A 53,738-nucleotide genomic window follows, 5' to 3' on the forward strand; every position below is an offset into this window, starting at 1 on the left:
AAGAAAAAAATACACCTGGTGTAACCCACTGCATGATCGTTACACTGATGTGGGAACCCGTTGCAGAATTAGGGATAAATCTGCCGAACTTTGGATATTTTTTTATCTCTAATTCATAACATCCCCTTTGTTTGCTAACGACTAGGTCGGTATGCTGGGACGTGTTTAATTCCAGCAAACATTTGTAGTTTGTACCACTTATTTTACGCAGGATAAATTCCGTATGTTATAATACTTACATAATAGACATACTAATAAATGTTATATTATTTTCATATCTACCTCCTCGTCTTATGTTAAGTGATAGTAAACCCCTTCGAACCTAGGTTGCTCAATCAAGACACGATATTGCCAACCGTTCTATAATGGGCTTTGTGTTAGAGTACGCATAACAAGTATACCTATACTATTTGTTCTGTATTTATCTATGCTACCCCTTGTGGTGTGATGCTCAATTTCTATAAAGGTCCAAATGTATTTTTTACGTGAAATTTACTGTGTTCTCATTTTGTTTTGACCTTTGACTAAAATCGTAAGTTCTATCAGAAGTTAAAGGTAAGGCTTTGCATTTTATTCATAAATAGTTGTGCCAATCTAAAAGTTCACATGTATTAATGTCCCCCAAACAAACAAAGTTTGGGGACATATTGTTTTTGCTTCGTTTCTTATAAAAAAAAAAAATCCCCACTTTCTTCCGCCAACGTGGTTTCCGACATTTTTTTCGACAACCGTAGGGCGGAATTCAACGAAACTTTACATGAGTGTTCATGTATGACAGGCTGTGTGCATGTTTTTTTTCGTTTTTCGATCGGTCATCCGACTGGTTAGCCGGACGGCGGCCTCTGATTGGTCGAAATTTAGACATCGTCCGATGTTTATGAAATTTGGTATATAGGTGAAGTATGTCATTACCAAAGCAACTACTGGTTTGTTTTGTGATTAAACGAAATGGCCGCCATTTCCTGACCTCTGTTTGGTCGAATATAAATATTGTCGGATTTCGATAAAATTTGGTATGTAGGTGAATCATNTCATGGGACAACGATCACTCGGCCCCCGTTTCCTGTCCTATGATTGGTCGAAATTTAAATATTGTCGGATTTCGATAAAATTTGGTATGTAGGTGAATCATGGGACAATGATCACTTCCGTAAGTTAGGTTTCACATTTCAACAAAATGGCCCCCATTTCCGTCCTCTGATTGTTCGAAATTTAAATATTGTCCAATTATGATCAAATTTAGTATGTAGGTGTGTTATAGGACAATGATCACTTCCGTAGCTTAGATTTCACATTTCAACAAAATGATCGCCGTTGTTTACCTTTGATTGGTCAAAATTTAAATACTGTCCGATTTGGATGAAATGTGCTGCATAGGTGTAGTNGAATTATGATCAAATTTAGTATGTAGGTGTGTTATAGGACAATGATCACTTCCGTAGCTTAGATTTCACATTTGAACAAAATGATCGCCGTTGTTTACCTTTGATTGGTCAACATTTTAAATACTGTCCGATTTGGATGAAATGTGCTGCATAGGTGTAGTATGGCACTAAAATTACAACTGCGGTGTTTGTTTTGTGATGAAACAAACAAACACCGCAGCTGTATATGTTTTGTGATTAAACAAAATGGCCGCCATTCCTGACCTCTGATTGGTCCAAATTTAAATATTGGCTGATTTCGATCAAATTTGGTATGTACAGGGGTGTCAGCGTTTCAGTTGACAGATTTTGCGTTTTCNTTGTATATGTTTTGTGATTAAACAAAATGGCCGCCATTCCTGACCTCTGATTGGTCCAAATTTAAATATTGGCTGATTTCGATCAAATTTGGTATGTAGTTGAATCATGGGACAACGATCACTCAGCCCCCGTTTCCTGTCCTATGATTGGTCGAAATTTAAATTTTGTCCAATTTTGATCATATTTAGTATGTAGGTGTATCATAGGACGATGATAACTTCCGTAGCTTAGATTTTACATTTCAACAAAAAGGCCGCCTTTTTTTCCCCCTCTGATTGGTCAAAATTTAAATACTGTCCGATTTGGATGAAATTTTGTGGATAGGTGTACATGTAGTATGGCACTACAAACACAACTGTGGTATTTGTTTTGTGATCAAACAAAATGGCTGCCAATTCCTTGGCTCTGATTGGTCGAACTTTAGATATTGTTCAATTTAAAAAAACCAATGGTATATAGGGATATAAGGGGACTGCGAATAAAATCGCAGATGTAACCATACAACCACACGGATGCTTCTGATTGGTCAATATTTAGATATTGTTCGATTTTTATGACAATTGGTTTATAGGCATAAATTGTGCGATGTCACTCAAATTTAGTAAGTATATTGTAAGTGTATTTTGGGATTGCGAACCTTTTCTGATGCATCCTTGCGACTATGGGGGCAGTTTGGGGGATATATGTAATAGTCACCCATTACAATTAGTACTTGTTACCGAGTAGAAACAGAACAGATTGATACATGGGATCATATTTACTCTAGTCAGATTGTTTTCTTGATATAAACCAGAGCCATGTGTAATACAACATTTTTACGTCGCTAGGGTTAAACCTAGTGTTTGACTGGACTCTCCAATTAACTTGGTTAAGCCGATATGGTCCCTCTGCTTGGTTATATAAAGGTTTTGTATGTAATTGACTTCTGAGACTAGCTGATGTAGCTCTAGCGATAAACAGTTAATGCTTGTTCAGCGAGATAATTGATTTCTTAAAACAATGAATACACAATACATAATTATTGGTCAACATTAATTTGTGTGTGAAAACTTTCTATCATCTTCAAACAACCTATACGACTTGCTGTTGGTTCGAGCGGTTTGCTTTGGTTTTATTTTGTTTAACGTCCTACAGCTAAGGTCATTTTAGGACATGCCTCATGCGTGTTGTGCACGCATGCATTGTACACATTGAGACACGGCCTTAAAGACGTTGAACCATATAAAACTCAACCAAACCATTGAAGTCCTGGATTGTTCATTCTCGTTACCTTGGGTACCACAAATGAATCCTAACGACGAAATTGCGATATGGAGCTGCACAATGTATGTTTTTCGTTTGTTGCCTCTAAAAACACAAGCCATTCGGATTAATATGTCTCGCCTGTGGCCCACTTTGAACATCAATGCACATGTCAAGTTTGGTTGGTCTAGCACTTATAGTTTCAGAGAAACTAACTTAAACGCAAAAACTTAATAGAAATAATGCCACAAATAATTCAAACAAACAAACAAAATATTAGAACACGAAAGAGAGAGAGAGATGTTAAGTATGAGGTATAGTAACGTTGAACCAGCTTCGGTTATATACTTTGGAGAATGAACACACAGACAAATAATTCAAATTTGATAATTTATTCATAACAAAACAAACAATTAACACTAATAATTTCATTAGGTACTAACTTTATCAAAGCCTTTTTTTGTATACAATCACAGATACACACTGCCGTTACATATCATATCATGAACAGCATGATGCAATAAATATTCGGACTAAATGGCGGCATGTTTTCATTACGACACATGTTTGTGTATAAATGATGTGCTATATAAAGATGTCGGTGTTTTAAGAAGTTAATATTGGCTGCGTATGTCACATGACAGTTGAAATGTCTCGTGATTTTGTTGTTGTCTGCTTTATTTACAAATTTTGAAAACTAAAATTTGGACGGGTCGAAAACGTAGCGTGTTGAGCTCCGAGGTAAAAGAAAAAGCTCAGAAATTACTAGAAGAGGATGACTAGACTAGGACATACTATACGATATGTGTCAGAACTACTTGGTATACCAAAATCAACAATCGAGAGTCTGAAAAAACGAATTGAACAGCGAGGTTATTGAGAAAACATTATACGAAGTGGTCGGAAGTGAGCGGTGATAGCTCGGGACTACAGAAGGTTAGAGCGACTGGTTCAATGTAACAGAATGGATAGTTTGGGTAAAATTACAAACAAATTTAATGAAAACAGATTAAGACGATAGCTAAACGTACCTTACAGTTCCATCTACACAAACATGGCTACACCAGACGAGTGGCAAAAAAGAAACTAGTAGTAAGGGAGATAAATCGCAAAAAACGTTTGTCATGGTTCCCTGAGCAAAGAAGACCGACTATAAATAATTTCTGGAAAAATTGATACCCTCGGAAATAATTTCTGGAAAAATTGATACTCTCGGAAGAGTAAAAAAATAATGATAAGACACAATATCTGTGGGTATGTTTGGCGCAAAAATGGCGAAGGATGGATGGCTGATTTAGTGGCGCCACGTCGTTGTAAATTATGTTACAAAGTAATGTTCTAGAGATGCATAGCACGGCACGGAGTTGGTGCCAGGATATTGTTTATGACAATCTGGCCAGATTTTGTTCGTCATTTTCTTTCTGGACTTAATATATTTCAGGAGGAAATTTAGACCGTGCACGTTCTAACAGTGAATGTATTCATAGAAACGGTATTAAGACAATGAGCTGGCCATCCCAGACCCCGGAATTTAATATATAAACAAAAATATGTGGTAACTAGTCAAGAGAAAGCTACAATAACGTGTTGAAATGATCGCTAGAAGAGAAGATTTGTTTCTTGAAATCAGGAACATCTGGGTAGAGATCACTCATGTTAAATTCCTGTACTGATCTATTCCGCGAACATCATTGAGTTCCATTCGACTGAAATGACATCTTACTTAGTAATTTGTATTTATTTGATTTGATTTCTGACCTACTTGCCGTAACGAAAGCAAACACGCCGCCATCTTTTCGGAATAGATATTGCATACTATTTTAGATTGTAGTTTTGTAGAAAAGCTACATTCGTCAGGTACATGTATGTATAGTGTTGGGTAGAAACAACACATTCGAATCGAAGTAATATTTCTGTAAGGTTCCGTTTTAGTTTGAGCCAATATCTTCTATCTGGGAGTGCGTTTAATCCGCATTGTGTCATTTCTTTGAAAGGATATGGCTGCTTTTTATATTTGGCAAATTACTATTGAAATGGACTAGTCTTGCTATACATTTAATTCCTATACTAAGTATTACTCAAGTATTACACATGTACGTAAGTGTTTAAGATTATCTTTTTTGGCTACAATTTAGATTCATATTATATTGAAAAACATAACAGAAAGCATGTTGAAATTATGTCCAGTTTAGATAGCTGGACTGTGGTGTATAAATAGTGGATTATATATTGTTTTGTAAGTTAACGATGCTGGTTGGTCTTACTTTAATAATACTATTATAAATAAGGCACGGACTCATTTTAATGTGAGCCACTATCATAGTCTCTTTCTGAATAATTAACATTTATGCGTAAGTTCCGATTTAACAATCAATGCTGCGAATAAACGTGTGCCTCGATTTCAACTTCCGTCATTACCGGTTCCCGGGCACTACACCTCTTCCAAACGTCTGGTCGAGCTTTCTGATCAAGTAAATTGCTTTCGTTTTGATTGACCGCGGAACTGGGGTGCGCTGGTTCATGTAAAACTTGATTTTCTTGTAGTGGCCCTCATGCATGACAAATTCGTACGTTTCCCGCTCAAGCTTCTGAATAGTGGAGTCAAGTTCTGTCTCCATCTGCTTCCAATATAAAGCTGCAAAATCCAGCAATAAACAATGAGTTACGTTAAGTCAGGTAAAAAACAACAACTTATTACCAAAATGATAAGAAAAGGGCAAATATGTTAAGTTTGTCATGAACAACTGATATATTTACAGGGAAAGCGGTACAGTGCACAATATGTACAGTTACACAAGTAAGCATACAAAAAATACAAAGGTGTATTTAAAACTGTAGTTCAAACTTAAAATCGATGGAATTATTATTATCTTTAAGTGCTTATTAGAAACAAGGACAACATTTATACGGGGACACTTGACAAAGCTCAATAATATTTAGATCATGTGTTTCAGGAGGATCAGCATATTATCGTTTTACTCCGCCTTGCTTTTGAAACAGTTAATGATCCCCAACCCTTCGCCAGACATATAGTTGATACGCATAAAGAAATAAATATAGTTATGGTATGACAATTTACCGATGGGTTTGGCCCCACCCCTGGGAACTTCATCCCTGAACCATTACTTTTAAAAGGATGAGATCCCCACCCAGTAACCATATATTCCATTGCTTTTCTCAAAAGACGAACACAATCATGATATAAGTATTGACCCTTGGGTCTAGTCCCGCCCCTACCGACTTAATTTCTCGGTAATAACTTTGCAGCGGTTTATATACCCACCCCATTATCATATATACATTTGATAGGCAAAATTAATTTGCTGTTCCTATTGCACTACATTGGATATTTTTCGTTTCCTACCTTTCCTGTTTAGGACGGTGTTTCCCTAGGCACCCGTTCCCATATGACCGTGGCTGTTGCGAGGACGTTAAAACCCAAACAAACACACACATTCACTCCTAGGGACTTACTTCTAGGGTCATATCAATGAAACGGTTGAGATCCATTCCTCATAACAGCATATACCATAACTGGGCATCAAGAGACCAGCATAATCATGGTATTATTAGTATTGACTCTTTGGTATGGCCCAACCCCTGACCCAAGGGCCTTGCTATCTGGGTCATAACTCTGAAATGGGCTAAACATTCAGGTGAATGTGGGGCTCTTGTTCCACATGTGTTCTGGAAACGTTTGCCATGGAACTTAAACAATGATATTGTAACCCGGAAGTCAAACATTATTAACAGTGAAGGCCATTTAAGGTGCCTCCATGTGTGTAATGAATGCCTTTTGTGTAGATACGGAGGCGTTCTTTCGGTTCCGTTTGAGGTATGGAAGAACAATGTATATAAAATCGAACATGTTCTGATAGAAGAAAACTTGTTCAGAAAAGGAGGTTCAATATTGATCAAATATTGGATCTATTAAATTTTAACATAAGCATAGAAAATATTGTTATATTTTTTATATATTTTCTATCTGATGATATTCTGATCCTACTATAAATATGTCAAACAAAATATTTTTTAAAGTTATTGTGAAAGCTGTGGATTCATTCAACAAGATGGCCTGTAACGCTCACCTGGATAATAAAGCAACCATGGGAAATTATTCTTAGTACAAAACCCCTCCAAAGGTACAGAAAAAGAAGAATTGTAATCAGTTGGTGCGATGTTTTTTGTTTTGTTTTATATTTTGCATGTTACAGAGCTGCTGATTTATACTCACCTAGCACGACCTTATTGTAGCGCGGGTCCTGTTCTCCTGACGGAGATGGTCTAAGCCAACCCATGGCGTCTTTCTCATGGCGGGACAGATACGTCGCTGGTGATGTGACGCTATATTTCTTAGCGATGTGGTCGAGTGTGATTTGGACAACACGATCTTGTATTTTTTTCGTTCTGTCTCGAATTACCGGATCTTTACAACTGTATGCCGTCTTCAGAGATCTGTCGCACCGCCCGTTCACTATATCAAACACACCGTTTTCTGAAGCGAAGCTCTCCTCTATGCTATCGAGATCTTGTTGGATAGACTCCTTTTTCAGTCGATTTACAAGGGGAGAAAACTTCTCAACATCTTTCATGTGAACCCTCTGGATAGCCATTTTTACATCTTCATCTTCTAAATCTTTAAATTTGAGATGGGGTGGATATTTTGAGTCGATTTTTTTCAAAATACGACCTATTTTTTCCTCAACCCTTGTCCTTCTCTGCACTTTCATCGTCTCATCGACAGTGATAAGAATTTCTTCTTCCACGCGCTTGTTGAAAGTTTCTACTAACCCGCGTTCTTCTATGTGTCTGAAATAATAAGAACAGCAATTTTTTGTACAAAGGGAATTTATATCAGAAATGTACGAGAAAAAAATATATACGCGATCACTCCTTGTATCCACTTAGAATTGATTGAGTTTCATCGTATCGATTAATTTGGTAACGGTAATGTTTATGTTGGCCATGAACTTAATTTGAGGGTTCAATGTGCGTTATAGACAACAAAAGTCATTTAAGGACCTGTCACAATATATGCAATATACGTGCATGTTTGTATTTCTTTCTAAAATAATGTTATTAATTTGTTTTTTGACCGAAGTACAAGTTACCTTTTCATTGTGTTGTACACTTCCGGTACAATGGCTGTGACGTCACCGGCGGCATACTCAACCATGTCATCAGATAATGGACGTCTTGCCCAGAGATCGCCAATCTCTTTTACCCACATATCCTATTAACAAGAAACATGTACAATAAAAAATACACTCTTTTTTACATTTTTACCAGTGAAATATCAGAAATTAGCAACAAATACGAAATGCTTTATCATAACATTAGATGTTTTAAGGTCTAGATATCGATTATACAGACTGTTCAGAGCGCTTTTTTGCTCTCTGTCTAAACAACTTTCTCCTTCCTAATGTCTCCCTTGACAATTCCTCACTTTGGCCTATAGTTGAGCGTTGCCCCTGTGAGGAAAGCTTTGTGTTCCGTTCCCTGGCCGAGACATTACAAAGTCTGTAACAATGGTAGTTTCTACTACTGTTAAACGCTAAGCAATTTATGAGTGGGACAACTGGTTCGCCTGTTGTCAGTATAATGTGACCGGATGGGGTGTCCTGCAGTGTGTCTTCGGTAGTATGTTTCAGTGACATCGCACTATAAAGTCGGCATCAGTTCCGCGCTATCACAAGGTGACAAACACGAACATATCGCAGCCTTCCAACACACACACGCATACACAACACGCATGCATCTTGCACGCAGGGCAGGCCGTCCTTAAATGACCATAGCTGTTGATAAGACGTTAAACAAGTTCAAGCCTGATATTTGGTATAACCGATTTTTTTTGGCAGCTGTGCTCAAAGGAAAGTTTCAGAAATACCTATTAATTGTTACACGCGAAAGCCACGATCTAACTCAAATAAATCCTAACGGTGAAAAGCCCATCAAATTGTAAGCCTACAATTTTTAGTTTAAAAAAAAAGCCTTTCTTGCGGATCCATAGTCCAATTTAGATCTGACAAGTGCTTTATAGAGTCATTGCAGTACCTTCCTATCAGCTTCACAGTCGGTATGGGAAGCGACCTTTAAAATGTTAAATGCTTTCATGCATTTTGCTTTAAGATATCTTATGTGAGGAAGGAACAACAACTTTCTATCGAATAGGACGCCTAGGAATTTGGTTTGTTCGACTACAGTAGTGGGTTTGCCATCAAGGGTGAGATTGAGGTAGTCATAGATTTTATGTAATTGACAAAATGCATACACAACGATTTTGATTTTGAGAATTTAAAACCGTTTCAGCCCAGATTTGAAGTTTATTTAAATATTGTTGCAGTTGTCTTTCAATAACATTCATATGGTTTGACCGGTAGCATATATGAAAGTCATCCATGTAAAGAGAGCCCTCTATAGACGGATACAACGTTTTGACAATATTACTTATTTTGAGAACAAAAAGTGTTACAGAAAGAACGCTGCCCTGCGGCACGCCCATTTCCTGCTCAGGGAGGTCATAAATTGTCTTTCCGTTCCGATTATGAAATACCCTGTCTGATTTAAACACAAAATTGGGTAAATAACCTGTAATATCTGTTTCGTGCAGATCTTTTATGATTCCGTATTTCCATCTTTAAGAGAAGAGATTAAACCTCGAAAATATGTCATTAACTGTCATTTAAGTTATGTCTTTGGGATTTGTATGCATTGATTTATCAATCACCACATCTAACACGTAGTTAGTGGCTCAAATATCACCATACGCGGTTCCTTACCTTAATTGCATCCTTTTGATCTGCGACTTTGGCAACCGACGAATACTTCTTGCAAAGATCTTCGAGTTTCAGCATAGAAGCAAGTTCTCTTCCCTCGCCCTCCTGTATAACCAGGTGTGCTACCTGCGGTTTAAAGGTACAATTTAGATAAATGCATGAAAGTTAGCAAGAGGTCGAGGTAAACTTTTGAAGTAAACACACATATATATACATAGGATCTTGAATGAGTTAGCATATACTTTTTTCTTTTATGGACGTTCATATGAAATGGACAACAATGTATTGAGTTTTGCATCATATGATCACGATTTTGTACGAATAATACGAAACACTCAATCTTGAAAGCAATAGTTCTACTATCATCCCTATACTTCTACCTTTCATCATGAAATATAGTTGTACAATCAACTAGGGTTCATATCATCATAGATGTAAGAATATGGATATGAATCACTTAGCAACAAAATAACTCTGTAAAAACAAATAAAGACGGTGTGACATCAAACGGCATTTTCTTAAATCACACTGTTATGTTTACCAAAATACAAAGCGCTGGTTGGAATGCACATATTAGTTCAGGAAAAAATATTCATAATCTACGATGATAACAATTTCTTTCTTTTCACTTGACAGAAAAGCTGTTTTTTGCTAAATTGTAATTGTGTCTAATCGTAGTAGAACATGTGTGTTACCTGTGTGTCAAACACGTTCCGAAGTCGGATGTTAAATTGGTAGTAGAGTGCAGCACTGTCACCAGAACAGGAATGGATCACCTATAAATAAGAAAACATTGATAAATGTATTCGAAACAGTGGTTACTTTAACGTTAAACAATGTGTTTTATAAGTATTGGCTACCATTAAACACGATAGGTCACACCTATACTAAAAGGTAATCGTACCTTGTCGTGATGTCATATTACATATTTCCAGTTGTCATATCACAACTGGACTGGAACACCAAGAATGCTACATGAACCACGTTAAAACAACCATAAATATAAAACAGAATAGTTTTGTTGTTTTGCATCTAAGTATACAGATTGAAAAGAAATATTTTTAAACACGATAAACGGCATGTGATTTTAAGTCTGACACACATGTTTACAAAATGTACCTATGATATTGCTAAAAACATATGAGACGAATGGATATCGAAGAAATTAATAACCGTACAAACAATCAATTAGATATACCTTTTACTATTTACATGTACAAAGTGAAAACCGTGTCGATTGTTCAACGGGAGATAGCTCGCAAAGTGTATTACACGTTTCTATATGTGTATGTCGACACCTACTCAAATATCGAGTGGAATATCATACAAATATGTATATAAAGTATTATTGTTGTGCCATCTACATAGTATGTAATCGTTTAAAGTAAAAAGTATAAGATATTGTGACATATGTCATTTTCATCTATAACGACCGGAGTAAAAATAAGAGGCGTGTTCCCGGTGCCATTTTTAGATACGAGTACCAAATTATACGATCACAGTCCGGTTCGGTTCGAATCTAAACCAAGCTATAATATTTTTTTTATAAATGTTCGAGTCAAAAAATTAAATGAATCGCAAAACAATCTTACGCGTCTCCATCCTGTCGTACTAGCTTTTTACCTCAAATCCGTTTGTATTATATTAACTGATCCACTGGCAAATGGAATAAAGCAACTATTCCGGTGACGCCACCTAGGGAGTCACATAAAAATACGAGTTTTCCTACCTAATCTCAGTTTGATCTTAAACGACTCTCCTGAAAAATGGGTGTAAATGGTATAAATAACATAAAAAACACATATTATACCTTCTTGATTTTTGTTGAAGTCAGTATGTCCTGTAGCTTCCCTTGGATGAAGAGATCTTTGTTGGTATGGATGTCAAACAAGTAGACGACGTGATCGAGCGTTCCAACCTGCAGCAGTGTCAGGGGACCATCCTTACCCAACTGCACTCCCTCAGCGTCAACTGCGATGACGTCACATTTCTCGAGCTCCCTGACGACGTCACGACACCTGCTTACGTCAGTTATGACCTCTACCTTTTTACTTTCAGACATCTTTCGTACGATTCAGAATTTGAATCTAGGTTAAAGTAAAAATAAAACAAATACATATATATCTTCCACAGAAGGAGATAAAATGTAATGGAAATCCGAAGAGATTTTGTATTGTCAATGCCACTGTTCTGAATTTGAGGAGGCGGAATTACATGGAATTAACATGAAGTTACATGAAAAGTATCGTCAATGAAGAAAATGCCTAGTCTAAAAACGATTGTCCTACTCCATTTATACTCTTTCAATGATTTCTATGTTAAATATTCTTTAGTTAAAATTCTGTCCTCGTTTCGTCGCTAGCCCGGATTTTAAACTTTATTTCAAAATTGTGAACTGTTGTTTTTTTGTAAGATTAACGTGGCAAAATAACTAGATTTAATGCACAGACAACCGCCGGGACGAGGTTGTCCTTGCTAGTGTCCGGATGGGTCTTTCATATATTACTAATTCATATTAGTATTTGAATAGCATGTCGCGAACCATTTACAGTAAAACACACGTTATTAATTTTTATTGGTTTTCAGCCAACAAGAACATTTTACACTAATATAATAGATCTCGAATCTCTTATCAAAACAGTATAATCTCTAACCTATTAACCTTACAACTATAGCCACACATACGTTTAGCATGATCTTCATCTAGTTATACTTCTTTCAAGTGTTATACGTTTTGTTTATATAAAAGTTACCAGATAATCGGTGAATTGCATCCTAGATACAGAGAAAGGCGCCGTGATTAATAGAATATCTCACCCCCTAGGGGGGGGGGGGGGGGGGGGGGGGGGTTTTTTTTTTTTNCCAAAACGAGGTTTGATATTCCCCTATCTTACCTACAAAGGGTTGAATGATTCGGTTTTTTTCTTATCCAGTTTTTCCAATGTGTATCATATACACAATGAATTGATAACGTTACATGCTAAATTCAGGGTTGACGTGACGTCATTGTATTGTTAAAGTGACGTCATAGCATTGTTATGAATAGGGGAATCTCCCTGTCTCAACCCTACGGTGAGACAAGGAAATCTCACACCGGATAAAGTGCGAATACACCTGATTAGTCATTTATACATTACCCGTTGTGTTCTATTAAAACGTGAAGGCCAGCCTCAATACATAGCGTGACAGGAACCATTACAGCAAATCACTTGTTATTAGATTGTGTCGACCTTCAGTCAACTCGAGAACATTTCTATAATAACGTTACATGTCGTAATAAAACAATCGAAAAAATGTTTGACTTTAGAGTTTAGGCTATCTGAAAGTTGTTGGCCTTTTTGATAAAATATGAGTCATCACTTTTAATATTTAAATTGATGTTGTCTTTTACCTTTAGTTTGTTTTGTTTTTATTTTGCATTTGAATTTTGTCGACCATTTGTTGGCCCTTGCGACTTACTTATCCTGTCTTGATGGGCCGTTACTCATGTAATTATAATAAAAGTAGTTATATTGCTCTAGATTATCTTGTTGCAGATTACATTATCTAGTTCTAGGTATAAGGCGATATGACTTTTAGTGTTTGTTTTCTAATCTATATACCTGAATCATAAAGCAGTATCGATTTCCAGTTGATAACTTGTTTCCGTGAATTTGATGTTTCTATTTCGTTCACTGATTTCAAATAAGAAAAAATATTTTTTGTTTATATATCACTCTTGTTTCAGATAACATTAACTAGGTATGAGGCGTTATCACTTTTAGTGTTTGTTTTTCTAATTTATATACATGAATCTTAAAGCAGTATCGATTTCCAGTTGATGACTTGTTTCCGTGAATTTGATGTTTCTACTTCGTTCACTGGTTTCAAATAAGAAAATTATTTTTTGTTTATATATCACTCTTGTTTCAGATTACATTATCTAGGTATGAGGCGATATCACTTTTAGTGTTTGTTTTTCTAATCTATATACATGAATCATAAAGCAGTATCGATTTCCAGTTGATGACTTGTTTCCGTGAATTTGATGTTTCTATTTCGTTCTCTGGTTTCAAATAAGAAAATTATTTTTTGTTTATATATCACTCTTGTTTCAGATTACATTATCTAGTTATAGATAAGAGGCGAAGTTTATATATCTGCGTCATATATCATGGTCTATTTCAAGTTTTATAATACATGTTTCATGTTAGTCTTATTTATTTATACCAGGCAAGATTATATATTCCAGTGTACAGACTTGTTTTAGGTGATTCATTTTTTTCTATATGTTAACTCCTGTTTTTATGTACGGATATGTAGGAATATATGTATTTTTTAAATTTTCAGGTAAATTTTTAAATTTCGTTTATATGCGTATTTTGGGTAAATTTTTAAATTCTAATACATATCCTAGTTTCAGGTGAGAATACATTTTTCTGGAATACCATTTTTTGATTATTTAACATATTTCGTTAAAAACGCAGAAGCATAGCGGCTGCAGTCGATTGATTCTTAAACGCTTTATCACTAAGGTCCCTATTTCAGTGAATAAAGTCAGACTGAAACAAATGGGTGAAAATGTTATATTTGAGCTTGTGTGTTATAGACAACAGTTTAAAATTGGTTACTCATGTAGTTAAAACATTTGTATTGATTGATAGATAGATTGATAGGGTCCTTTTGACAACTAAGGTCAGTGATTGTATGTTTTGTATGCGTGTATTTGTAAAAGTCTATTGTAATTGGGTCTTTTCAATAGGTTATCTATAGTACAATGTCGTGTATCAGCTATTTTATCAACACCTGTATATGTTATCCCGTTTTTGTTACAGAAATACGGTATGCCTCGATTTATCAGATATACTATGTATAACAATAATTTGCTGTATAAGAACACACCCGTAACAACACAAATGAACAGATGTGAACGTATAATAGAAACTGTGTGTGAATAGGTATAGTACACCATATGTAGGTCATGGATATAAATAGACTCGGTTGTTTTTTTGCATGACTTCACCGCGTGGTAGCGGAGTGTGTACTGCGAGCTGTATACACCCTGTGTAAATCATGGTTGTTTATGCTATATATTCGATTCGGTAACGTCTCGATCAGTCCTCCTGGAAGTTCGTTAATTACTATAACAGTTTTAAGTATTAATTGATATTTAATCACACACGAATATTGCAATAATTGATGTATCAGAGACCTTTATTACCGATTATGTGTTACGACTATTTTAAATGACAAATGTACAATGTAAATGAAATTATTTTATCTTACAGTACTCACGTGAAGCAGGTGGAATAGACTTTAACCAAGGAGGAAGGTTCATTCAATGTGTACCCAGTGAAGTTAAATCCTTCCTTTATCAACATGCTATATATGATATATTGACAGCGTACTGATTGCACAACAAACACACATCAGCTACTTTATATAGAAACGAAAGTAGACTTGAAGCTTCCAGGTAATTATACAGATAAAAGGAGTATGCTGAACAGGTGGATTTTGGGAAATGAATCGCAATGCAATTCTGTAGCACGATTTCTGAAACTGTTATTTCATTGGAAGTAATTGAGCGACATACTTGATAGGAAATCGCTTAGATAATATATACATCTGGTGGTGGAGTTTACCGTTTACTTTAAAACGTTTGCTTGTTTGTCAAGATAATTCAGTCCTTGCAAGAGCCAATGTCATACGACGACGGTGTCGGGAGATGATGTAGTTACTCCTGGATACTTTGAAGGACCATAGTACTTATTTAACTGATACGTCATAATCTTGTCAAGGTATTGTGACACGCTACTCAGTCATATTACACTGGCAGCGGGCTAATATTACCGCGAACCACATGGAGCTGAATCTTAATGGAAGGGTTTTTAAAAAATACCAATTTTAAGTGACTTCATATTGAATGTGGCAAAAGTATAAGAATTTTGCGTCGGCACATGGTGACACCCCATCCCCATCGACTTTGGGTGGTCCGGTGGTCAATGTTAACTATTTCTGTTTGTTGACAATCTTCAAATTCATACTCTAATAACAACAAAAGTGTAAATGTTAAAAAGATGTACATTTCACAGAAACAAAAAGTATTTTACAGCTGCATCACTAACGATACAGATTCGAATACAGAGTAAATAAAGTAGATATAAGCCTCGCTCAAAATGTTTTAATGAATTTTGAATTTTATTTTATTGCAGTTAAATGCTGTCCTTCCTGGGCATATATTGTAACGTAAAAGCCTCTTATTGTATGTATTGTATTGTATTTTGTATTTGGTTCCATATCTAAGCCTAAAACAAGATAAGGTTTGCCTTGACCTGAACTACCTAGATAAAACCTTCTAGGAAAATATTTCAATTAAATTTAAATTCTCTTTAATTGCGTTTAAATGGTTCCATACAATGATCTAAGAATATTTGAAAGAACTTATGTACTGACCCAACCAAATTTTACCTGGTCATCAGACCGTGAAAACCTGCTTTATTAAATTTTAAAATCCATAGCTTCCTTTATTCTTCTCAATCATATCTTCAACGTTTTAATGCAGAGAGTAAAAGGAATGGCAATGTCGTGAACAAACTACATCAATGCGCTAAATTCATTTTTATCCAACATACAAACAAATGTCAAGCTAAAACTTAGTTATAAAATTAAGCAATTTAAATCATGGCAATCGTTTATATGGCCACTGTATTAATTAAATAAAGCAATTTTAAGAATCACATTCTAAATCAATATAAACATTCAGAGTGATTTTTACTCTAGTCATGATTATTTTGTACCTATCATTTAATATTGTAAAAGTTTTAAATTTTCACGTTGTGACTTTTAAAAAATGAGAGTGCAAACTTGCGTATTTGCAATAGTTCTGGAAATTTTAAAGTTTATTTACTCCCCACAGCACAAAAAAATCCTCGTTTTAGTATTAACGCGAAGAACCCTTTAATGATACTTAAAACCAACAGTCTTGTTAACCAAAAAAAGGTTACAAAGGGGATTATCGTAGAGATATAGAAATACATATAATGAGAGAAGAAAACTTTACAAATAGTTAAAAAAAATAGTCTGTTAATCGCAAAGAATGTTTCAAAGGGAGATATTTGAAGAAATATATAGGTACACATTTAACGAGTTAAAAACTCTGTGCAAACACTTTCAAATGAACCATCCATGACACTCGAGAACGTATGGCATTAGGGCATCTTCTGAAGATATGTAGTCTTCATCTCTCTTCAAACCACACTTTAATGCCATTTTTTGGCCGGGAAATTAGCGTAGGTATAGGGTAGACTTCGTGATCCTCGTCCAGCACAACTTTGAACCTGCATCATGAAAAACACCACAGATTATGATTAGAGCATAATGCGTTTGATTGATTTGATTTAACGTCTTCGCAGCAGATAAGGTAACATAAAGATGAGTGTTAAGGATGACACCACCGTAACATAAAGGATTAGGTAAAAAAAACAAAGATAAGACAGCATGTACAAGGTTTTGTAATACGGGATGCAGATCAGTGTTAATATCTTAAATGTCCCCATGCACAAGACACACAAGAATAGCCTTGAGTAGATTATTACGTGATACGTTGAGTTACGCTGAATTATTGATCAAAATGTATTTCCCATTTTTTAAATTATGCTTTACAGTATCACAATTATATAACAAGCAAAAAATCGCATAAACGCAATAAGTCATTTTACCCTTCGTCTAAAGTGACTTCAAAAAGTAATATTTTTACAATATAAAAAGAATTATTACCATTATTATAGGACACTCAAATGTGTGTAAAACTTTAAATATAAGCCAAAACAGAACGTTATGAATAAAAACAGACCAACTTACCTCTTAAGTAATCTAGACAAAAATACTCTTTGTTCGTTCATAGAGAAGTTTTGTCCAATACAATTTCTGAAAGAAAAAGTATGCTTTATGTCTGCATCGCATGATACATTACACTACTTACTGATATATTATGCTAAATTGCTTACATATGCTAAATATTTTACAGCAAGAGCATTACTTTGATATCGACTCATTATAAAGGTAGAAGCAATTCAAATATATATGCATATTTGCAATACGGCCACAAGGTAGTGTGGAGATTTGATCGAATTATATATATGTCCAAACTTGTTTTTGCTCACTTGAACACTGTCCTAATTTGGTCGTGTATCTTGTTCATTGTTTCATTAGTTTCCTTGTAAATATTTGCTTTTTTTCACATTTTGCCCTAAAGCAATTGCCGATTAGTTTAAAAAAGTTTTATAGTCACTTGGATATGCCTTTTTTTCTCCTTACAAAATCATACGACAGGAAGCAGAAATATCTGTCGACAAATTATCAATTCAATACAACACTAGTGAACATATTTTTTCCCGATTCTTGACATTCTTTAACCTGATTTGATGATTCCTGTGAACACATAATATACCTCGGTCCGGCTGAGAATGGCAGAAAGGCGTACGGATGTCTGTTTTCTGTATTTTCAGGAAGGAATCTGTCAGGTCGAAATTCCTAGAAATAGTGAAACATGTGACATTTTTGATGGAAACCTTATTTAACGATTACTTTTTGAATTTATTAGTTGAATTGCCCTACACTTTATTTTACGGGTGAGTACACACACTATCAGTCCGCAAATAGAAAGAATAAAGTTATCATGTAACGTTATCCCATTATTTATGGCATCTTTTCTTTGTGTTGTGGATTTGGTTCATCTTGCCATATCGATTCAATAAATTTTACGGTCTAATTTTGACCTCGTGTTGTAATGCTGGGGTATTTTTATTTATTGCACATTCTAATTATGAAAGTCAGACCTGTATGTGAAGTGTACCAATAATTTTTTTATTAAAAGCTAAGTATTGTGAATGTTAAGGTAAACTGCGGGCAAAATAATTCAGAGATAAAGATTGTGTTACTATTCATACTGACGATGAAAATAATGTTAACACCATTGAAACGAGAAAAAAATATGGCATTTTTGTTTTTAATTATTATACCTTCCACAGCACAAAATAAATTTTTGAACATTTAAGCATGACAATCTCCACATCCCACCCCAGGAAAAGTGTTAACATAAAAATCGGTGGATACGTAATTTTAAAATTTACTGCTTTTTGCCTAAATTATGTGAAAATGTCGTCTTTACATTTCCAAATGTTTCTCATTCATGATTTTTATTTTGATACAAAACAAGAATGAAAAAAGGACACGAACGAAAGTATTAATGGTCTAAGAAGACATCACACACAAAAAAGCATTTAATACTTTTGCGGGACTGTGGTTTTCCTCCGGTTATATGTAGTTTAGCGTCTTATTTACAGCCAATCTAAGAACTCGTATTTAAGGTTTGTACTGAATGTTCTTTTACTTTTAGTATCTGTGATATAATTGTACTTACGGTTGGGTTTGGGAAGATATCCGGTCGATAGTGAATGGCCATCATATTGACTGAGATTAGTGATCCGACAGGAATAGTCACTCCTTCTATGTCTAGTGGCTTCGTAAGAAGTCGGGAAGTTGTCAGTCCCGGCGGATACATCCTTAAATTCTCCTTAAGGAACATTGTCATCTTTTGAAGTTTCCCAAGATCTTCCCTGCGTTAAAACAATAACTGTACATGAGAATGTTTATCACTAATGCTGAATGCACACACCTAGTACAACCGCAGCAATATAAAATAGCATATGCGTAGGTTATACCTGTAATAGTTGCAATTAAAGCGCAGACTAGAATCTTTAAAATTCAACTTCAGGTTAAGAGGGAATAATTATAGTCTTTATAGTCATTAGTCGTTAACGAAGACTTTTACTTCTGATTGTTTGTTTGTTTGTTGGTGCTTCATGGCCCCTCGAAGAATATAATTTGGAGCATAAAACGTCAAATCGAAACTCAAAAGACTTAACATACATCAAAACCAACTTTGAAATGTTCAACAGTGAATGTAACATCAACAACGAAACAATAATGTTGATGTTCACACTTAAAAAATAATGAATGTATGCATGGCTCTATCTAATTCGAATTTTCCTTTCCTACTCTTGGTGGAATAATGGCAACCTTTACTTATTGAAAGTTGAATATTCTTCAATATATTTGTATACTCCGTCAATTGTTGTTGTTTCTTTGTTTTAAAGGAATCAATACATGCGGTTTAAAATCTGAATATGGTTACTTCATTTCGTTTTGGCGTATTTTGCCGCCATACATATCGTTTATTTCAACGAATTTCAACATGAACCATTGGATGTTATTTTATGTATCCCCGAGCGATGTAATGTAAGTGTAACACGTCCAATGGCAGCTAGTGTGCAATTTTCAATAACCAAAGGAACATTGGGAAAAAGGTGGCGACTTTGTATACTCGTTTTCACAAATAGGGAGTCTAGAATACCATGTCTTATTTTATTTGTAATTTTTCAATAGCCTCCATTTACATCTTTCTATTCCTTTAATTTGTACCCTGGTTTGATCAATTTCAAGCTCGAATTTTGGCTTTGTTGACATTTCGTCAAATTTTCGGTGCCTGTAATTTTTTCAACACGGGTAATGTGTACATGACATACGTAGAAATGGGGAAAAATCACTGGAATAAATAGCAAATTGATTTATTGTAGACTGGGTGTATATTTATACCTAGGGTCACCCAGTACATGGGCTTTGCCACATGTATGTGAGCATGTTATGTCACACCTGAGTGAAAGAACGTATACCTGAGGTTGTGCATGCAGGTCGTTCTATATGAACGACGCATGCGCAACCACTTTGCCTCACACAGCACAAACCCTTACCCAGTCACTCCGAGCTGAACAGCAGATCATGCTAGATGAAGCAATAATCTGCCAAGGACTTACCACCCGGACGAGGCCCTGGTAAGACAGACTAACTATAAACTCTAGTATAATATATATAATATATATCCATTTATTAAGTTCATAATGAACAATTGATTACCATCTTTGTACATTATTACAGATTATCAATAGAAGTGACTATTGTGTAAATATATATTTTACAGGCTCTCTCTTCCGAGAGACATGAATGACTAATAAAACATTCTCGAACAACGGAGGACTTGTGTGTCTAAATTGAACACGCCGAAGGTCTTACATAATGTATGTGTACAAACTTAAAAGTACTTTAATTTAATTTATTTTAATTTATTTATTTTTGNTGAACTTAGTTCAAACCTAATTCTAGGTAAGAGGAACTTTTCATATCAGCAAATTAAGTTTTATTCAGATATATTTGAATGTGTATGACCATAATGGTATGATAATAAGCGTTATGCTGAGCGATAATTGTTTTTTATAACGTATGTATTACTAAATTGTGTATTGAATACTATGTGATATATATTCGTTGTAGAAACGGTACAGTAGTGTTGGTCTGTTTTCCCAGGGACTTGGCTGGGTGAAAATAGAGACAGCTCTGTTAATCATCACCATTTTTTCATCTGTATCCATTTGCATGCATCATTCACCAACCCTCATTCCCTTCACCAATATCAAGATAAGGTAAGTATTGCACTATGTTGTGAGCGAGGTTGTGTGTTTTCCCCTAATATATCATACATGTAGGAAAAGCTTTTGTATTGAGGAACTTGAACCTGGTACTGAAATTTATTATACATTTGTACAATTGAGGATAACTTGGTATGAGTAGAAATAAACTTTCTAAATTTGTAGAGAAACCTATAATAGCCCCGGAAGGTGATAAGTTAACCAGAAAACCAATTTTATTGTCTTCTAGTAAGGGATTTTCACTAAGAGCCCATCATGATTTAATCCAGCAGTTTGGCTATAGTGTAGAATTTTGTTGTAGAGCTGGAGGGACATTCGATTTTGGTTTAAATTATTTACATAGAAATTTGGATAAACTAATTAGTAGGTATAGATCAATCGTGTTGTATGTTTGGCTTGGTACATGCGATATAACTACCAAGAAGGGAAAATTCATTTATTTAACGCATTCTACTGATGACGAATGTTCAGCCTTTGTATGTAAAAAGCTTAACCTATTTGTTGAACATTGTAGTCATTACAGTCAAGTTAAGCTTGTATTCCTCGAAATCCCACCATATTCAATTAAATATTGGAATTTAGGCAAGGGATACTCACATTCGCAGGAAATTGCGCTTGATGAGCAATATAACATCCTATTTAGACGTGTTGAGATCCTGAACAGCCAAATTAGGGATATCAACACCAGGGTTAACCCAGTAGGGTGTGTTTACTCCTTAAATTTTAAGTCAGACCTACTTGTTTACAAAAGAGCGGGTAAAAACCCAACTATCATTTTTGGTTTGCTCAGGATGGTGTGCATCCAGTAGATATATTGGCTCGCTCTTGGATGAAGAGATTTGTATCAAAGATATTTTTTGATTGTAAATAGTCATATATTGCCAACTTTATCAGTTATTTACCTTTAGCCAGTATGTCGGATACTGAGGATACTGAGGTTAAGAGTAAGTTGGTTGATACCGACCAGCGGGAAGGCGGGGGTGCCCAAGGTGATAAGAATGATATAGAAATTAATCCTGATAGTAAGGATAACCTACAAGAAATAGATCTAAACCTAAAGCTAAGGTTAAATCCAAGTCAAAACCAAAAAAGAAGGCTGAGTGGCTGTGGGAAGATGCACAGCAGACCGCTTTCGATACTGTGAAAGAGTTACTGGTAAAGCCTCCTGTTCTGGCTTATGCTGATTTCTCTAAACCATTCATTGTTCATACTGACGCCAGTGGCCTAGGATTAGGTGCTGTGCTGTATCAGAAGCATGATGGTGAAGAGAGGGTAATCGCATATGCAAGCCGCGGCTTAAGACCCAATGAGCGGAACTATCCGGCTCATAAGTTAGAATTTTTAGCTCTTAAATGGGCTGTCACCGACAAATTTCACGATTACCTCTATGGTAATACGTTCCAAGTTGTCACTGACAATAATCCTCTAACTTATGTACTGGGTAAGGCCAAGCTAGATGCAACAAGTCATCGTTGGGTAGCTGCGTTGGCCTGTTACAATTTTACCTTACATTACCGGGCTGAGAAAAAAAACGCTGATGCGGACGGTCTCTCACGCATGTCTCAATCAGGTCCGAATGTTATTAAGGCTATATGCCATTCTGCTGTCACTGTAGCCCCATTCATTGATTGTATTGTGGGTGATGCTGTGCCTCATGTGGCCAGTGAGCGTGCAGTGTTATCTGATACACTAGGTGCGATTGACTGGCAGAAAGAACAAACGGATGACAGAGACATAGCAAGAGTTTCAGAGCTCTTGAGAACCGGTTTCCATCCCAGGGGGAAAACACTCAGAAATGAAACCCCATATGTCCAGAAACTCTTAAGAACTTGGAACAGATTGAGTTTACAGGATGGAGTTCTTTATAGAACCGCTTCTCTAGATGGTCGAGCTGTGAAACAGTTGGTGGTGCCAGAGCAATATCATTCCCTTGCCCTAAAGGGTGTGCATGATGATACAGGTCATCAGGGAAAGGAAAGAACACTCTGGTTAGCACGGCAACGTTTCTACTGGCCAGGCCTGGAGAAGGATGTAAACAAAAGGATTAAGGGTTGTGAGCGCTGTGTTCTACGTAAGACACCAATAAGACCTGTTGCCGAGTTAGTTCCCATCCAGACATCCAGACCCATGGAGTTAGTCTGCATAGACTTTCTGGGAGTGGACAAGTCAAAAGGGGGTTATGAGGATGTGTTGGTCATCACTGATCACTTTACGAGGTATGCACAGGCTGTGCCCTGTCGTAATCAGAAGGCACAGACTACAGCTAAGGCACTGTATGAGCATTATATTGTTCATTACAGCTTCCCTGAGCGGTTGCATAGTGATCAGGGTCGTAACTTTGAATCCAAAGTTATAACAGAGCTCTGCAAGCTAGCAGGAGTAAAGAAGACCCGAACCACTCCTTATCATCCTATGGGAAACGGTTCAGCTGAACGTTTCAATAGGACCCTCCTTGGCATGTTAGCAACTCTGGAGGATGAGGAAAAGGCTGACTGGAAGTCTTACTTAGCACCACTAGTCCAGGCATATAACGCCACCAAGAGTGGTGCCACCGGTTATTCACCCCACTATCTCATGTTCGGTTGGCACCCTCGGTTATCGGTTGATGCCTTCTTTGGTACTGATCCTGGTCAAGAAGGAGCAGAGGACAGCTCCTCCTACGTCAGCAAGTTGCGAAGTAGGATGGAGTTTGCTTATAAAGCAGCCCAGTCTGAGGCGTCCAAGCAAGCTGCCCAAAACAAAAACCGGTATGATCGGTCTGTACGTGAGTCGAGGCTTGAGGTCGGCGATAGAGTCCTAACAAGGAAGGTAGGCCTCAAAGGGAGACAGAAACTGGCCGATAGATGGGATCGGGAACCCTATTTGGTTTCAAGAATACCAAATAGTGATATTCCAGTGTACGAGATAAAGCGTGAATCTGGTAAGGCACCTCTAAGGACCCTACACAGAAACATGCTGCTCCCGTTTAACACAATCCCTGTGAAAGATCCCTCTAAGCTGCAAAACCGCAAGGGAAGCAGTATAAGGTCGGCTCCTCCTCCTCATAAAGCACCACGATCAGCATCTTCATCTTCTGGCACTGAAACAGAGTCGGAAGATGAGATGGTTATACCTCCAAGGCAACGAAGGCATCGCCAGCAGCAAAAGGAAAACCCACCAGTTACACAACGTGGGTTAGCACCGTCTGGTTCAGAGTCATTACCTATAACTTTTGATGAATCTGGTTTTGAGACAATACCAGTTATCAGTGATTACGAGTTCAATAGATCGCCCAGTATCGTGGACCTGTCTGTATCCGGTCCGGTTCAGGATTCTGAGCTGTGCTATAGTGATCACACTGGTATTGAACCCAGTATTCATGAGGTAAGCACCATTGACCCTATTACGCCACAGGTCAGACGCTCTAATCGGGAACGTAACCCTCCTGATCGATACGGGAGCTGGGTATTTCCTTTACAAGCTGTATGTGGCAGTGATATTCATAACGAAATATTCGTGTAACAGGTTGGTTTCTGTTTCCAACTAAAAATACTTGTCTTGTTTTTAATATTATAAACCTGTTTTATGTTAAATATGTACTTCCTGTGTCTAAACAGGAGACCGGTAGGGGTATCCCCAACCTCTCCATTGTTAGATTACCAGGAATTATGATTCGTATGTATTTTACTCATTGCCTATATTTTAAAATCCAGCAGTGTTCCCTTGTGGGTAATGACAGTTTTACAACTGCCAAAGAGTTATATCCCTTGGATTACCTGTTGATCATTACTACCACTTGTGTTTTATCATATTGTTATAGATACTAGTCTGATCCCGAGTACCGTATCAGTACTGTGAAAGTGTACTCTAATCTATAAGTTGGGATGCATATCATGTACTTGTAAAAGTGCTTTTGCAAATATTAATTATAATATTTCCCCAACTGGCTATTAACACCAAAACATGCAATAGAGGGGGTTTGGAACATAGGACGTCCACAATTATATTCATTCCTCTTGAGGTATACATAACCTATCATTTGTAAAAATGTTATTATATAAGTTATGTTCCCAGTTGTTCCTTAGTACATTTATCCCAAGCCCCCTCTCTCTGCTCTAATATATGTAAAATTGCAGCTAGATCGTCTTTGGGTATCTGAGGTGAACACATAATGTTGCATAGTTTATCCAAAACTTCAGTGTATTTTATGCTGGGATAGTGGTGTTATTTCAACTAGAATATTACAAATACATTTTATTTATTTAATTGTTTTGAGGTATACCTAGTATTGGAAATGCCTGGAGTCATTTCACTTGGCGGGGGAGTATGTAGACTGGGTGTATATTTATACCTAGGGTCACCCAGTACATGGGCTTTGCCACATGTATGTGAGCATGTTATGTCACACCTGAGTGAAAGAACGTATACCTGAGGTTGTGCATGCAGGTCGTTCTATATGAACGACGCATGCGCAACCACTTTGCCTCACACAGCACAAACCCTTACCCAGTCACTCCGAGCTGAACAGCAGATCATGCTAGATGAAGCAATAATCTGCCAAGGACTTACCACCCGGACGAGGCCCTGGTAAGACAGACTAACTATAAACTCTAGTATAATATATATAATATATATCCATTTATTAAGTTCATAATGAACAATTGATTACCATCTTTGTACATTATTACAGATTATCAATAGAAGTGACTATTGTGTAAATATATATTTTACAGGCTCTCTCTTCCGAGAGACATGAATGACTAATAAAACATTCTCGAACAACGGAGGACTTGTGTGTCTAAATCGAACGCGCCGAAGGTCTTATATTATTATTAAACAGTTTTGATAGTCTGTTAGCCATTGTTTGAATTCAGGTTGGACGGTTCTCTGTTTGGTTTGGTTTCATTTGTTTAACGTTCTAATAACAGTTAAGGTCATTATTTAAGGATGTGCCTCTATGCGTGTTGTGTAAGCATGCATGCGTGTATGTGAACGGGTCTCTGTTTAAGCATGCATGCGTGTATGTGAACGGGTCTCGGTCAACAGTCTTTTGAATGACTGTTTTTTTTTCTAGGCCACGTCGTATTGATATATAGTTTTTTTTTATTTTGGATTCAGGAGTTGCTATTGCCACAAGCCTGAAAGACTGGTATTCAAATACAGCTCGAGACGGGGCATGGTCAGCTGAACGTTTGTCAGTCCACATTGTATGGTGACAGAAATATTGGTATTGTTCTTTAGGGGTTGCTCTTACCACTCAATGTTCTTGCGGACTCCAGTGACTTCACACACCTCATGAAAAAGTTTGTCCTGCTCCTCTGGATACTTCCCAAGGTTGTATATAGCCCACGACAAAGCTGCCTTTGTAGTATCATGTCCTGACAAAAACATGGAACACAATGAAATAATGAATGTGTTATGCCAATATACAGAAACTGTGATTTCTTACACGTGATTATCATGAACGGTCTACACCTAAGCTTTCTTGAATCATTATAGTAGCATGATCGGTTAACCGATCAGTTAAAATGAACGCTTTCAGTTCCCTCAACCAAGAGTTTACTATTGTAGTTTCATGATTTGTTTGTATGGTCTTGTGACATAGCACGTTGCGAAAAGTTGAATGTTTATCAAAAAGATTTGATATATTACCTCCAAACATAAAGGTATCAACCTCGTCACGAATTTCCATGTCTGTCAGTCCAGCACCTTGTTCGTCCTTGGCTGTCATTAAGATATCCAGGAAATCCAGCTTCCGTTTCCTCTGGAGTATCGACGGGTCATCTGCCTATTTGTGTGGGAAAACATGTAGATACTGTTAGATGTACATTTTTTTTTTTAATTTTCTTCGGATGTTGTTAATACTTGTTGCCATAATGCCGTCGTTGTGCAAGACTTTTGCTATGTCAACGACTTTTAAACCTACAATTTTATTCACTTATAATAGCTTTTGTACTAAATGTAAATGTAATAAATTTTATTACTATCAACTACAATTTAAATCATATATGTAACCGTTTTAAGAGAAATGAACTATCACATTAAAAGAACTACTCCGGTTATGGTTTGTTCATATACTTCATGTTATAACGCATCATCACATTTGGAGAGTACGTACTAAAGCCTTCCTTCTCTTTTCAATGATTTCGTCAGCAAATCCATGTATGTAATTGACGTGTTTCAAGTAGTTCCTCCCATTGGCAGACCTCTTAAAAAGTTCCCAGGACAAAAAGTGCCATGGTATTCTGTAATAATTGTATGTCAAAGTTATCAGTTCATAGAGGGCTTCATAGTTAACTGATTGTTAGTTTGTTTTCCAACAGCAAGGGTCATATGAAAACAGGTACTTAGGGAGACACGGCCTGAAACAGAAAAACATCTCAAGTTATTTTGGTCTCCTCATTATCCTCACAGTAGAAGACAAAAAGAAAACACACTTTTGGCCTTAGTATTGAGCGCTCGCCCGAGTGGATTAGGCAAAAGGTTCTGTGCCAAGGCCGGAACATTCCAAAGTCCTAAAAAATGGTAGCTGTTATACCCTGCGTAGCGTTCATCATTTTGGATTTAATTTATTTGGTATACCCGTTGTCAGTATAATGTGACTTATCAGCATGAACATACATTGTTTCCGGCACACATTCACACATGCACGCATACAATGTGCACAACACACATGGAGGCACGTCCTTAAGTGACATTAGCTGATAAAAGGACGTTAAATCAAATAAATTAAAACCAAACTAACACGTTAATGTAACCCTGCAATGGAACATTCATTGTTGTTACCATTGACACCTGATCTTAGCAAATTTCTGAAGTTAAATTCCAAATAAAAAAGTGAGCTTAAACTAATATATGACTAAAACGTACAAATATATTAAAACGTTAATGCCAATGCCATTTGAAGTATGTGTAGCTTACCTGACTCTTTCAATGGTAAGTCTTGTAATCTCGTGGATGGCTTCAATATAAGGGTGATTCTCCCTAGAAATTATAAAAAAAGTTAAACGAAAGTTCTATAAATATTGTGGAATCGAAGTAACAGCGTACACATTGTTTTAAAATAAGCTTTAAGTATGTGACACTTAAAGAACTTCCAGAAAAATGTTTGTTGACTTTCAGTAACTATAATTGGCCTTGATTATCCAAAAGTCAAACATATATTGTAAACACTGGCTGTGAAGGGGAATGCAGACTTTTGCAAACGTAGCTACCATCACTGTTCAAAAAGGATGCGAAATGGAACAGAGAAATAAAAAAAAATGTAAATGTATTAATAGAATGCAGGTTTTGCGAGGTAAATAATTAAGCCCGTTTCCGGGTCAAAAACAAAGTCGCAAATATTTGAACAAACCCGAAATATATTTCACTTCAAAATATTCTATTTTCTTTCCCCAACAACAAGAGCAAGTTAACTTTAGATCATAAACCTCTATGGTATATTTATGGCAGGACGGTGTTAGCTGGAAAAGTCAAAGAAGCCTTTATTGGAGGTGAAAAGGTATAGGGTCATTTGCTCGAACTCTTTGGTTTTCTCCGGGTAATCCGGTTTCCTCAAAATTAGCCCGATCTAGGATTCCCGAGCCAAAAATAGTGATTGACGTAAGTTTTAATAACTTGTTTTCATAATTGTTGAAAATTACTAAATTGTATATGTTATAAACTACCCTGTTGGACCATTGTCTTTTATTGAATTGGCTGAATGACAACAAAATGTATTTCTCACTCAATTCCGAAATAGTGGATGATATAGTACATAGATTTCATAACTCGCGTGGTCGTTAATGTCTTGTATTATCTCTGACTAGGACAGTTCCTGTCTTTGTGTTTTTTTAGTAAATAGCAAAAGCTTGGGTCATATGAAGACGGCGAGAAAACCGTTAGCAAACAAAATATAACGATCCCACGGTTAGAAGAGAATTCATTTTTAAGTGTGTTTTTGGCAAAATACTTACTGTTCCTGAATATTCCCTTCATAGGACAAAGAGCAGCGCAGTATAACATCCAAAGTTGCTTTGTTTATATGGTCCGTAATTTCAATGCTGTTGGGACTTTCTGACATTTGCTTTGCAAATTTGTCCTGTGTGATGATGTTGGGAGAAAAAACAAGTGTTATCCGTATAATAATCTTCATTGACACACAGTACATATACGGTGCTACCAACCAGGGACCTGACAAATTCTATCATAAACCAAGAATTATCCCTGAAGTATTTTATGCATTGGGTTAACATAGGTTGACGAAAATAACAAGACATCTTTAACGATACGAATAACCTCGCACTTCAATTTTGTAAGAAATGCGAAGTATTTGACAGAAGCAACGCAAACTATTACAAGAACAGGTGTTACTTAACATGTGTGTGAAGTGTTGTGGCGATCGGAAGGGTAATAAAGTATGTAGGGCAATTCCCATCAAACTCTATTTATAGTAGCAGTGACCTATTTTTGACAGCAGCAGAGCGAAACACGTACTTGTACAAGAAATGCTGTTGTACAATTTTTTTATAACACGTTATATGTAGTTACTAGGTAAACTTATAATAATAATCATATTATTTTGAAGTATGAAAAAGAACATTCTTATTGTAAACATTGTAAACATTCCTTACCAACAAAGTGTCTGCAACGTCATTGTATATGTTAACATAAGGACGCAGAACATCAAAATGAAATGCAGGTGTCAGCAACTTCCGGTTCCGCTCCCACTTTTGGCCACTACTGACAACTAAGCCCTCACCTTTAACATAAGATATTTGAATTTTGCGTATCGCATCTGAAAATACGGTGTGAATGAAAGTTACTCTATTTCTTATTTATTGGTGTAAACAAATAACGCATGAAAGTGTTTACGAATACCTATTTTGAGAAGATCAATCAAAACAACTGTTGCAATATGATTATTAAGGAGAAATACAGCTAAGCCATACTTTCAATTTGTACATATTTGAAGCAGGAAAGGCATGCCTTATCTCGAAACTTCCACAAGACATGTTCCATCATATGCACTTTTGCCCCTCTAGAAATGTTCGTAATATAGCCCGACAGAAACGAACGATTATTTCAAAAAGTAAAATGTTTAGTGTTCAAAAACAAATGGGATAAATCAATTGTATATTTCCTGAAAACTCACCAATAAATGGCAGAAAAAGACTGTACGGTTGACCCCTGCCCTTTGGTTTTGGTTCCGACAACTTCAGAATGATTGCGGCGGTGTCCGGATGTATGGCCTGTAAATTAGGAATGAACGCAATCCAGTTCACTGACATCTTCATTGTGTCCTTCTCCATCATTGTTGCAAATGTGTCGCTTAGCGACGTTGTATCTGTAAACTGGAATATAAAGCATGAATGCCAGTTTCTGATAAATACACAGGGTGTTTTTTAAGGAAAGGTCTAATCAAATGTGTATACAAGTATAACTTTTGTATGGTAAAGAGATGAAGTAATGTACTTATACCCGTAGTGTGCGATATAGTGTTCGTAGTACTTGCATGTACATGCACATCTTCCTAATGTGTATGCAAATATTAGTGCTGCTTTACAATAGGTCTGCAAAACAGACTACATATTAACTACGAAAAATGTCCATCTGATATGGAAGTCCTTTTTTGGAAGCTTAGATTATTAAATAATTACTTATCATGTACATGTAAATTTGATTTGCAAGCTGAGTTATCAACACTTACGTATCTGAGGTGTCCCCAAAACCAGTGAGGCTTGTATGACGACTTAAATGGTTTGATAAGTTGACAGAAGGTGTAATACCTCCACAGGACTGGGACAACATTCCAAAGTCCGTACCCGACAACCAGGGCAAGAACGATTTCTATTAATCCTGCCATGGCCTGGATATGGACACAAAACAGTAATATTATAGATATATTAAATACATCGCTATGATTGTTTTAATATTGAGGGCGAACAAAGTTGAGCTTACATACACGAATATTAAAAAAATGCCTTAAAGGTCACCTAATGGAAATGAGGAATTATAAACGCTACATGGAAATTCAGTATTCGGATTAGGTGTTTTTTCTAAGGAAAAAGAAATACTCTAAAGAAATGCTATTAAAATGAAACGAATGCAACAATACATATTCATATAAGATCAATATTATCTAAAAGAAATGTTATTGAAATAAAAACAATTTAGTGTAGCAATATTTAGCTTGAGATTATTTAAACCAATGTTTTATTGGTATAGCTGTTAGGTTAAATACATATAAGGTGTCTACAGTTGATCTGTATTGTTGTTTTAATATCCGTCCTGGTATGAGGAAACTATATCAAAATATATTATGCTACGTGATAAACACTATGTTTATTTATTTCAAATGTGTAATAACATGTGTGTTAAAATAGGTCACTGGTCACATACAATGATAAAACGATAAAAGCTTGTCTGAACGTCGGTATAAATATGTCATTGTGGTTGGACGTGTATTTAAAAGGTTATTACTCGACAAAAGTACCTGGTAGCTATGAAAACTACAAATTCAGCAAATATAAATATGTATGATAAGATGTTAACTGCAGCTTAAATCGTCCACCTGTACACAAACAACAGTCATAAGTCTCCGCCATCTTACCTGTTTTTAACATATCTTTCCTCATATATATAGTATTAAAGTAAATAATGATAAACAGTGCGCGAGTGTAGGAAGTATATCAATACATACCTGTACTCGCTAGACTCCTAATCGTAGACTTGTGAATCATGCCCTATTATTCACATACCGCATCAAACGGGGTTCCCCATGGGTTAATCAGTAGTGTGTTTATAGACTGATTTAAACATATTTTATTGCAGAAATTTGCAAATGGATTAGGCATAAGTTATTCCAACTTATGAAGGCTTCTCCCAGATATATTTTATACAGTGTACATGGCAACATCAATAGATTTTACACAAATTGATAACGAAAAAAACGAGAGAGAGAGAGAGAGAGAGAGAGAGAGAGAGATTAGAACCTGCCACTGTCTTTAATAAACTTCTGTACTGATTTGAATACATGGATGTTTTCCCCAAGCGACAAATCTGAACTGCCATTTAATAGTAAGTCTAAGTTTATAATACCATATACAGATAATGTAAGTAATAACAATCGCCTTTCTCTTTCATATAGATTACACTCGAAAAAATAATGAAATGAATTTTCATGTTGACTTCAACACGTACAAGACGGACTTTCTATTATGTTTACCCTATACAGATCATATCTTAAAGAACTACAGGCATGTCTTAATCTTGTATGTAAAATATTAAGTTTTCTATTTCCGTATTCAAAGTAGACTGGCAGTATGTTCAAATTATTTCTATTAATTATGGATGACTTAAAACTATTAATTGTTGGTTTGTCACGTATAGTGTCACTCAAATCATTCCACAGTCGTGTAGTTGATGGGATGAAGGATGATTTTGTTAACGACAGTCTGTATAGAGGAGTGGTGTAGTTGTTTCTGTTTCTAAGTCTATATTGTGTTTGTTCCCCTACTTGTATAGGAAGTAAGTCATTAAGGTACGATGGAGTTAGATTATTGTGCATTTTGTAGAATAATATTAATTTCTTGCGTTCCCTTCTTATTGATAAAGGTTCTAAATTGGTTTCTAAATATAGTGTTTCTATTCTGGCAAATGATGGTAAACCTGTTATGACCCTAGCTGCTTCCAACTGTACCTTTTCTAGATGGTTAGCATCTGCAAGTGAGCAGCCATCCCAAACTTCACTGGCATACTCTAGTACAGGGTAAATAAATAATTTATATAATTTCAAAAGAGTTTTCCTGTTTAAAAGATATTTTAGTTTTCTTAGTACAGATACTTTTTTCATGCAAGAATTGTATATTTCATATATGTGTTTAGACCATTTTGCATCTGCACTAAAAGTAACTCCTAAATGTCTGTGTTTTTGTGTGAATGTCAATAGGGAGTTTCCAAATTGTAAGCTAATATCTGGAATATTTCTAGAGTTTGTTATTAGCAGAAACTGGGTTTTTTTCTGGATTGAATGTAGTAAGCCATCTTTTAGACCACTTGTTTAGATTTTCAAGATCTGCATTTAATGTTGTTTCTAGTTCTGCTGTTGATGCTGATGCATATGATAGTGATGTGTCATCAGCGAATAGCCTAGATATACTAAGTATATTATCAGCAATATCATTGATATATATTAAAAACAACAAGGGGCCCAATACGCTACCTTGAGGGACACCAGCTCTTAAATTTCCTGTAGTAGAATAGTTCTTATCAAGAAGTACTTTTTGTTGTCTATTTGTTATATAACTTGTTATCCATTCTAGTAATTTCCCCTTAATCCCATACGCTTTCAGCTTTACTATAAGTCCCTTGTGCCATACTCTATCAAATGCCTTTGAAATGTCACAAAAAATTAAACATGCATGCTTTTTCTCTTCAAGTGAATGGCAGATAGTATGATATATTTCAATGAGTTGATGAACTGTGGAATGATTTGGCATAAAACCTGATTGGAAAGTGTAAAAAAGTGAGTTATCTACAAAGTAGTTATGGACATATTTAAAAACAACTCTCTCAAATATTTTACTGACACATGATAATAGCGATATTGGTCTATAGTTTGACACTAAATGTCGATCACCTTTTTTGAAAAATGGTAAAACAATAGCTTGTTTCCAGTATTCTGGAAAAATTGATATGCTCAATGACATGTTGAATAATAAAGTTAAAGGCCTGGCAATTGAAATGGCAGTATTTTTCAGTAGAGTATGACTTAATTTGTCGTGCCCGGACGCTTTTCCTAGCTTGAGAGTTTTTAATATATCACTAACATTTTCATTTGTGATGATAATTGATTCCAGTACAGCTGCGGTTCTGGATTCAAATATTGGTATATGTGTTTCAGTATCATCTATATCTGATATTGAACAAAAATATTTGTTAAGAATATCTGCTTTTTCAATATTATCAGCAGCAGTTTGTAGATTAGTAGGGTTTATCAATGGAGGAATAGTCTGTGATTGGCCAGATTGTTTAATTAAACGTCGCATGAGTCTCCAATATGACTTTGGATCTGTATTATTATAAGTGTCAATTATATCATTAACATTTTCATAGAATGTTTCCCTTGCATATTTTTTCATGTTATTAACTTTATTTCTTTGACGTTTTAGTTCTGCTAATACATCAGGGTTTTTATACTTCTTAAATCTTTTATGAAATTTATCTCTAATTCTTATTTCCCTGCGTAATTCTGATGACATCCATGGCTTGTCATTTGATCTTATGGTCACAAGTTTGGTTGGAATGCATGCTTTTGACATTGATAATAAAGCAGTTGTAAAGTGTTCACATGCATTATTAATCGTGGTAGAGTTATGAAATAAATTTTCCCAATCATAGTTATTGATTCTCAAATTAAGTTCATCATAGTTTGCATGTTTATAAAGCCATATTTCTCGTTTAAATGATTTTGGGTTTGTAAAAGAGCTTTCAATAACTACTGCACATGCATTATGATCACTTATACTTCTATCAACGTTTATTACAAAGGAATCAATACATTTAACATTCTCACTTATAATGATAGGGTCGAGTAGACTATTTCTAGTGGTTCCAAACCGTGTGAGTTCTGTTATGACATTTGTCAGGTCATATTCCATCATAATCTGGTGCAATACATGTTGATCTGGTAGTAATATCATATCTACATTTATATCTCTTACTATTATCACATGCGGTGTAAATTCGAGTGCTTTCTCTATAGAATATTTTAAATTGTTCCAAAATGGACGGATAGCACCTTCCGTTCTATATAATGTACATCAAATTAATTTTCGTCCCGGTAAATCTACCTGTATCCATATACTCTCAATATTTCCAAATTCTAGATCTTCTCTACGATTACATTTTAAACAATCTGATGCATAAACTAAAATACCACCTCCATATGAATTTCTGTCTTTTCTAAAGGGTTCGGTATAACCAGATAGTGCTATATCATCAGTCGAAACTGTCATGTCTAGGTGAGATTCAGTTATACATATAAGGTTAAATTCATTAGCAATATCTTCTACATACCCAATCTTATTCCTAAAACTTCGTGAATTTAGATGAAATATTGACAGTTCATTCTCATTTGGGCCTGGGTTTGTCTCTATATCCATAAATATAATGAGGAGTAAAATTAAGATAAGAGCGAAATTTATATTTTTGAATTGCGATTGGAGTAAAAATAGAAAGGGTATTGCAAAGCATGCCTTACTGCTTGCTAACAGTAATTCCATGAATAAGTTATATTCATCATTGATAAAAGTCTTATTAAACTTATAATGTACACGTATATAATGCCTCTTGAGGGAACAACATCTGTATGCTTTAGTGTAGAAGATACCGATCATGCCCCTATGGCAAACCGCCGATACATCGCCTGCTAGCCGTTGTCATACATGTAGTCTATCATAGGGCCCCCACCAGTATCCTCCATTGTAGAATAAGTACAGATTTCAAACAATATATATATTGATAACAACTGTATCAATAGTAGTGGCAGTTCGACAGAAAAGAAAAAGATAATTAAAAGAGTATCCCAGCATCCATACATGTTTGCCTGCTGGTATATAAAAGTTGGATTTGATAAAAAAGATAATTAAAAATAATAATAAGGAACAAACTTAATTAGCGTTACCATATCATTCAAATACATGTGGTAAACATGACATACAGAATTTGTAAATTTCGTGTACATCTCATGGATTGAGAGTGAGGAACGAGAATGCTCATATTTGCATGCATCGCATATCAATTATATTATACAGCTTTGTAATACTTTAAGTTGTTTATGTAACCTCTAGGACAAAAGGATGGTTTAGTACAGGTTGGATTACTTCCCCTGTTTTAATTATTAGCTCAGTGGTTTATTCCAAATTATGTAAGGACAGGATGCAACAAAGCAATACCTCATAGTCATATTGTAAATTAAGCTTTTAACATATAGACATACTAATTCAACAAGGCAAAATATATACATTCATTGGTACATGTACTTTGATTATTGTGCTACAAAAGGTAACAGAAAGATATCTTATTGTAGACGTTTTACACATCAAGGCAGTGAGACTAATTGAGTATTGATTAAGAAATTATTAGCACTGTTCACTACAGTACATACGTTGCATGTTATATTTGGTCATTTATTTGTAAATCTTGTGTATTATACATTTATATTAACCACGTTCATTGAAATTTGAATAATACCTTTCTGTGTAGAAATAAAGAAAAGATTAATCAGGTGCAATCCATGGAAAACAAATTATTAACCCTATATATTAAGCATACGGTATATTAGTTTTTTTTTTTTTTTTTTTTTTTTTTTTTTTTTTTTTTTTTTTTTTTTTTTTTTTTTTTTTTTTTTTTTTTTTTTTTTTTTTTTTTTTTTTTTTTTTTTTTTTTTTTTTTTTTTTTTTTTTTTTTTTTTTTTTTTTTTTTTTTTTTTTTTTTTTTTTTTTTTTTTTTTTTTTTTTTTTTTTTTTTTTTTTTTTTTTTTTTTTTTTTTTTTTTTTTTTTTTTTTTTTTTTTTTTTTTTTTTTTTTTTTTTTTTTTTTTTTTTTTTTTTTTTTTTTTTTTTTTTTTTTTTAATGAATTGGTGGTTTATTTTCATATTGACATGAAAATTTATTATTGAGCTTTGCATGTGGGATTACCTCCCCTGACTTATATAGAGCATTAATAATGTACCAGATACATCACTTCAAAGTCTTAATGCAAAGATTATATTTATATACAAAATAATAAAATGTCAAAATTAAGCTATTAACATGTAGACATACAATGTCAACATGACATAATATATACATTCTTTGACTATTGTGCTACAAAAGGTAACTGAAAAATATATAATTGAGCTGTTTTACACATCAAGGTAACGAGACAAATTGAGTGTTGATTACGAACATATTAACCTCTTTCATTACAATACATAATTGCACATAGAATGACTTGAGAATTTATTATGCTTTGCTCCCCTGACTCATTTAGAGCATTAATTATTAGTACTCAGTGATTTACTCCAGAATGATATAAGGGCAGACTGCAACAGATACATTACTTAATGCAAAAATAGCCCAATTTATTTTATTACACAAATTAGTTACCCTATGTCTTTAACGAAAAGTTGGTGCTACCTAAGCGAATGTTCTCGAATTTACACAAGAACTTAGAATGCACTGTTTCGTGTGGAGGTACCTCCCCTGACTCCTACACACTGTAGAGACTGAGTATTCAGTGGGTTAGCCCAAATGATATAAGGGCCAAATGCAACATAAACATCACCATAGGTGCATGTAGAGTTATCTCCCCTAGGCTCATATAGAGTAGCTGCTATGATATGTAACATGATAGCTCGACAGTACTGACTTCTGTATAATGATTAAACTATGACTATAGTTCAATCGTTATTTGTAATAGCATGTAAATGATGAGTTAACATGAGATTAAACATACATTAGCTGACAGTATGACATAAACTCTGTAAAGCTGTACACATACATGCATTGTAATCTTAATACCCCTAGAGCTGTGTATTTAGGGGTGGGGTGGGGGTATTAACAACCGTAAAAAGGTGCGACCAACGGTATTACATAATATAACTTAATTTACAGAAAATGGTTCATTGTGTTGCACTATTTACTTAGCACCAGTTCCTGGTCTCTGCCAAGCATTCTCGGCTGGTTGTGGAATATATTCTGTAATGTCCCCAGGGTGTCGCACAAGTTTCTTATCGGAGTCTTTTATTATTTTAAAGAATATTTTGCCGTCGTTGGTCCAGTATGAGTCTATCATTCTTGCTTTCCTAGATCGAGCTAGGTCAGACACAATTTTTTGTCTCTGTCTGGTTAAGTCCTCAGATATGAATACATTGTAACTATCCGATCTCTGTTTTTTTAGGGCCTTCTTAGACTTGTAGATGTTGTTTTTTATCCTCCAGTTCCTAAAACGGCAGATGATTTGGCCTTTTCCTTGTTGTATTTTCCCAATAATGTGTGTACGGTTAATGTCCTCTTTGGTAAGTGGAGGAGACAGATGTAGTTTATCGTTATATATCTGGATTACCAGGTCACCCGTTTTATCTAGATCTCTCGCCTCCATCGGCACACCATGAAATCGTAAAGATGTTCTCCGGCCATACCGTTCTAATTCTTCTAATCCTGACTCCAGTGTTTCAAATTTAATGTTGAGAGACTTAATTTATGTACGCAGTTCCTTATTTTCTCCCTTTACTGCTGCCAATTCAGCCCTCTGCTGTGCATTGCCGCTTGATATCTCGGTCTTGAGTGAGGTTAATTCTTCAACAAGTGGTGTGACCACATCTTCTATTTACGTGGTAAGAGTTGGGGCTATAGCTGTTGCCAGGGTAGGACCAAAGTCAGGACTCTGAATGGCTGATGTAATAAGATGCTTAATGTCTATTTTGCTTAAATCACGTGCCGCCTTAGCTGCCATGGTATCATCTTCCATGGAGTTCCGTCGCCTGAGAGGAGGGGGTGCATTTACGTGATCAGATTTCGATAAATCTGATGGGCTCACGGTTTCCTCGATGGGTCTTTTAACAGCAACAGTAGGGGTTTTAAGTAGGCTTATCATGAGTGATATTAATCAGAGCACATGAGATTTTGGCTGGTTGTTTACAAATCGTACGCGTGCAGGTTGTTGGTCAATGTTCGTACTCACCCATGCGTAAAAAACATCGCTCAGATTTGGGGTCTGGCTGATAGAAAAAGTCCGATATATAGACAATAATACACACCAAGTGGATGAACTAGCAGCAACAAAACCTTACGTTGACATTATCATAGTACCATGTTAAGTTTAGAGTCCATTCCCAACTCCATACTCCAACAAATCCAACTTTGTTTTCCGTCGTCCTATAATCCACCCATTGATGTTGCCATTCGGAACACCTTTTTTGATTGTTTTAATATTGAGGGCGAACAAAGTTGAGCTAACATACACGAATATTAAAAAAATGCCTTAAAGGTCACCTAATGGAAATGAGGAATTATAAACGCTACATGGAAATTCAGTATTCGGATTAGGTGTTTTTCTAAAGAAAAAGAAATACTCTAAAGAAATGCTATTAAAATGAAACGAATGCAACAATACATATTCATATAAGATCAATATTATCTAAAAGAAATGTTATTGAAATAAAAACAATTTAGTGTAGCAATATTTAGCTTGAGATTATTTAAACCAATGTTTTATTGGTATAGCTGTTAGGTTAATACATATAATGTGTCTACAGTTGATCTGTATTGTTGTTTTAATATCCGTCCTGGTATGAGGAAACTATATCAAAATATATAATGCAGCGTGATAAACATTATGTTTATTTATTTCAAATGTGTAATAACATGTGTGTTTGTTATGTTATTCTTTAAAGAAATAAACGATAATATATTTCATTAAGTTGACCAAGCATTGCATTGAAGCGCAGAAACACTTAAAATAGGTCACTGGTCACATACAATGATAAAACGATAAAAGCTTGTCTGAACGTCGGTATAAATATGTCATTGTGGTTGGACGTGTATTTAAAAGGTTATTACTCGACAAAAGTACCTGGTAGCTATGAAAACTACAAATTCAGCAAATATAAATATGTATGCTAAGATGTCAACTGCAGCTTAAACCTGTAAACAAACAACAGTCATAAGTCTCCGCCATCTTACCTGTTTTTAACATATCTTTCCTCATATATATAGTATTAAAGTAAATAATGATAAACAGTGCGCGAGTGTAGGAGGTATATCAATACATACCTGTACTCGCTAGACTCCTAATCGTAGACTTGTGAATCATGCCCTATTATTCACATACCGCATCAAACGGGGTTCCCCATGGGGTAATCAGTAGTGTGTTTATAGACTTGTTAGAGTTCACTGACATTTTATCTCGCTTTTTCTATCTTTTCCTCCAGTTCTTACTTTTAAAGTCTCTTTTCACTCGGTTAGGTTTACGAAGAAAAGTATTTTGTTACGGTGTCCATTAAATGACCAGTAGCTAACAAAAAAACCGGACATAGATGTTGGCAATGCTACTCTGCTGTATAAGCAGACAATGCATACAAGCCTCAAGTACATCGTCAATGAACTACTTTATTTAACGCAAATATACTTTATAAGATGGCTAACTTTAAATATATTTATTATGATAATAATTATTTTAATGTTTTCTCTATTCAAATATTTGTATTGTTGAACGGCATTTCGACAGTTTGTGCCATTTAGGGCCAAACAACGATGTACAAAATAGACATGAAGAACTGAATGCCAAAAAACCCAGAAACAACATGTTGAAATGTGTAAAGAATGTCCAAATATATCAATAGCAAACGAATTGGTTGTAAAATATATCATAATATAAAGATTAATTGAATGTAAATACACGTTTCATAGAGGGTACATTATATCATCTGTCACGTATTTGTTTGAAATCAGCACATTTAATCATAAAATATTTTACTGAAAATGAATGATCATATGAATGACATTAAGGTTGGTCTTCCTAACGTTAAATGTAACTATGTGTGTCGTGGGTACGGCTTATGTGTAGTCGCGAGAGGACAACTTTCTGTTTTCTGTCGGCTTTATCCATTGGACATGAACCTACATTAGGTTGAACTAAAAATAACTAATTGTTTGTTTCTTCCGACAATTTACTTTGCCAAGTCGTTTTAATAAAATTCATTATTGAAGGTTTAAAATCAGAACAACGCAATTTAATTCCCTTCGAAAGGAACTTAAGTGCTGCATTTGCAGCCGTATCTACATTTTCATTTCCATTTATTCCGACATGACCCTGTATCCAAATCAAGATCAGGTGACGGATCATATTTTTTTTTCAATCTTTTCAATTACATCCAAAGCTAGACCAAGTGCAGTTGCTTCAACTGTGAAACTTATTTTTAGTAGTAAATGCGTAACGGCCAGTCAACACAGGATAGGTCATTAGGGCCAACATATGGTCTACAAAAACAAATACAATATTAAATCATCAACCAAACTTAAAGGTAAAAAGACAAACAAATATAGAAAAGGGCTATGGCGACTGACATTTTGTTAAAAAGACCAACAGCTTTCAGATAGCCGAAAATTTATAAGACAATTATTTTTGAAGAGATTTAAGACTTGTAACGTTATCATAGAAATGTTCTCGGGTTGACTGAAGATCGACACAATTTTTTTAAACATATTTTATTGTAACATATATACTATGGGATTTGGGCTTAAGTTTTACAACTTATATTAAGCGAGAGAGAGAGAGAGAAAGAGCTAGATTAGGATTAGCTGGTAAAGATGAAGAAGTGCAAGAAAATATACTCAAAATCTGTTAGTATCTAGAATAAATTGCTGCGTCTGTTTGGCTATTAGGGTGTTCTCTTGATATGACAATTCACTAATACCGTATAGTAGTAGCTGCAAGTTAAGTGGAATGAAATCATTTATTCGCGGTAGAGTTTAATTCTCTGATCTGCATAATTATTGCAAGTAAAAAAGGAGTCATACATTTGTATGTATCTTCGATAGGATGTCCACATTGACAGTGCTAAAAATCTATTAAATTAGCATGAAATAAGTGATTGTTAAAGGTACTAGAGTTATTTCTCAATCTGGTGTATAATATTACTTTTTCGATCATTTTGGTTTGGTTTGGTTTAATTTTGTTTAACGTCCTATTAACAGCTAAGGTCATTGAAGGACGGCCTCCCTTGTGTGCAAGATGCATGCGTGTAGTGTATGTGTGTGTATTTTGGGAGGCTGTGATATGTTTGTGTTTGTCTCCTTGTGATAGTGCGGAACTGATGGCGACTTTATAGTGCTACCTCACTGAAACATACTGCCGAATACACCCAGCAGGACGCCCCACCGGTCACATTATACTGACAACGGGCGAACCAGTCGTCCAACACCTAAATTGCTGAGCGTTAAGCAAGGGTAGAAACTACCATTTTTACAAACTCTGGTATGTCTCGGCCAGGGGGCAGAACCCAAAGCCTTCCTCACAGGGGCAAACGCTCAATATGACTTACTAAGTGTAAACGGATGAAGACAGTGAAAGAGAGTATCCATGAATACATATATATGTATTATCTAGAAAAAAGTGGCCAAAGACATTGAATTGAAATAAAAAAAATCACAAACATTTCTTTTTTATATACTTGTTAATGCATATATACACATTATGAAAACACTCGGAAAAGGTTATTCGTCTCGTTAATATTCGTTTTTACAAAAAAGTTTGTCCCTTGATTGAGGGAAGGTGTTTGTCTAGCCCCGCACTAATTTGTCACATTCCGGTATTATATATATCCTGGTGTCTATAAACATTGCTCAAATAGGTGATAAATGTAGAAGAAACATGTTTTATATTTGAATCATCACAAATGGATTAGGCACAAGTTATTTCAACTTATTATAGTCCTTACCAAACTACATAACACATTAATATATGCTTATATATTATGTCACAAATAATTCTAACACAAAAAATATGAGAACAGGAAAGAGAGTGCAGGAGATTAAAAATGATGTGGTATAGTAACGTTGAATAATCTTCAGCTATGTACTTAGAAGAATGAACACGTAGATAACAAATAATCCAAATTCGATGATTTATTAATAACAAAAAAACCTTAACATTCACAATCTGATTTGGTATTAACTATATCACAGTCTTTTTGTAGATACAATCACAGATACACATTGCCGTTATACATTTTGCAATATTCGGACCAGATTGCGGCTTGTTTACGTTGCAACAAATGTTTGCGTATAAATAATGTGCTTTATAAAGACGTCTGTGTTTGACGTTATTATTGGCTGCTCATGTGATTTTGTTGTTTTCTGCTTTGTTTACACATTTTAACAACTAAACTAAAATGGGTCGGTATAGAAGCATGTTGAGCTCTGAGGTAAAAGAACTAGCTTGGGAAATACGGGAAAAACTATACGTTATGTTTCAGAATGACTTGGTATACCGAATAAACAATCGGGAGTCTGGAAACACTAATTGAACAGCGATGTTCTTGAGAAAACATTCCACGTCGAAGTGGTCGGAAGTCAGCGGTGACAGCTCGGGACTTCATAAAGTTGAAGCGACTGGTTTGGTTTGGTTTAGTATTATTTAAGCTCCTATCTACAAATATGTTCTTTTTAGGACGGCCTCCCAATTGTGAAAGATGCATGAGTGCAGTGTATGCGTGCAGTGTATGCGTGCGTGTTTTAGGAGACTGCCATAAAATCGTGTTTGTCTCCTTGTGATAGCGCGGAACTGATGCCGACTTTATAGTCCCTGAAGGTTTTCTTAAGTACAGTAATGAGATCAAAGGTCAACTTAAAGTGGCAGTCCGGGACCAAACGTCAACATTGGTTAAAAGCTGTTACAATCTTCTTCGGGCCTGGTCATGGTGCCGAGAAAAAAGAAGACCGACAAAAGATAATTTCTGGAAAAAGTAATATTTTCGGATGAGTATAAAATAATTGTAGTACACTTTTCCCGTGCGTATGTTTTGCGGAAAAGGGGCGAAGGCTGGAGGCCTGAATCATTGGCGCCACGTCCATGCAAACCATGTTACGAAGTCATGTAATGGAGATGCATAAAATAACACGGAGTTGGCACCCGGATATTTTTGAAGACAATCTGGACAGACTTGTCGCTGCCCACCGTGCACGAGCTACCAAGGATTTTATTCAAAGATACGGAATAACGACAACAAGTTAGCCAGCCCAGATAATAATATAATCCAAAATATGTGGGTATTAGAAAAAAGTAAGCTAGAACAACGTGTTAGGATGATCGCTAGCCGAGATAGTCTTTTTCTTGAAATCGGGAACATCTGGGAAAAGATAAATCAAGACTATGTTTAATGCTGTACCGATCTATTCTTCGGAGATAATTGAGTGGCATTCGACTGAATGGACATCTCACAACGTACTTAGTAAGTTGTATTTAATTATTTTAATTTCTGAATTCGATTTATTATGTTTGGCAGTTGACCCACTTGCCGTAACGAAAGTAAACATGCCGCCATCTTGTCCGTAAAGGTATTTCATAATACTGTACACTTTATAAACTAGTGTAATTTTGTAGACTAACAACATTGGTCAGGTACGTGCATTCATGGAATTAAATACATGCACGTACCTGACCAAACAACACGTTCGAATCAAACAAATATTTATGTAATGTTTGGTTTTAGTTTAGCCAATATTTTCTATCTGGGAATGCGTTTAACCCTTATTGAGCCATTTCTTTTAATGATATGGCTGCTTTTCATATTTGGCAAATTACTATTGAAATGTACTTAGTCTTATATATATCTAATTTCTAAACTACGTTTTACTCAAGTATTAAACAGATTATCATTTTTGGCTACAATTTAGATACATATCATAGTGAAAAACATAACAGAAAGCATGTTGAAATTATGTCCAATTTGAAAAGCTGGGCTATGGTGTATAAATAGTGGATTATATATAGTTTTGTAAATTAACGATGTTAAATGATCTAACTGAAATACTACCGTTGTAAATAAGGCACTGACTCATCTTAATATTTCTGAACAATGAACATGTATGCGTAAGTTCCGATTTCACAAGCATTGTTAAGAATGAACTTGTACCTCGATTTTAACTTCCATCATCACCACTTCCGGGAACTACACCTCTTCCAAACGTCTGGTCGAGCTTTCTGATTAAGTTGATTGCTTTCGTTTTGATTGAACGCGGAACTGGAGTGCGCTTGTTCATGTAAAACTTGATTCTCCTGTAGTAGCCCTCACGCATGGCAAATTCGAAAGTTTTCTGCTCAAACTTTTGAATAGTGGAGTCAAGTTCTGCCTCCATCTGCTTCCAATATAAAGCTGTAAAATTCAGCAATACACAACGTGTTACGTTTAGGTTAGGTAACATGATCAGAAAAGGGCAACTTTTTTAAATTGGTCATAAACAACAGATATAAATAAAAGTACGATACAGTGCATACTGCATAAGTAAGTATAAAGATAATATGAAAGTGTATTTAAAACTGTAGTTCAGACATAAATTTGATGGAATTATTGCCTATAAGTGTAAATTAGAAACAAGGAAAAGGTTATACGGGGACACTTGATAAAGCACATAAATAATTAGACAAGGTGTTCCGGAAGGATAAGCGTATTCTCGTTTTCTGCGACATAACATCCCAACACCATAGCCGAACATATATATGATACGCATAAATATATCAATATAGTCATGGTGTAACAATTGACCGACGGGTCTGGCCCCACCCCTTGTAACTTCATCCCTGAGCCATAACTTTTAAAAGGTTGAGATCCTTAACAAGTAACCATGTATACCATTGCTTTTCTCAAGAAAGGAATTAAACCATGATAGTTTTTACCCTAGGGTCTAGTCCCACTCCTAGGGACTTTACTACTCTGCCATAACTTTGCAGCGGTTTAGATACCCACCCCGTTACCATGTATACGTTTGATAAACATACAGACATAAACACAGCCATATTAAATAATTAACCCTGGGGTATGGTGTCACTCCTCACATGGAAGTGATCAAAATTGATTTGCTGCTACAATTACCAGTTTTCCCAAACAAACAACAAATCCAATCCTAGGGACTTACTTCTAGGGCCATATCTTTGGTTGAGATGCCTACCTCATAACATAATACACCATTACTAGGCATCAATAGACTAGCACAATCATAATATCATTAATATTGACTCTTGTGTATAGCCCCAACCTTGCCTTAAGGCCTTTATTTCTGGGTCCTAACTTTTGAAATGTGCAAAATATTTAGGTTAATGTTCCACATGTGTGCTGGAAACGTTTGCCACGGAACTAAAACAATGATATTGTAACCCGGAAGTAAATCACCATTAACAGTTAAGGTCATTTAAGGTGATCGGAGGCGTGAGACGAACACATTCTTAAAATTATTGAGAAAGCTGTGGATTTATTCAAAAGGAGTGTTTGCAACAATCGTGTTTTGAATAGTACAGCTAAGGTATCGTTTTTTATATTGGAATGTTACAGGGCTGCTGATTTATACTTACATATCACGACCTTATTGAAGCGCGGGTCCTCTTCTCCTGACGGAGATGGTCTAAGCCAAAACATGACATCTTTCTCATGCCGGGACAGATGCGTCGCTGGAGATGTGACGCTGTATTTCTTAGCGATGTGGTCCAGTGTTATTTGGACAACACGATCTTGTAACTCTTTCGTTCTGTCTCGAATAACCGGGTCCTTACAGTTGTATGCGGTCCTAAGAGAGCTGTCGCACTGTCCGTTCATTATATAAAACAAACCGTTCTCGGAAGCCATGCTCTCCTCTACGCTATCGAGATCTTGTTCAATAGACTCTTTTTTGAGTCGTTTTACAAGGGGAGGGAACTTTTCAACATCGTTCATGCGAAGTCTCTGAATAGCCATTTTTACATCTTCATCTTCTATGTCTTTAAATTTGAAATCAGGTGAATATTTTGAGTCGATCGCGTTCACAATACGACCTACTTTTTCGTCAACCCTTGTCTTTCTCTGCACTTTCATCGTCTCATCGATAAGGAAAAGAATGTCTTCTTCCACGCGCTTGTTGAATGTATCTACTAAACCGCGCTCTTCTATGTGTCTGAAGTAATGAGAACAGTTATTTTTGGTACAATGGAAATTTACATCAGAAATGTACGCAAAAAAGTATATACGTGATCACTGCTTGTATCCACTTAGAACTGATTGAGTTTCATCGTATCGATTAATTATGTAACGGTAATGTTTAAGTTGGCCATTATCTTATTGAATTTTGAGGGTTTAATGTGTCTAAAGTTATCTAAGAACGTGCCTCAATACATGCAATAAAAGTGCATGTTTGTATTTTTTCTAAAATAATGTTATAAAATTTGTATTTTTGATCGAAGTACAAATTACCTTTTCATTGTGTAGTACACTTCTGGTACAATGGCTGTGACGTCATCAGCCGCATAATCAACCATTTCATCAAATAGTGGACGTCTTGCCCAGTAATCGCCAATCTCTCTTAGGCACAAATCCTTTGCGAACAAGAAACAATATGCACTTTATTTTACAACATTTGATTATAGTTGGCCCCCTGCATACTCGGGAGTTTAACTCCGTGTCTTTCACGAAGTGGACAGGGGAAAAAACAAAACAGGTCTGCTGCTCCCTTAACAACACTAGAGATCTTTTTCGTTTAAAACTTTCCATACTTTTTAAAATTTTATTTTCTGTTTCATGCCATGTCTCTTTAGGCAACGGTCCTCAAATGACACCGATTCATTAGAATATGGCGCCAACGAATACGATTCCGAATTCCGCACTTTAATGATTCAGTCATATTTCGCTGTATCATTGTTGTTGTTTTATTTTGAAATGTTATTAACATAAATACAATAATATGAGCATTCTTCCTTAAGTTCCTTTATAAACGTTATCATCAGAAGTTATGTTTATAGGGTTATGAATGCATTGTTAATCAGCGTCTTTTTGAAGCTTTTCCAGGCCCAAATAACATAATACAATCGATGGAAGCAAAATATTTTGGGACGTTAGGCTGATTCAGGAATCTCGTTTGCACTGACGACACAGAAACTTAAATATCGAAAATATAATTGAACATCTATTTTTAGGTAGATATTAACTAGAAAATGCATAACGAATATAAACCAATTCAACAGAATTTAGTAATGTTGATGCCGGTATGAACAATAAACAATGCCGTTCAATCGTTACATATTTCTCTCATGGTGGAATAAACCAATATTTTCGCTTTTGCTCTGAACTCGATAAAAAAATCGGTATCCTACTTAACTCGTGAAATATGTATGATGCTCAACAGAAAACCAATTAATTGTCTCCAAATATTCTGTGATATATTATATCACTTTACTTTTTACATGAAATACAAAAGTTAAAACCTCTACATGTTCGGAGAAGGGACCCCTGCACAATCGGAAGATTTCTTCTATCTGCTACTAAGGGGTCATTTGTTTGGTTTGTTTTAATTTTATTTAACGTCATATTAACAGCTTAGGCTTAGAAAATTAGAATAATAAGAATAAGTAAGAAACGGAACAATAACAACAATTCACCCGACTTCGTTCGAGTTGAATAAATAATAATAATAAGAAAAACTGAGCAAAAACAATAAGTCCCCCCACTTAGTTTGGGGGACTTAATTAATCCATCAACACAGCTAGTTGTTAGTGGATCAAGCATCATCATTCTCGGTTCCTTACCTTTATTGCATCGTTTTGATCTTCGACTTTGGCAACCGACGAATACTTCTTACATATCTCCTCGAGGTTCAGCAAAGAAGCAAGTTCTCTTCCCTCGCTCTCCTGTATCACCAGGTTTGCTACCTGTGGTGTAGAGGTATATTTTAGTAAAACACACGCACATCTGTATACATAAGATTTTGCATGAGTTAGCATATACTTTTTCATTTAAAGACGTTCAAATGAAATGGACAAACAAATATTGGGTGTTGCATCATATGACCACGATTCTGTACGAATAATACGAAAAACTAGAAATATGTCAAAATGACATGAAAGTCACCCCATCATTCTGTATGATCTTTATCAGATAAATCATTGACCAACTAAGACTGATATAATTCCAACTGTCAATCAAAATGCTAAACAATGACCAAGTGTAAATACATACACGCTGTTCAGGTAGCCATGCCAACGCATTGAATTAATAAGAACCATGTGCCAAATATAACCTTAGCGTTGACCGACACCTCGAATACGGGGAAATCTGCGCGCTGACACGGTCACCTGGCATGGGCAGAACATGTAGTTGGGATTTAATGTTGTTGTTTTTACAACAACGAGTTTCAAAAAGGATTCAATCTTATATACGGATAAATCGTTTACTTTTTTTGTTATAAAATTCACTTTTCAGAGTAGTTTTCGACTGAATCGGACATCGATATCGGACTGTATTTGGCTGTTTCGAGCCCGTTAATATTTATTTTTTAAACTCTAACTTTTATCATTATCGGTTCAATTCGCAAGGATTGTCACCTTGTAAATATCTGTCGGTTGATAGTCTCACGCGACCTTGACTCTTAGCGGTACACAAACTTGCTAACTTTACCCATGTCTATTTGACACATTTCTACTGTCAAAATTGATTAGTTCAGCAAGATTTTACCCTAGAACCACATTTTAACCCCAGCGTGCTAAATACGATGCAAATCTTCGTTATGTTTCCCCAAACGTGGTATTTATCAATTCACAACGAAACGTCCTGAAAATTTGGGCCAGGTTTACTCGAGTTTATTTATTCGATTCTATCGTATAATATGACTTGAGCTTGCAACTTTTCGTAATTGTCAAATTGGCAATGCAAGCAGGGTTTATTAAACGAAATCTAGCAGTTTATTGCTGCGAGCATATTTCAAAACATTTCCGAAAATCCTCGAAACATTTACAATAAATGGTGGCGACCAAGGACTGGTTTTGGATTGTTCTTGAGTATCGTGTACACCCCTTTCTTGACACTTCATTTTTTCTTAAAAAATGTGCGCACTAAACGCAAATATTAACGGTAGTCGTTGGTCAGACATAAAATATCTAAATCAATAGCAATTTATAATATTACATTTTACCCCTTCGTGAACTTCAAAGGTGCCTGATTTATACTTTAGGTTATATGCAATTCCCATGTGAAATTTGGAACGCCTTTAGGTTTTATGTTATTCCTGTTTGAAAAGGAAATAGATATCGGAGTTATCCAATAGCTTGTAATAAGCGCCTGGTATATTCCGACAGAAGCAAACACACGAAATCACATAACAGCGAAAGGCAACAGATGTCAAAATCTAGGACTGAAACCGAGATTAATAGTCCCCACTGGGGTTCCACTAGATGCGACTAAAACACCTTTTATACGTTATACCTTTTATAACAAGAGTTATACTATCTCACCCCAGATAATTCTACCTTTTATCATGAAACATAGATGTTTGGTTTGGTTAAGTATTGTTTAATGTCCTATCAACAGCTATGGTCATTTAAGGACGGCCTCCCCTGTGTGCGAGATGCATGCGTGAAGTGTATGCGTGTGTGTTTTGGGAGGCTGCGATATGCTCGTGTTTGCCCCTTTGTTATAGCGCAGAACTGACGCCAACTTAATAGTGCTACCTCACTGTACAACCAACTAGGGTTCATATAATCATAAATGTAAGAATATGAATTTGATTCACTAAACAACAAAATAACTTTGAAAGCAAATAAACACGATGTGAAATCATATGGCATTTTCTGAACTTACATTATTATATTTACCAAAATATCAAGCGCTGGTTGGAATAACGACACACATATTAGTTCAGAAAACATATTCATAATCTACGATGATAACTATTTCTTCATTTTCACTTTACAAAAAAGTAGGGATATTTTGTTAAATTGTAATTGTGTTTATTCGTATAAGAACATGTATGTTACCTGTGTGTCAAAAACGTTCCGGAGTCGGATGTTAAACTGATGGTACAGGGCAGCACTGTGATCAGAACAGGAATGGATCACCTGCAAACAGGAATACATGGTAAAATTGCTTAATCTAGTCGAATCAGTGGTTACTTTAACGTTAACTTATGTTTTTCTTTCATAATTATATGCTTCCGATAAGATTGTCAAATAAGGGGTCATTGGTTTGGTTTGGATTAAATTGTTTAATGTCATATTAACAGCTAAGGTCATTTAAGGACGTACCTCCATGTGTGAAGTGTATGCGTGCTTGTGTGTGTATGCAGGATACAGGGTATGTTGGTGTTCTTTTCTCCTTGCCGACTTTAAAGTGCTACCTCATGTTAAACAGGGAATAACAACTGCCATTTTTAAGAACTTTGGTATGTCCATGCCTTGCGATAGAACCGATTGCCTCCCTCGTCTTAGCGAACGCTCAACATTAAAGAAGCGAGATATTGCCAAACGAGGCGGTAGGAAATAAAATGTAACACGTACTTATTGTAATGGGGACCATTACAGAAGTCCCCTAAAACGAACCCTTTACTACGAAATGATTTGAAACCAGAAATGGACGTTATGGTTGTATTTGTGTTGTAATAAGGTACATAAACACCAATTTTCAAGAAAACCGGACGATATTTAAATTTTGAACTATTTGTTGCCTCCCCTTTGCGTCCATTTTGTTTTAAGATTCAGAAATCAAGTATGCACACTGCCTCTGATACGTGAACACACAATGAAAATGGCGGAAACCTCACTGGCGGAAGAAAGGTGAAGAAATAAGAATAATGACTAGAATTGCAATTGCGAGAAATAGCAGAAGTCACCCGCCCCCTCTCCCCCCTGTTAATTATACAGCCATTTTTTTTTATTTTTTTTTTCAAAGCACAGACAACGGAGTTGTGTTCGAAGTGCCATACTACATCTACATACCAAATTTCATCACAATTGGATGATATTTAAATTTCGACCAATGAGAGGCCAGGAAATGGCAGATATAAAGTCGAAATATGAAACACACGCTACGAAAGTGACCGGTGTACCATGATATACCTATATATTAAATATCATGAAAATCTGACAATATCGAAAATTGGACCAATCAGAGACCAGGAAATGACAGCCATTTTGTTTTTTACAAAAAGAACACCGCAGTTGTGTTCGTAGTGCCATACTTTACCTACATACCAAATTTCATCAAAATTGGACGATATTTTTATTACGACCAATCAGAAGCCTGCATTTAGCCGCGATTTTGAATCCAAAGTGATTTTTTTTGTTGAAAACGATCGGTGTTATGTTATCATCCCTTCAACAAATTTCATTATGTTGCGTCTAATAGAACGAATGCTATTACTGGATATGATTTCGGCCAATCAGAGGCAGCGGCGACCATCTTGGATGGTTGACCTGGGGAAGAAAAGGATGTGCACAACTACACATCGTACTGATTATGTATGCAAAGCATGATAAGATTACCTTTAGTAGTTCCTGATATAAGCCGGAGAAACTTTTTACAGCGGAATAATAACAATAATAATGATAATAACAAGAAGAAAAAGTAAGAAACGTAACAATAACAATAAATCACCCGACTTCGTTCGGGGTGACTTAATAAAACAGGAATTGCAAAAGCGAGCAATAGCGGAAGTCCCTCCTCACCCCACCTCCTTCCCATGTTAATAACAAAGCCGTTTTGCCAACACTAACACCACAGTTGTGTTCGTAGAGCCATACTACACCTACATACCAAATGTCATCAAAATTGGACGATATTTAAATTTCGACCAATCAGAAGCCTGCATTTGCCGCCATTTTGAATCCAAAGGTAAAAAAAATGTCGGAAACGAGCGCTTTCACCGAGTTTCATTAAGTTCCATCACCGAGAACAGATGTTATTAATAGATATGATTTCGGCCAATCAGAGGCAGTGGCGGCCATCTTGGATGATTGACCCGGAAAAAAAAGTTAGATGCACAACAAGACATTGTACTGACTATGTATGCAAAGTGTGACAAGGATCCCATAAGTAGTTTCTGAGATTAAGTGCGGAAACGATACGGCAGAGGACTAATAATAATTACAATAAGTTTATATAATAATCCTAATTATTTTGTAAATGACCCTAGCGACTAAACAACGACTGTTCTGAGAACATCTTGACTAAATTAGATGAACAGACCACATGGGCTTTGTGAACAATGCTTACTTGCCGAAATAAACGCAATTTAAATTCCAATTTAATCCGCCTTGCTACTTCCAGTCGCCATTTTGTAAACAGGACCTAATCTCGAGCTGATGCGCGTTTGAAAGAGTTTAAAGTATTGCAAAGCTTCTAAACGATCGTGCCCAGAAATACTCTCTAAGGATGATATTTTTGATAAATTTACTATCAGTTATTTACTATATTTCTTTCCTGTATCACTTTCATTAATTCATAAAAGAACAAATTTATTTTTTCCCCTTCAATCTTTTTTTCTTTCAAATGTTAAAACACATTTTTTTGGAAAAAATGTTCTAGTTTCCAGATTATGATCAAACGTCGTCTGCTTCGCAAACATTTAAGAAAATAATATTTACAATGTATTGATATTTGTTTTATTAACTAGTTTATTCTTTAAACTATCTTTTATTAATAATATCAAAAAGATTTTGCATTTTATGACGTAACCGGAAGCGCACTTGATACGAGAACGTGACCCGGAAATAGCTCACAACATAATCAGGACAGTAATAATTAACAGACGTTTATCGAACATTAACAGATTAATACCGTATGTATTGAGACACTGATGTGCTAGAATTCAACACAAGGTAACACTCGTTTAATCCATTGCTATCACATCAAGTACTAACTGACATTTATGCGGAAATATCAGCATTAAATGTTTGCGATCGCGCAGACCTACTTTCGTTTTACAGTTTACATACATTTG

At 35.6% G+C, this 53,738-nt stretch overlaps 3 protein-coding genes across 7 annotated transcripts in view; all 3 read right to left on the reverse strand.

The window, feature by feature from the left end:
• Window positions 1-3,363: 3,363 nt before the first annotated feature.
• LOC110451281 (protein RRP6-like 1) lies at window positions 3,364-15,186 on the reverse strand. Its single transcript, XM_021499203.1, has 7 exons — window positions 15,038-15,186; window positions 11,574-11,850; window positions 10,459-10,539; window positions 9,767-9,889; window positions 8,099-8,220; window positions 7,222-7,796; window positions 3,364-5,622 (listed from the first exon to the last, which is right to left on the reverse strand). Exons 2-7 carry the CDS (start codon window positions 11,823-11,825, stop codon window positions 5,402-5,404), a joined length of 1,374 nt encoding a protein of 457 aa, XP_021354878.1. The 5' UTR covers window positions 11,826-11,850; window positions 15,038-15,186; the 3' UTR covers window positions 3,364-5,401.
• Window positions 15,187-15,320: 134 nt separating this feature from the next.
• Window positions 15,321-31,873, reverse strand: LOC110451280 (cytochrome P450 4F6-like). Of its 3 annotated transcripts, XM_021499200.1 has the most exons (13): window positions 31,856-31,873; window positions 30,953-31,111; window positions 30,398-30,596; window positions 29,877-30,004; window positions 29,220-29,344; window positions 28,186-28,248; window positions 27,383-27,509; window positions 26,917-27,052; window positions 26,519-26,642; window positions 19,164-19,359; window positions 18,192-18,274; window positions 17,603-17,668; window positions 15,321-17,079 (listed from the first exon to the last, which is right to left on the reverse strand). In XM_021499200.1, exons 2-13 carry the CDS (start codon window positions 31,106-31,108, stop codon window positions 16,980-16,982), a joined length of 1,503 nt encoding a protein of 500 aa, XP_021354875.1. In that variant the 5' UTR covers window positions 31,109-31,111; window positions 31,856-31,873; the 3' UTR covers window positions 15,321-16,979. The 3 variants fall into 3 exon arrangements, with proteins under 3 accessions (XP_021354875.1, XP_021354877.1, XP_021354874.1); XM_021499202.1 differs by lacking the exon at window positions 31,856-31,873 and having other exon boundaries at window positions 30,398-30,494; window positions 30,953-31,350; XM_021499199.1 differs by lacking the exon at window positions 31,856-31,873 and having other exon boundaries at window positions 30,953-31,350.
• Window positions 31,874-42,895: 11,022 nt separating this feature from the next.
• Window positions 42,896-53,738, reverse strand: part of LOC110451282 — a 27,979-nt gene continuing 17,136 nt past the window's right edge. For 2 of the 3 annotated variants that reach the window (XM_021499205.1, XM_021499204.1), the window contains exons 3-7: window positions 50,779-50,859; window positions 48,556-48,678; window positions 47,228-47,349; window positions 46,357-46,931; window positions 42,896-45,163 (exon numbers count right to left, since the gene is read on the reverse strand). In XM_021499205.1, the coding sequence (XP_021354880.1) occupies window positions 44,931-45,163; window positions 46,357-46,931; window positions 47,228-47,349; window positions 48,556-48,678; window positions 50,779-50,859 (1,134 nt within the window). In that variant the 3' untranslated portion in view covers window positions 42,896-44,930. The remainder of the gene's footprint in view (window positions 45,164-46,356; window positions 46,932-47,227; window positions 47,350-48,555; window positions 48,679-50,778; window positions 50,860-53,738) is intronic. The other variant, XM_021499206.1, reaches the window with a different exon arrangement.

The sequence above is a fragment of the Mizuhopecten yessoensis genome, unplaced genomic scaffold (assembly GCF_002113885.1).
Source record: "Mizuhopecten yessoensis strain PY_sf001 unplaced genomic scaffold, ASM211388v2 scaffold5913, whole genome shotgun sequence".
Lineage (NCBI taxonomy): Eukaryota > Metazoa > Mollusca > Bivalvia > Pectinida > Pectinidae > Mizuhopecten > Mizuhopecten yessoensis.

Bases quoted from the DNA above. Each gene is read 5' to 3' on its own strand.
- LOC110451281 (XM_021499203.1), bottom strand. From the start codon at position 11,825: ATGTCTGAAAGTAAAAAGGTAGAGGTCATAACTGACGTAAGCAGGTGT. The intron at 10,540-11,573 runs GTATAATATGTG...TCTTATTTATAG, and splicing joins CTTCAACAAAAATCAAGAAG to GTGATCCATTCCTGTTCTGG. The intron at 8,221-9,766 runs GTAAGGAACCGC...TCTTGTTAATAG, and splicing joins ATCAAAAGGATGCAATTAAG to GATATGTGGGTAAAAGAGAT.
- LOC110451280 (XM_021499200.1), bottom strand. From the start codon at position 31,108: ATGGCAGGATTAATAGAAATCGTTCTTGCCCTGGTTGTCGGGTACGGA. The intron at 30,005-30,397 runs GTGAGTTTTCAG...CTTATGTTAAAG, and splicing joins TCTTTTTCTGCCATTTATTG to GTGAGGGCTTAGTTGTCAGT. The intron at 17,669-18,191 runs GTATATTATGTG...TTTTTCTTTCAG, and splicing joins CCATTCTCAGCCGGACCGAG to AAATTGTATTGGACAAAACT.